Source organism: Balaenoptera ricei, chromosome 2 (assembly GCF_028023285.1).
Source record: "Balaenoptera ricei isolate mBalRic1 chromosome 2, mBalRic1.hap2, whole genome shotgun sequence".
Classification (NCBI taxonomy): Eukaryota; Metazoa; Chordata; class Mammalia; order Artiodactyla; family Balaenopteridae; genus Balaenoptera; species Balaenoptera ricei.
In genome coordinates, this window is record NC_082640.1 from 59,259,034 (window position 1) to 59,329,749 (window position 70,716).

The following is a 70,716-nucleotide window of genomic DNA, read 5'->3' on the forward strand; positions in this document are numbered from 1 at the left end:
ATTTTGGTGGCTGTGTGATGAGGAGGACATTGGTTGGAAGTTACAAGGCACAGGTTCTAGACTTTACCTGCCTGGACGAAGATGCCATGTGACCCTGTGGCCCCTTTTTGGGTCTCAGTTTTCTCATGCAAAAATTAGAAGGGTGTGTATGTGAATTATATGATTTTTTCAGAAACTCAGCACAATGCTTAAACTGTGGCTAACCTGACTCCTTATTTAAAAAAAGAAAAAAGAACCTAAGACTTGGTCAGAGCTGGAGCTATTTTCCTGTTTCCTTGTTAAAGTGGTCACGTGAAGATTTGGCTCCATTACTAATGGCCCAGCTATCTGACCTTGGCCACAGAAGCAGGTGTGAGGTGGCCTGGAAAGAACACGGTGGGCTTTGGGATAATTCAGTCTGGGTTACAGTTCTGGCAGGGTCCCTGTCTTAGTTGTGTGTGAACTTGGGCAAGCTACTTAACCTCTGAGTCTCCGTTTCCTCACTGGTAAAATGAGGGTGAGTGTGCCCTCTCTGCTGGGCAGGTGTGAAGGTTAAGTAAAAAGTGCCCAGGGACTTCACTGGTGGTCAGTGGTTAGGAGCCCCCACTTCCACTGCAGGGGGCACGGGTTTGATCTCTGGTCGGGGAACTAAGATCCTGCATTGCCTCGTGGTGCAGCCAAAAAAAAAAGTGCCCAGCCCTTGGTAGGTGTAGCTGCTTTCCCTATATTCCATGAGGTCCCAAAGTTAGGTAGGTGTCCTGCTGGGACCAGGCCAAAGAAGACATCTATCTGACCATTCTGACACTTTGCTGATCCAAACTAAACAAAGCAAGTAGAGATGGCTGGGGAGCCCTTGGGGAGCAGAGCCCTCCTTTACATGTGGGACAGAGACTGTGTCATGGGGGCCCCCCTACCCAGGCACCTGCCCGTGAGGCCTTGGGAAGCTGGGGCTTGGAGAGGGATCAGAGTAGAGGGAGGGGTACAGGCTAGTGTTCTGGGGCCTGTCTTCACTCCTTGTGTGGCCTTCCCAGTGCCTTGCGGATGTGCTAACAGCACGTGCTCGGAGGTCCAACCTTTCATAATGTGCTCAACTCTGGGCCCCTCTATGAGGGGCTGTTGACAAACAGGACTCCAAGGAAGGGTCCTGGAGAATGGGAAGGATCTTGACACATGAGGGACAGGTGGAGAAACTGCTGGGGTGGGGGCAGTGTAGCTCAGGGAAGACTCTAGAGGGCGTAGGGTCATTGCTTTCGCTAATCCAATGGGCTCTCTGAATTTCCTGGCCTCCTGTGTGGAGGCTAGTATTTCCCCAACCCCAACTCTCTCAGAGAATCCAAATCTCTGAAAGAGTTTTATTTTTTTATGACTTATTTTCTAATTATACACATATACATAAACACACACACAATATATGTTCATGCAAAAAAATGGAAACACATAGGAAAGCAAAATAAGAAAATAAAAATCACGCATAATTTCATCATCAGAGATAGCTGATTTCTGTGTATATCCTTCAGATTTAGATAATAATCACCAGATATATTTTATCAGTCAGAGTTTTTGGTGGCAGGCAACAGAAACTGGCTCTGGCGATCGCTATTAGATAAAGTATAATTAGCTGCTGTATTAGGAAAACTCCTCAAATTACAATAGCTTTACACAGCATAGATTTACTTCTTGCTCACATAAAGCCCCAAACAGCTATTCCTGAGGGGTGTGGGCATGTGGGGGGGAAGCTCTGCTTCACACAGATGTACAGATACCCAGGCTGAAGCTGGCTCCATCATTCAATACATGGCTTCCAAGGTCAGCAGTCAATACGCAGCCAGAGGACAGAGGAAGACAGAGTGGAGGATTATGCAGGAGGATTTTGTGGGTCTGAAGTGGTGTCCATACTTTCCCTTTACATTCCGTTAGCCAGGATTCAGTCATGTGGCCCCACCTAATGGGAAGGCTGTAGGAGGACTTGTGGAATTGACAGGATGCTGGGCCCCCCGCCTTAAGACTGAGAGGTGTTTCAAGATGCTTCAGGGAGCAAAGAAACAGGAAGCAATAAACATGGCGACCACCTCATAGCCAGGCAGGCTGGCCACTGCTGCCTCTACCAGGGCTGCCAAGAATTGCCTCCAATTCCTCCTCAACTGCTGGGGTGAGCCCATAAAAGCAAGAGGGATAGGAAAGATAAAGCCTACAAATGTAAATTTTACCTCCCACTCCCCAATTTGGAGGTGTTTTGTCCTCAGGGGATCCCACTCCATGATTTCCTGGGTCCTTGACCTACCCCAATGGTTTTGAAACAGTAAGTACATAAAAAGATGCTCAGCATTGTTGGTTCTCAGCAAAATGCAAATTAAAACCATGAGGTATGACTACTCATTCACCAGAAAGGATTAAAATAAAAAACACTGACAAAACCTAGAGCTGACAAAGATATAGGGCAACTGGAACTCATACACATTGCTGGTGTATACAATGGGAGTAACTAGAGAAAATTGTTTAGCAGTTAAACATACACCTATTCTATGACTGAGTAAGCCCACACCTGGGTATTTACTGATGAGAAATGAAGCCATATGTTTACATAAAGATTCGTACAGCAGCTTTATTCATGATAGACTAAAATAGGAAACAATGTAAAAGTCCATCATTGGGGAGGTGGAGTCAAGATGGCAGAGTAGGAGGATGTGGAGTTTGTACTCCTCACAACTAGGGCACCTACCAGGCACTGGTGGGCAAACTTGGACACCTAAGGGGATGGGAGGAATCCCCACGCAGCCAGGTAGGAAGTGGTGGGGAAGGAGGGGGGGAGGAAAAGTGGAGGTGGGATGGGACCAGTGCCCCTGAGGAGTAGCTGGGGGAGAAGAGGGGTTCCCACACTCAGAGGGGTCCACTCACGGTGAGGGGATTAGCAGGGACAGGGAGAGACCTTCGGGGGATCAGGGGATTGGAGGGGAATGCGGCCAGCATCTCCCCTGCTCGCTTGGGCACCAGCAAGCCTGCTGGTGTCCCAGGCCTGAACCTTCACCCTCCAGGGCCCCCTCCAGCCACACAGGTCCTGAGCCTAAGCCCCACACTCTGCCCTCCGCCCCCCGGGCCTTTTTTTTTGCTGTTGTGGTTCTGTTTTGCTTTGCTGTTTCATTTTTATTTTATATTTTTATTTTTCTAATTTTATTTTATTTTTTATTCTTTGTTATTGTTCTGCTCCTTTTTGTTTGTTGCCTTTTTTTTTTTTTTTGCCATGCCACGAGGCTTGTGGGGTCTTGGTTCCCAGGCCAGGGGTCGGGCCTGAGCTCCTGTGGTGGAAGTGCTGAGTACCAACCACTGGACTAACAGAGAACTTCAGACCCCAGGGAATATTAATCAGTGTGAGCTCTCCTGGAGGTCCTCATCTCGGCACCAAGAGCCGGCTCCACCCAACTGCCTGCAAACTCCAGTGCTGGATGCCTCAGGCCAAACAACCAGCAAGACAGGAACACAGCCCGACCCATCAAAAAAAATGAGACGACAAAAAAATATGTTACAGATGAAGGAACAAGGTAAAAACCTATAAGATCAAATAAATGAAGAGGAAATAGGCAACCTACCTGAAAAAGAATTCAGAGTAATGATAGTAAAGATGATCCAAAATCTTGGAAATAGAATGGAGGCAATAGATTGAGAAAATACAAGAAATGTTTAACAAGGACCTAGAAGAACTAAAGAAAAACCAAACAGTGATGAACAACACAATAACTGAAATGAAAAAATAAACTAGAAGGAATCAACAGCAGAATAACTGAAGCAAAGAACAAATAAGTAAGCTGGAAGATAGAATGGTGGAAATAACTGCTGAGGAGCAGAATAAAGAAAAAAGAATGAAAAGAAATGAGGACAGTCTCAGAGACCTCTGGGACAACATTAAACACACAAACATTTGAATTATAAGGGTCCCAGAAGAAGAAGAGAAAGAGAAAGGGTCTGAAAAAATATTTGAAGAGATTATAGTTGAAAATTTCCCTAACATGGGAAAGGAAATAGCCACCTAAGTCCAGAAAGCACAGAGTCCCACACAGGACAAACCCAAGGAGAAACATGCCAAGGCACATATTAATCAAACAAACAAAAATTAAATTCAAAGAAAAAATATTAAAAGCATCAAGGGAAAAGCAACAAATAACATACAGAGGAATCCCCATAAGGTTATCTGCTGATTTTTCAGCAGAAACTCTGCAGGCCCGAAGGGAGTGGCAGGATATATTTAAAGTGATGAAAGGGAAAAACCTACAACCAAGATTACTCTACCCAGCAAGGATCTCATTCAGATTCGGTGGAGAAATCAAAAGCTTTATAGACAAGCAAAAGCTAAGAGAATTCAGCACCACCAAACCAGCTTTACAACAAATGCTAAAGGAACTTCTCTAGGCAGGAAACACAAGAGAAGAAAAAGACCTATAAAAACAATTAAGAAAATGGTAATAGGAACATACATATCGATAGTTACCTTGAATGTAGATGGATTAAATGCTCCAATGAAAAGACACAGACTGGCTGAATGGATACAAAAACAAGACCCGTATATATGCTGCCTGCAAGATACCCACTTCAGACCCAGGGACACATACAGACTGAAAGTGAGGGGATGGAAGAAGGTATTCCATGCAAATGGAAATCAAAATAAAGTTGGAGTAGCAATACTCATATCAGATAGAATAGACTTTCAAATAAAGACAATTACAAGAGACAAGGAAGGACACTGCATAATGACTAAGGGATCAATCCAAGAAGAAGATATAACAATTATAAATATTTATGCACCCAATATAGGAGCACCTCTATACATAAGGCAAATACTAACAACCATAAAAGGGAAAATCAACAGTAACACAATAATAGTGGGGGACTTTAACACCTCACTTACACCAATGGACAGATCATCCAGACAATATAAATAAGGAAACACAAACTTTAAATGACACAGTAGACTAGATAGACTTAATTCATATTTATAAGACATTCCACCCAAAAGCGGCAGAATACACTTTCTTCTCAAGTGCACACAGAACATTCTGCAGGATAGATCACACCTTGGGTCGCAAATCGAATTAAATTTAAGAAAATTGAAATCGTATCAAGCATCTTTTCTGACCACAACACTGTGAGCTTGGAACTCAATTACAGGAAAATAAAACTGTAAAAAGCACAAACACATGGAGGTTAAACAATTCACTACTAAATAACCAAGAGATCACTGAAGAAATCAAAGAGGAAATTAAAAAATACATAGAAACAAATGACAATGAAAACATGATGACCCAAAACCTATGGGATGCAGTAAAAGCAGTTCTAAGAGGGAAGTTTATAGCAATTCAATCTCACCTCAAGAAACAAGTAAAATCTCAAATAAACAATCTAACCTTGCACCTAAAGGAACTACAGAAAGAAGAACAAACAAAACCCAAAGTTAGTAGAAGGAAAGAAATCATAAAGATCAGAGCAGAAATAAATGAAATAGAAACAAAGAAAACAATGGAAAAGATAAATAAAACTAAAAGTTGGTTCTTTGAGAAGATTTAAAAAAAACTGATAGACCTTTAGCCAGTCTCATCAAGAAAAAAAGGGAGAGGATTTAAATCAATAAAATTAGAAATGGAAAAGGAGAAATTACAACTGACACCACAGAAATACAAAGGCTCATAAGAGACTACTACAAGCAACTATATGCCAATAAAATGGACAACCTGGAAGAAATGGACAAATTCTTAGAAAGGTATAAGTTTCCAAGACTGAACCAGGGAGAAATAGAAAATATAAACAGACCAATCACAGTAATGATGTTAAATGTAATTAAAAATCATCTAACAAACAAAAGTCCAGGACCAGATGGCTTCACAGGCAAATTCTATCAAATATTTAGAGAAATGCTAACACCCATCCTTCTCAAACTCTTCCAAAATATAGCAGAGGCAGGAAAACTCCCAAACTCGTTCAACAAGGCCACCATCACCCTGATACCAAAACCAGAGAAAGATATCACAAAAAAAGAAAATTACAGAACAGTATCACTGATGAACATAGACACAGAAATCCTCAACAAAATACTAGCTAACAGAATCCAACAACACATTAAAGGATCATACACCATGATCAAGTGGGATTTATCCCAGGGATATAGGGATTCTTCAGTATATGCAAATCAATCAATGTGATACACCATATTAACAAGTTAAAGAATAAAAACCATATGATCATCTCAATAGATGCAGAAAAAACTTTTGACAAAATTCAACACCCATTTATAATAAAAACTCTCCAGAAAGTGGGCATAGAGGGAAACTACCTCAACATAATAAAGGCCATATATGACAAACCCAGAGCAAACATCATTCTCAATGGTGAAAAACTGAAAGCATTTCCTCTAAAATCAGGAACAGGATAAGGATGTCCACTCTCACCACTACTATTCAACATAGTTTTGGATGTCCTAGCCACGGCAATCAGAGAAGAAAAAGAAATAAAAGGAATACAAATTGGAAAAGAAGAAGTAACACTGTCACCGTTTGCAGATGACATGATACTATACACAGAAAATCCTAAAGATGCCACCAGAAAACTACTAGAGCTAATCAATGAATTTGGTAAATTTGCAGGTTACAAAATTAATACACAGAAATCTCTTGCATTCCTATACACTAATGATGAAAAATCGGAAAGAGAAATTAAGGAAACACTCCCATTTACCATTGCAACAAAAAGAATAAAATACCTAGGAATAAACCTACCTAGGGAGACAAAAGACCTGTATGCAGAAAACTATAAGACACTGATGAAAGAAATTAAAGATGATACAAATAGATGGAGAGATATACCACGTTCTTGGATTGGAAGGATCAATATTTTGAAAATGACTATACTACCCAAAGCAATCTACAGATTCAATGCAATCCCTATCAAATTACCAATGGCATTTTTCACAGAATTAGAACTAAAAATTTTACAATTTGTATGGAAACACAAAAGACCCCAAACAGCCAAAGAAATCTTGAGAAAGAAAGATGGAGCTGGTGGAATCAGGCTCCCCAACTTCAGACTATACTACAAAGCTACAGTAATCAAGACAATATGGTACTGGCACAAAAACAAAAATACAGATCAATGGTATAGGATAGAAAGCCCAGAGATAAACCCACACACCTATGGTCACCTAATCTATGACAAAGGAGGCAAGAATATACAATGGAGAAAAGACAGTCTATTCAATGAGTGGTGCTGGGAAAACTGGACAGCTATATGTAAAAGAATGAAATTAGAACACTCCCTAACACCATACACAAAAATAAACTCAGAACTGATTAAAGACCTAAATGTAAGACCGAACACTATAAAACTCTTAGAGGAAAACATAGGAAAAACTCCCTTTGACATAAATCACAGCAAGATTTTTTTTGACCCACCTCCTAGAGTAATGAAAATAAAAACAAAAATAAACAAATGGGACCTAATTAAACTTAAAAACTTTTGCACAGCAAAGGAAACCATAAACAAGATGAAAAGACAACCCTCAGAATGGGAGAAAATATTTGCAAATGAAGCAACTGACATAGGACTAATCTCCAAAGTATACAAACAGCTCAGGCAGCTCAATATCAAAAAAACAACCCAATCAAAAAATGGGCAGAAGACCTAAATAGACATTTCTCCAGAAAAAACATACAGATGGCCAAGAGGCACATGAAAAGATGCTCAACATCACTAATTAGAGAAATGCAAATCAAAACTACAATGAGGTATCACCTCACACCTGTCAGATGGCCATCATCAAAAATCTACAAACAGTAAATGCTGGAGAGGGTGTGGAGCATTTACTGTTGGTAAATGCTGGTGGGAATGTAAATTGATACAGCCACTATGGAGAACTGTATGGAGGTTCCTTAAAAAACTAAAAATAGAACTACCATATGACCCAGCAATCCCACTACTGGGCATATACTCTGAGAAAACCATAATTCAAAAAGTCACATGTACCCCAATGTTCATTGCAGCACTATTTACAATAGCCAGGACATGGAAACAACCTAAATGTCAATCGACAGATAAATGGATAAAGAAGTTGTGGTACATATATACAATGGAATATTACTCAGCCATAAAAAGGAACAAAACTGGGTCATTTGTAGAGATGTGGATGGACCTAGAGTCTGTCATACTGAGTGAAGTCAGTCAGAAAGAGAAAAACAGATATCGTATATTAACGCATACATGTGGAATCTATAAAAATGGTACACATGAACCTTTTTGCAGGGCAGGAATACAGACACAGACATAGAGAACGGAAGGGTGGATACTGGGGTGGGGGAAGGGGAGGGTGGGATGAATTGGGAGATCAGGATTGACATATATACACTGCCATGTGTAAAATAGATAGCTAGTGGGAACCTGCTGTATAGCACAGGGAGTTCAGCTTGGGAGGGGATATACGTATACATATAGCTGATTCACTTCGTTGTACAGCAGAAACTAACAGAACATTGTAAAGCAATTATACTCCAATAAAATAAAAAAAGAAAAGGAAAAGAAGTCCATCATCAGGATAATGGATAAACAAACTGTGGTCTATCCATACAACAGAATTCTTCTCATCAATGCAAATGAACTACTGATACACATACAGCCATGGATAAATCTCAAAAGAATATATAATAAGCAAAAACAACCAGACCAAAAAATATACACACCATATGGTCCCATGGATGTGGAGTTCAACAGCAGGCAGACTCAATCTGTGGTGACAGCTCAGGATCCAGTGGTCACCTCTTATCCACAGGGGATAGGTTCCAAGACCCCCAGTGAATACCTGAAGCCACAGATAGTACTGAGCCCTATATATACTATGTTTTTTCTTATGCATACATACATATGGTAATGTTTAATTTATAAACTAGGCACAGTAAGAGATTAATAACAATAACAAATAATAAAATAGAACAATTATACCAATATACTGTAATAAAAGTTATGTGAGTGTGGCCTCTGTCTCTCAAAATTTCTTATTGTACAAACTTCATGCCTTTTCCACCTTCACTAAGCACTTATCAGGCACTGTGGCCATAACTCTTTCAGTCTGAGGTGTGACAGCAAAACTTGCTCGAATTTCTTTTTCCTTCTTCACAATTTCACAGATAAAAGATTCGTTCTTACCAAAGATCTTAGCAACCTCAGCATACAATTTTTCTTTCCTTATTAAGTCAAGAACTTCCACCTTGTCACTTAAAGGAGGCACATTACGGCTTCTCTTTGGCATATCTGAATTGCCAGCATCACTACTCTTGCGCTTTGGGGCCATTATTGAATAAAATAAGGGTTACCTGAACACAAGCACTGAGATAATGTGACGGTCGATCTGATAATGGAGACGGCCACTAAGTGACTAGCAGGTGGGATACGCAGGATGGCGCGAGATTTCATCATGCTACTCAGAATGGCACGCAATTTAAAATTTATGAGTTATTTCTGGAATTTTCTATTTAATATTTTTGGACTTCGGTTGACCACAGGTAACTGAAACCATGGAAATCGAAACCATGGATAAGGGGGGACTACTGTAATGAGGAAACTTTCTGGGGTGATGGAAATACTCTCCATCTCTTGATCTGGGTGGTGGTCACATGGGTATACACATGTGTAAAGTCACTGATTGGTCCACTGGAGTTCTGTGTATTTTACTATGTGTAATTTATACTTTAATAAGGTACTATGAAAACCTAAAAATGATAAAGGTTGGCCTCTTTTGGGGTTACAATGGTCCCTCTCAGGTTCACGCTGGGATTTTCTGAATTCTGCCCCCTGCCTCTGGGTGTGTAGGGGGATGTGCTCTCTGTGGCTGCTGGGAGTGGGACTTGGACCCAAGTTTGGGACACTTGTCGCCTGGTCTCTGGGAGGCCTGAAGCAGGGGGACGTGGTGCTCTCTCTCCCCACTGCACAGCGACCAGAGGTTTCTGTAAAGACCTAGACCCTCTTGGTCCTCACTGGCAAACAGTATGCCTCGCTGCTGTTTTAATTTGCAGTCCTTTGATGAGCAGTGAGGTTGAACTTTTAAAATATGGTTACTGGCCATTTTCAGTTTTTTTGTTCAGAGCCTGATGTTTTCCAGGGCCCTCTTCCACAAACCACTCGTCCACTAACCAGAAAGGAAAGATATATTTCTGACAAGCAAGCATTTCTAAAGGATCTCTTTTTTGCAGCAAAATTCTGTTCTTTCTTCTGTGTTTCTCCCAGGAGGGAGTATCTTTTTAGAGGTTTTTTTTTTTTGTAATGACAATAGTAATAATTATAAATGGAACCAGATGATCATTAAAGCAGGTAAAATAGTTTCAAATCCCCCAAACTCGACAGCCGGTAGCATTCCAGAGCTCTCCCCACAATTTCGATGCCTTCCCAGAGGCTGAGGGTCCTGCGGCCTTCTCTGTAAAATATGCTCAACCCCTCCTTCTAGATCTACTCTACCCTACAAACACTCACACACACAGCCCCTCACACACATGCACGTGTGCATGTACACTCACTCACACTCCCCCACCAAATGTTTGTGAGTTTAGCAGACTAAAGATGGGGTGGGATGGAGGTGAGGAGACAGAGTAGGAGCTGACAGCCCCCTTCATCCAAGATGCTCTTCATCTTGCCAGCTCCCCTCCCTCCTCTCTTCTCATTTGCCTCCACATTCCTTCCCCAGGACATAAATTCCTCCTCTGTGTCATGCCAGGCAATTTGCCATCATCTTTTAAGGCTCTGCCCAGAGAATCTCAAACTCCTCTCTAATGTGCTTACTAACATTTTTTCCAAAGATGGTTTCTGTTCTGAGAACTCAAAGCCAGCTACTTAGATGTCCGTGTTTCTTTAAATGGTACTTCTTGTCATCACAATAGAATTGCGGTGTCTCTGCTTCTGAACAGATTCCAGGCTTGTTCTCCTAAGTCCTGAGCTGGTGAACAGCACTGAGCTATGCTGACAGTGCAAATAAGGGTCCTGAGTGGGACTTGGAGCCAAGAAGGGTGAGCCGGGTTCAGACCATGGAGAAACTTCAATGCCAAGGGAAAGAATTTGGATTTGATTATTCCGTTCAGGGATCCATCAAAGGCTTTAGAGCTGGATTGTGACTGGAACAGAACTGGGCTTCTGGAAATTTCACCATCTGGCTGCTGCATAAGTAGCTGGCATTGAAGGAGAGTGATTAGAGGGGGCTAGGCAAGGAGGATGAGGGCTTGTCTTAAGGCAGAGGGCAGATCTGGGAGACTTTCCTGAGGAGTAGCCAGAGCCTCCGGTGACGGGGAAGGAGAGAGAGAGGAATTGATGGCAGCCTGAGTGTCTAAGGGGGACGCCAACTCCTCCCTCCTGGGCTGGGATAGTCTGTAATTTGCTAAGAACCATACTTAATATGAGACAGGACCAGTCAAGGACATGGACAGATCTGAAGAAACTATTAAATAAGTATGGCATTAACTAGACACACAGGGCATCCTATAACAGTGGCGTCATTAAGGTGAGTGTCTCAGCTCAGTTCTCCTGGAGAAGGGAGAGAGATTTCAGCCTTCCATCCCACTGGGCTTTTTGTATTTCCCAATGTGATACTTCTAGGCAAATGCATTTACAGAGCTCTTTGCATCAAATAACAACATTGCATGTTGTGCCGAGTACTATCCTAAGAGCTTTTTACTGGGTAATTTATATATACATGTGTGTGTGTATAATCATATATATAATCTTATATATGCCTCACAGCCCTATGAGGTAGGTCCTCTTTCATAGATGACAAACTGAGGCAGCCAAGTTAAGTAACCCTTGGCCAAGGTCACACAGCTCGGAAGTGGCAGAGCCAGCATCACACCCAAGGGTGCTGATGGGTTTATTTCCTGGAAAGAACCAAATTAGGAGACAGCAGAATAGCCTTCTGGGCCCAGCTCAGCAGCTGACCAGGGCAAGGTGGGGCAGGTCATCTTTTAAATGTACACTCTCTCATGAGGGTGAGGAGTGATGGATGTTTGCGACCTTAAGGAGATAGTTTCACAGGTATATACATATATGAAACTGTATCAAATGGTACACTTCGTTATGTGCAAGTCATTGTATGTCAATCATACCTCAAAAAAGCTGTTTTAAAGAACTGATAACAAGTATATGATGAAATTAAAATATTTGTAATATTTCTACAGGAACTCTTATCTTATGTGACCCCATTGCAATGTTTGAGCATGATGCATAAAATTCATGATTCACTTCTGAATCTAAGTGTTGCTTTGAGAATTTTGCTCTGCCTCAGAAGAGCAAAGTGTCTCCAAATTAAAACTAAGAGCCACAATGACTCAAGAAATGTTTTGTCATCTGGCATTACTGAAAACAGAACACAAAGTATGCAATGAGGCTGTTTATAACAATGTAGCGATTTTGCTGAAATAAAGGAAAACAATAAATATTATTGAATAAATATACAGCAATTTCTTAAAGTGCACCACTTAAAGCCCTTTGGGGGCTTCAACTCTTAGAATCCAACTCTGCCCAGTGGTCCACACCCCACTCCATCTCTGTTCCAGAAACACTGGTTCTTTGAAGAGGTCAAGGTCTTACACATATCAGGGCCTTCACCTGTGCTGTTGCCTGTGCCTGGAACTCCACTGCAGGCCCCGCAGAGAAGCCTCCTTCTCAACCTCTAGGTCTCAACGTGAACATCACCACCCCCCACACACACACACACGACCTCCCTGACCACCCAGAACTCAAGAGAATGAATACTCTTCCTTCGTGGCTCTCATCAAAATGCGGAGTTAGAGGTTTATTTCCCCGCTGGCCCGCGTAGGCTCTGTCTGTTCCCAGATGTGCTCCCAAGCCTCCCACCGTGCTGGGAGGCAGAAGGTGCTTTCCTGACATGCTGAAAGGATGGATGCATGTCCTGTCTCTGGACTCTGTGACCTCATGAGAGGGGTGCCCTGATGGGAACGTTGTCTGTAAAGTACAAATATGCTGCAGGATGACCACTCCCTCACTTTCTTAGTTCTTACTCCCCCAATGAGAGGCACCCCCGACCTCTGGGGGCAGCCGCTCTGGGTGAGGGCTGAGTTCCAGGGGGGAAGCGGGCTCTCAGAGACCATGCCCTCACCCACAGAAACATCACAGAACCTTGGGTTTTGTCAAAGCAAGGTGGCTGTGGATAACTACTTCAATACAAGTTCTTGGAAAAACTCCAGGGGCTGGAGTGCTGGCAAAGTGGGCCCACGCTGGGGGTTCCCCAGAGTGCCGAGATTCAGGTGCTCCAGCCTGGCCAGACCGTGCGCTCCCCCAGGGCAGAATCGGCCTGCATGCAGCACTGTACTGCCAGTGCCCAGCACAGAGCCAGCACGCAGCACGTGCACACCGACCACCTGCGGTGGTGCAACCAAGAAATTCCGTCTTGAGAGCCCTGGCTCCCTGCCAGGCACAGGTTAATACTGTCCCCATTAATCCTTACAATACGCCCACGAAGTCGGTGCTCTTATCCCCATTTTACAGAGGTGGGAACTGAGGTTTGGGGAGAGGTAATTTGCCCAAAGTCGTACAGCCAGTGAGAGGCAGGGCCTCTCCAAGCAGAAGTCCTTAGGGATCGTCAAACAGTGGCCTGGAGTGACAACTGTTATTTTAGGGGCCAACAAATTAACATCCTCCCATTGGAGAAACCCTGTGACACCCCGCTGCACCCTGCAAGCACCAGCTCCACTGTTCCCGGCCTGGGTGCCGCCTGGGCACTGGCCCTCTGCTCCTTTCACCACCCTAGCCTCTCATGGTTTGGGCTCCTCTCCACATTCCTGCTTCTCTTGCCTCTCGGATGGCTGTTCTTCCTCCTCCCACTTCCTAAAGGCAGGTGTTCCCCATAGCTTCTCCTTGCTACCTTCTTCCTCTCTCTACACTCTCCCTCTAGGCCAGCCTGTCAACCCCTTGGCCCCTCTTTGGAGGGGGCTCTCACATCTGCACGTCCAGCTCAGACCTCTCCCAGCCCCTGGTGACAGCTACTGGTTATTCCTCCCAGAAGGCTGCTCCTGCTCTGAGACCTTCAGTGGCTCCCAGGGGCCATGAGAGGAGGAACAAACTCCTCCCTGAGGCATTCCAGGCTCTCCTGTACCTATCTCCACTTCTCTCCCAATTCAGAGCCTTCATCCATGCCAGCACTGTGCTCTCTGCCTTTATTCTGCTGTCCCTTCAAGCAGGACTCCCCTCCCTCCCACCTCTGCCCCAGGTAGCTCTCACTGCCTGGTTTATGGCACATACGCTCCCCCTGGAAGTCCTTGCAGACCCCTTCCCCAGTCACAGGCGGCTCTCCCTCTTCAGTAGACTCCATGGAGAACCTGTCCCAGGCTGCCTTTGCAAGAGCTATTTCTGTGCTTGCTTTGACTCTCCTTCCACCCAGGGTCACACGGGGAGTTTGGTGCTGGGAGTCAGGGAAAATGCCCAGTCTGTGATTTAGTTTTGCCTCTTTGTGTAGAAGTCTCCTCAGCTGTAAAGTGAGGGGGTGTGGAATTGGATCAGCATTTCCCTAATTCCCAAGTACCGTCATTTTTGCTTTATCCTGTGTCACCTGTACTTATATTGCTTACCTTACATATGTATCTACTTATTTTTTTAAATTTATTTATTTTATTTTATTTTTGGCTGCATTGGGTCTTCGTTGTTGCGCGTGGGCTTTCTCTAGTTGCGGTGAGCGGGGCTACTCTTCGTTGCGGTGCGTGGGCTTCTCATTGCAGTGGCTTCTCTTGTTGCAGAGCACAGGTTCTAGGCACACGGGCTTCAGTAGTTGTGGCACATGGGCTTCAGTAGTTGTGGTTCGCGGGCTCTAGAGCGCAGGCTCAGTAGTTGTGGCATGTGGGCTTAGCTGCTCCGCGGCATGTGGAATCTTCCCAGACCAGGGCTCGAACCTGCGTCCCCTGCATTGGCAGGCGGATTTTTTTTTTTCTTCCATCTTTAGAATATAACATTTATTGCTTAGACGGTTTGATACAGAACAGCTTTTCTTCTCATTTTGAACTTGGAAGTACTATACAGCTGAACACAAAGCGGAACGAAAAGTACCAAAACCGAACTTGTGATTCTGTGTTCATGTGGTATAAACCAGTTTTGTACATAAAGTAGCAGCAGTTTTTAAGTTCCCTTTAGAAAAATATGAATTCTACACATTTATTATTGTTTCCTGTTTAATGCATGGGCTGAAATCACTAGGATCAACTTCCTTCTGGAGGAAAGAGAGGAACATAGGGTGGAAAGAATGGTGAAACTTTCTGAAACTGGCATCCGACCGTCACATAGCTTCCCCAGGGCTGGTGGAAAAAACAGCCCTTTGGGTTTTTTGTTTTGTTTTCACAGCCGGGAGTTTCATGTAGTGATTGAATCTCAGCATCGTGTCCATAAATCAAAGAGAAAAACAAAAGAGAGAAACGTGCACCTCAAAAAACTTTTCAGAAGATCCATATATATATATATTTGTAAAAGCCCTGAGAGAAGGAGAAAGAGAATCAAACAAATGTATAGAAACAAATTAGCTGGACATGCAAACTAAGCTATGATTCACCCAGAGTTTAAACAAATCACAAATTTCACAGTTTAATACTGGGGGAGGGGACAGAACAACAAACAAATGATACATCTCTCAACCTCACTAGTAAAATGTGGCAAAACCTTATCCACTAGGAGGGTGCAGATGAAGGCTAAATAAAGCTTTCAATCAATAGTGATTACTGCGAGCAGCAGCCCCGGCTGTGCTGCGGCCTGGTTGGCAGGCGGATTCTTAACCACTGCGCCACCAGGTAAGTTCCTATACACATACCTTTTGTTCGTTTGTTTTTATTTTTTATACAGCAGGTTCTTACTAGTTATCTATTTTATACGTATTAGTGTATATATGTCAACCCCAATCTCCCAGTTCATCCCACCCCCACCCCCCAACTTTCCCCCCTTGGCGTCCATATGTTTGTTCTCTACATCTGTGTCGCTATTCTGCCTTGCAAACCGGTTCATCTGTACCATTTTTCTAGATTCCACACATATACATTAATAAACGATATTTTTCTCTTTCTGACTTACTTCACTCTGTATGACAGTCTCTAGATCCATCCACGTCTCTACAAATGACCCAATTTCGTTCCTTTTTATGGCTGAGTAATATTCCATTGTATATGTGTACCACATCTTCTTTATCCATTCATCTGTCGATGGGCACTTAGGTTGTTTCCATGACCTGGCTATTGTAAATAGTGCTGCAGTGAACATTGGGGTGCATGTGTCTTTTTTTTTTTTTTTGGGCTGCGTTGGGTCTTCGTTGCTGCACACGGGCTTTCTCTAGTTGTGGTGAGTGGGGGCTACTCTTCGTTGCGGTGTGCAGGCTTCTCATTGCTGTGGCTTGTCTTGTTGCAGAGCACGGGCTCTAGGCACACAGGCTTCAGTAGTTGTGGCACATGGGCTCAGTAGTTATGGCTCACAGGCTCTAGAGCACAGGCTCAGTAGTTGCAGTGCACAGGCTTAGTTGCTCCACGGCATGTGGGATCTTCCCAGACCAGGGCTTGAACCCGTGTCCCCTGCATTGGCAGGCAGATTCTTAACCACTGCACAACTAGGGAAGCCCCGCATGTGTCTTTTTGAATTATGGTTTTCTCTGGGTATATGCCCACTAGTGGGATTGCTGGGTCATATGGTAATTCTATTTTTAGTTTTTTGCTTCTGTTTTAGTTTTGGTTTTTTGGCTGCGAGGCATGTGGATCTTAGCTCCCCGACCAGGGATCGAACCCGCACCCCCTGCCTTCCAATGAAGGTGAAGTCTTAACCACTGGATCCAGGAAAGTCCCCATCTACTTTTTTTTTTTTTTTTTAATTTTTTTAAAAAATTTATTCATTTATTTATTTATTCATTCATTTATGGCTGTGTTGGGTCTTCGTTTCTGTGCGAGGGCTTTCTCTAGTTGCAGCAAGTGGGGGCCACGCTTCATCGCGGTGAGCAGGCCTCTCACTGTAGCGGCCTCTCTTGTTGCGGAGCACAGGCTCCAAACGCGCAGGCTCAGCAATTGTGGCTCATGGGTCTAGTCGCTCCGCGGCATGTGGGATCCTCCCAGACCAGGGCTCGAACCCGTGTCCCCTGCATTGGCAGGCAGATTCTCAACCACTGCGCCACCAGGGAAGCCCCCCATCTACTTTTTTTAACCTAAATAAAAAGGAAACTTTACCTTGCCTCTGTGACTCGAAAACCAATGTCACTTGCAATAAAGGTTGCAATAAAGAAAAAGTGAACCATGAAAATAAACACATAACTGATAAAGTAAGAAATGTCTGTGCACAGCCTCAAATCTTCCCATGCATAATTCAAGAAAACAATGTCCTAGAACATCAGAGGCTTTGTCAAACGTAAACGAATCTGGATGCTGGCTGAAGTGGTAAAGAGAGATTTTAATCAGTAGTAACTATTGCAATAGGGAAGAGACACCAGCATGAACTGAACTCAACTTTAATTTGAACAGAAATAGCTGGGTATTTTAAAGTGAAAATGAAGAAGGGAGGGAGGCATCTGGGGGCTCAGTAGAGTGAGAGAAATGAAAACTTACCAAAGGTCAAGTGTAAATGCAACTAGGCCAGTGGTGTCTGCTAGCTGGTATTATTGAAGTTAGAATTCTACTTTCTCACAGAGACTGGGAGACAGAGGCTCTTCCTCAGGTGTCCTCAGGTGTCCTCAGGTGTTGGCTGGAACAAACAGTAAAAATTTTTGGCAGCCTTTTCTCAGGCAGGCACTTTAAAGGGGGGCAGTGTTAGAGTCATCTTAGGGAGGCAGCCTTGAGCTATTAGAAACTATGCTAGTGGTTGTTCAAGTCTTTACAGGCCAAGGTTGAGGCCTAGTTGAGAAGAGGGCTCAGAGGAGCCTGGCTAGAGTTTCATAAAGGAGAGAATCTTTGTCAGCTTCTTCAGCTTAGATAAAAGTGAAAAGAACATAATGCATCATCGTGTGATGAGACTATGTGCCAGGTGCTTCAGGAGCTTATGAGGTAGATACTCTTAATATTATCCCCATAAAAAGGTTGAGGAATCTAAGGCTCAGAAAGGTTAAATCACTTTCCCAAGGTCAGGCAGCCAGAGGTAGCAACTGGAACCTAGGTCTCACTGGTTCCAGAGTTCATAGGCCCATTCTATGCCTATAGGCTCTGACCACCCACAAATGCCCTTCCTGCCAGTGTCACTGGTCCAGACTATTGAGTCTGGATAAATGTGTGGTGCAGGGCAGTGGTTCTCAGCTCTGGCTGCTCAGTGGAATCACCTGGGGAGCTTTAAAAGTACTGATGCTTGGGTTCCACCCCCAGAAGTTCTGATGCAATTGGTCTGGGGTGCAGCCTGGACACTGGGATTTTTAGAAGCTCCCAGGTGATCCCTATGAACAGCCTGGTTTGAGATTTGGATGATCACTGTGTGCTAGAAGCCTTCACAGTGATCATCCCATGTGATCCTTGCAAGAGCCCTGTGAGGAAGGCAGGCAGGCAGGCAGGTAGGCGGCAGTGACCATGTCCTGCTGATGAGGAAACAAGCTCAGAGAGGCTAAGGCTCATATAGTTAATAACATCTGGGGATGGAATCAAGTTTGTGGACCTCCAGCTCTGAGTTCTCTGCCAAAGGTTACTGCTCTTCAGAGGTCTAATTGAGAGGGAAAAAGCAATGTCTCCAAGAACAGAAATGAGCAGCTTAATTTCTCTTGCAAGTTAAAAGTCATTTCTCACCCCCGCTGAACACGTGGAGGAGGGGATAGTACTTGCCTCAGCCACAGGACCCAAAATGAGGCCAAGGGATCCCAGACAGGTGAGCAGTGGCCAACCCTCCCTGACAGTGTACCATCGGCAGAAGTCAAGGCTGGGCCGGAGCAAGAAGGCCTGCAGTTCTCTGATAGCGCTGCTTTCCACGCCCACGTTCTTGCAGTGGGTGGTGATCCTTGCTACCGGGCACCTACTTACTGGGAGCTGGGCACAGCCGAAGGAAGTCAGGGACCTGTTACTGCACCAGGCAGTGAGGGTCCTGCTGCAGTCTCCAGAACCGCTCTCCCACCCCATCCCCACGCCCACTGCACCACGAGCCTGGTCCAACCTTGGTGGTTCGGAGGGGAGGGGGCACTGCCCACCTTTGGGAGACCTGGGGGACGTCGCTGCTCACATCTAACGGGCGTCACTTCCCACATCTGGGGGACGTCAAGGGTTCCCAGTTGTGGGCAGTTGAGAGACCACCGTCCACAGCTGAGGCCAGCAAAGCACCACTGTACATATCTGGAAGGGCTTAGGCTCACCTCAGCCTTGAAGATGCCCCGGGGGGCGCCAGCAGCTTCAGGAAATGGCCTCGGGAAATGCGACCCCAGCACGGTAGAGGGCCCCTACCCACTTCAAACCCCTCAAAAACGCAACAATCCGAGGCATGCCTCCGGGCGCATCCGGACATGACCAAACAGAGGGCGGCCACACCCCCAGGGAGAGGCCCGGTCAGCCCTCCCAGTAGGGTTCCCGCCGACGCTGCCCTCCAAGCCACCCGATCTTCGAGCCAGCCGGACCCACGGACCCACGCAAGGGAAAAGGGCCGGCCCCGGGGCGGCGGGGCGGCCGTCGGAAGGCGCCCTCCACTCCGAAGCCGTCTTCCAAGCCCCGCAACATGGCCCGGGGCGGCAGTCAGAACTGGAGTTCCGGGGACTCAGACGGCAGGCCGGCAGGCCGGAGGAACAGGCGACCGGGTGAGCCGGGGGGTGGCGCCGGGCCGGGGCGTCGGGGGTCCGGGCCGCTAACCCGCCGCAGCGCCCCAGCCCATCAGCTCCAGGCGCCGCCGGAACCTCCGCGAAAGTTCTGGGCCTTTGTGGCGTCACTGTCTCCTTGTGGAACCTTCCGCCGGCGCCGAATAAAACCCGCCGCGGAGGAGCCGGCGGCTCGAGTGCGGCGGTGCCGGGAGAAGAGGGTAGTCGGGCGCAGGCGGGAGAGAGCCCCGGGGGGCGGCGGCCGGCGGCGGCGGCGGCGGCGGCGGCCGTGACCGTGACGCGCGGGCGGGCGGCGGGGGCGCGCTGACCGTCCTGCCCGCCCCGCTCCGCAGAGAAAAGATGGTGAAGGAGACCCAGTACTATGACATCCTGGGGGTGAAGCCCAGCGCCTCCCCGGAGGAGATCAAGAAGGCCTATCGGAAGCTGGCGCTCAAGTACCACCCGGACAAGAACCCGGATGAGGGCGAGAAGGTGCGGGCCGGGCTCGCGCGGGGCCAGCCGTCAATTATTCAGCCCGGAGCTCGGGGGCTGTGAATTATTGAAGGCGGCGGGGAACCCGAGCCGCGTTTGTTGGAGAGGCGGTCGTCAGGTGCCGCGCACCACGCCGCGGGGCCGGGCCGGGGCCGGGGGTGGTCCGAGGCGGAGGGGGCGCGGCGCGGTCAGTTGGAGGGCGCTTCGCCGAGCCCCAGCCTCGCCGGGCTGGGCATCGGGGCTGGTGCCGGGGCCCGAGGCGCCGGGACCCCTCGTGAGCCCCTGCGCAGCCCATTCATTCCTCCCTTCGCTCCACAAGGGCTCCTCCGAACGCCGGGGAGGGCCGGGACTGAAACGTGGGGGCCCAGTTCTCCTAGGGTTTGCGGGCATTCCTGTCGGAAAGGCAGCCAGCAAGCCAGGAAACTGAGGCACACGCGACCAGAAGAAGTTGTGTACTTGCTGGGGACGACCGGGGTTGAATTATTTTTGTGCTCATATTCCCTGTTGATGCATAAGCCCTAGAGGTGAGTTTCTTTCATCTGAGTTAGTACCTTGGACAAACCCGGTGTCCTTCTTGAGAATGGCCGACTGGATTTGTTCTGTGTGCCTGTCTCCTGCCTGATCAAGGTTGTCAGACATTGAACAATAACCTTTTCTTGATTAAACAGGGACATGGAGATCTTTAACCCGACACATCATTTTATATGAACATTACAGGTTTTCTGTGACAAATGACCCGCAGTGGATCCTAAGTACCAATAATAATAGGCTGAAAAATGCTCTGCATCTTAGAGGCCTAAATTAAACTTTTTGATCCTGTTCACAGGAAAAGAGTCAACCAGCTTTTTATGCCCAAGGAAGCTCGTTACCCACCAGAATAGGTGATTAGAAAGATCAGGTATTGATCCTTGGGAAAGCTTGTTGGCCTTCCCACTCCTCCTTTGACTTGCCATTTTCTTATAAAACTTGGGATATCCGAGATGGCTTTTGGGAGGTGGGGCTTTTGTGGTAGCTGATAGCAAGGACACCTGGGCCACTTTTGAAGCCATAGATTACCTGTCTAGCATTTAGACTCGTGGAAACGACTGTAGTATCAAAATACCTGTCTGTGTTAGCTTTTCCAAGCTGGAGAAACCTGCCTAAAGAAGGTTGGCTGGGTGGCAACAGTGATAGGATATTTATATTTAGCCACAGGTGCCGAGTGTCGCTGTCACAAGTTTAAAATGCTTTTCTGGAAGACCATTTGTCTGTTACTCGTGTTCTTTCTCATCTATATTTAGGTGGCTTACTGTAGCTTTTAAAGTCACTGGCTTTCTACGTAGTGTTGGTGATTCATAGATGTGCTCCCTAAATTCATTGTAGGCTGTTTCTGAGAGTAGCCTTTAAGGAGAGCGCACCCAGGCTTCTAATTTCACGTTTCAGAGGCGGCACGTGGGAAAGCCTTCTGACCCTGGTTCAGGTCAGATCTCATGGCACTCTCCAAGAGTAAGTCATGGCTGTGTGCCATTGGAGTGAGTCTGCTCTTGGTGTTCTGAAGCTTTTTTTAAATTGGACTTAACCTGTACTACATTTCTGTAGGTGTTGCCCTGCATATACCTGCCTGAGCAGAGGTGGTTGATTTGTTTTAAACTAATATTTATTTATAGCCAGATACTGAATTAGTGTCACTTGAAGTGTCTGGCGGGTCCCTTTCAGCTTAGAGGTGGGGGGTTCTGTGATGTTCCAGGAATACTTTTCCCTTCCCACCTTCCATGAAGGGGATAAAACCCTTTAATTTAGTTCTCAGCTAAAACTTCTTCCAGCCTGTGACCATAGGCTGAACCACTGGCCTAGTCCTCATCCTAATTTAATTATGATTCCTTGTTTGCTACCTGTATTCCCTAGAAACGAAACGGTTTGAGGAGACTGGGGACACAGTTTATAGAAACTGCTGTAAAGTTCCCTAGAGAGGACTCATGCATTCATTCACTCACCGGATACCTGCTGTTTGGTCCTGCTGTGTGCTGGGCGCACTGTGTAGGCCTTTTCTTTTTTGTGCAAGTTTCTGTGTAGTTCTTGTCCACTGTATCTGTTCATAGGTGGAACCTTTTTATTTTTTCCCCCCAAGTTTGTCACTGTATTAATGTCTCTTCAAAAACAGACTGAGCCAGTCCGTTCTCCCTTGCTCCAGGGCAACTGAAAAGGCTATTGGGGTGTTGGTCTTTGTTTTGTGGCCTGTTGTCCTGTGTTGCTAAGCATTGGGTGGCTGGTGTTTGTTGTCAGGTGTTCTGTATAGAGTCTCTACTTTTCTGCAGCTGGTTTTCTGAAAGACACACGGGCAGCGGGTCAGTAAGTGAGTCCCTTTCAGGGGCCGTGATGGGGGTATATTCTTGGCTATTAACCCCAGCCAGCTTTTGAGATGAGTTTGGTCTTTTGGCCAATTTTACTGTAACTTTTAGTTTGAATAATAGACTTTTAAGTTAAAAAATCATAAAAGAGAGCATAAAAGTGCAGAAAATTTCAGAATATTGAGGAAAACCCACCAAGTACACATCACCCTAACTGCTGTCCCTGTGTTTCTTTCCAGGCTTTCTCCAGGGTGATTGTACATGGTCATCCTGGCACATAGGGTTTTTTTTCCTCGCCACTGAATACTTTAAATACTTTTCCCAGTTGCTACATAGTCTCCAAAGCCACTTTTCCAGATGCGTAATAATCTTATTAAAGGAACTGTGGCAAATTATTACAGTCTGAAAGGTGAGCTGGTCAGAGTACTAGTCTCCAACTGTGAGATGGGTGGGGGTCAGGCAGGGACTGAATTAGACTCTGGAGTGCTGAGACCCACCCCTACCCCCAGGGTAGTGGGAGCCCCACCCCTTTGTGAGGTGTGGCCTCTGGTTGAATGCCCCAAGTGACAGGGCATTCCTTTTCCTTTTTAGATTAATCATCCATTCTGTTAAGTGCAAGAGTCTTTCAACTATCCAGAGTGTTTCTAGTGGACATTCTCTTGAAGCATGTTTACCTAGTACAGACGGGCCCAGAGACTCCCTGGGGGCAGCCTGGCCTGGTTGCTTTCGGATCTTCCCTACCGGGCACCTAATCCCTACACCTTATTTTCCTTCTGTGGAAAGGAGTAGTGGTGAACGATACCTACTTCTTTACAGAAATGGTGGGAGAATTAACGTACCAAAAAACCTAACTACCTTGAGTATGATTCTGATGTCTCTAAGACAGTTTTTTAAATTACCCAGTTGTTAGCTATTATTTATTAGCTATCATTTATTATTTATTAGCTACTTATTAGATCTCTATCAGGGATCTGTAGTACAAGAGAAAACCTAGTGTCTGTCAGTTTCCATATTTGTATATTCAAAGCACTTTTTTTTTCTGTATGTTCTGTATTTTTTTTTTTTCTTCTTCCTAAACCATTCCCCTGGAGGGTGAAGACCCTATCTCACTTATTCATTTCTCAATTCTGGGAATTGAGCCATTCATATAACAAGTATTTACTAGGTACCTTCTACATGCCAGACAGTGTTCTAGGTTTGGGGATATGGCAGTGGACAAAGCTGACCTAACTACTTGTCCTCATGGAGCTGACACTGCAGTGGGGACACCATCCCAGCAGTAAGTGCCCTGGTTTTGGGGAACAGCAAGGAGGCCAACAGCGCAGGAGCAGAATTGCGGGGAGCTGGAGGCAAAGGTGTCATTTTGGGCTTGTAGACCAGAATAAGAACTGGCTTTTACTCCAAGTGAGCCGGGCCCCTTGGAGGGCTTGGGGCAGAGGACTGACGTGATTAGCTGGCAAGTTCTGGCTGCTGTGCGGAGAACAGACTGAAAGCTGAGGTGAAGGCGGAGGATGGGAGTCCAGTGAGGAGGTTACTGGGCTATCCAGGCCAAAGAGGGTGTCCTCCGCCAGGGCGGGTGTGGTGGTGGTAGTGGTGAGAAGGGATGGATTTTGGATATTTTATATACTGTTTTGAGTTTATGTTAAAAACTTCCATATATCTGCAGAAAAGGTGAGAGTGGTACAACGAACACCTGCCTTTCTTTCACCTACCTTCACTGATTATAAATAGGTCACCACATTTGCTTTCCCTATATTATTATTATTTGCTAAAGCTTTTGAGAGTAAGTTGCATACATCATAACCTTTCAGCCCTAAATGTTTATCCTTGAGAAAACAACATCCTTGTACATAACCACAGTACATTTATCAAATTTAAGAAGTTTAACATTGAGAAAAAAATTCCCATTTTTCCAGTTGTTCCAATGTCCTTTGTAGCAATTTTTTCCCCAGTGCAAGATCCAGTCCAGGATCCAATCCAGGGTCACACACTGCATTTAGTTTTCCTGTCTTTTAGTTTTGCAGAATATACTTCTATTTGGGTTTTCTGATTCTTTCCTTACAGTTGGATTCCAGGATACATTTTTGGCAGGCATGTGACACATGCGATGTTCTGACTTAGGGTACTGGAGATAGACATTTGAAGGTAGCACCAGAAGGATTTGTTGACAGATGAGATGTGAGGGAGAGGAAATGAGGTTTTGGAATTGCCAATAAGTGAGCTGTGGGGGAGACTATGGGAGGGGCAGGACTTTGCGGGGGAGATCAGGACAGATTTGTGCACAGTGTCTGCAGCCTGCATGCGGATGGATGCTCACAGGATGTCTGTAGTTGAATTTTATGCTAGTAACCTAGGAAAGCAGCCCTCCTGAGCTGGAAAGCAGCCCTCATGGGCTTTATCCAGTTGTAGGTTAAGCCCTGGCCTGGTCTCACTACATCTTAGCTCCACTCTACTTCTTCCTGTCTGGTGCAGCCTGAGGAGGAAGAAACTCCTTCTTACTGCTCTGCATCCTTATTCTCTGCAGTGGCCCTGCCTCTCATCCCTTAGTAATGTTTGCCCTATGTATCCCACTCTACAAAGGGATTAAATGGAAAAGTCAGGTTTCAGATAACATGTAGACCTGCTAGTTTGGGGGGTTGGGTGTAGAATCCCTCTGTCATTGCATTTATGTGGTGGGTTTGCATCATGAACAACTCAAACCTTCTCTTTTTAATCTCTCTTTTTTTCTTTTGAAGTTTAAGCTCATATCCCAGGCATATGAAGTGCTTTCAGATCCAAAGAAAAGGGACATTTATGACCAGGGCGGCGAACAGGCAATTAAGGAAGGAGGCGCAGGCAGCCCCAGCTTCTCTTCCCCCATGGACATCTTTGACATGTTCTTTGGTGGCGGAGGACGGATGGCTAGAGAGAGAAGAGGTAACTGCTTTGAAAGACGTTAAGCAGTTTTATAGTTTCCAAATTGTTCGTGTTGCTGGAATCAGGACGGATCATGCCTTAAAAGGGTGTAGTTGTCATGTTTGGGGATCATTAGCTTTAGTTCATCGCTTGTTTAGTCTACCTGGAATCTCTTAGTGCATTTAGCAATTAATTGCCTGACACCTTCCCAACACCACATATAAAGGAGCAAATGGGGAATTCCCTGGTGATCCAGGGGTTAGGACTCGGTGCTTTCACTGCTGGGGCCTGTGTTCAGTCCCTGGTCAGGGAACTAAGATCCTGCAAATGGTGCGCCCCCCCCCCCAAAAAAGAGCAAATGGCGGTGAGGAGAAAGGAGGAAGTTCAAGTTCATCTTGCCCTCTTTTTCTCTTTTGTTGGGGTCAGGTTCCATTTATGTTCCTAAGGGACATAAATGGCACCTCCTGTGGTTATTAGTGATACCTCTGCCGAGAGTGCTTTCCTCCCCTCCTGCACGCTTCCTCCCATGCCTCCTGACTTGGGCCAGGGCCCGTGGGCTCTATTTCTGGCTGGTGCTCTGCCATGTGCAGTGTGGCCTCATTTTCTCAGCCTGCTCAGGAGATTTTCTAGGTAACAAAATTTACCCCTTGATGTTTGAACATCTTTGTAAAAGAAGCTACTTTGCCTCTCTCTTCAGAATGCATTAGGACTAGCAGCTTCGTCCCCAGAGGTGAATTGAGGGACTTAGCTCTTGGTGAAATGGCCCCAGGCCCCTGTTTTTGAGTTCTGGGTTTGCTCTTCCTAATTTTTCTACCTCTTACCTCCTGCCAGGCTCTGGACTGTCACCTCCAGTCTCTGGAGGTGTCTCTAATTTAAGCCCCCTTCCCCTGTCCTGCTTACGGTTGATACTCTGCTTTGGACCTCAAAACCAGATAGATAACCAAGCTTATTAAAATCCTGGGTGAAATCAAAATAAGCTCTGCATTGAGGTTTAAGAAGGGTGGTTTGAGGTCAACAAGAGGCCCCTGGATAAATAAGGCTCTTCTTGTTCCCACATTATAATTGACTTTGAGCTTTGAAAAGCTTGGCTGTCAATTCTGTGAATACAGTGTGCTGAAAATCACAAAGTGTTTATTAGGGAAAAATCCTTACCCTGTTTTCTGGGTATGTTGCCTGCTCATATAATTGACAATGTGGATGTGATTAAAACCTTGGGTATCTTCTTGCCTAGCTCTCTCACTGTCTTGAGATGAACAACTTCACGCCCTTAATTAAGTCATCTCTCAAAGTTGACAGCCAATAAACAAGGACAGCATCTCAGTGACCTCGAGAGCCCTATGGGCAGCAGAGAGGGACCTGATGCTGTGGGTCCTGACAGGCTGGCATGGTGCCAGAGCAGACAGACTCCCACCCTGAAGATGAAAGGCCCACTGTCCTGGATGCACAGACAGGATTTCCACAGATGAAAGAGTTCCCACTTGGCCACAAGACATAGAAGGGCTCAAAAAGTAAAGGACGTTATGTTCGAGGAAGAGTTTCAGTTAAAGGTCCAGAGACTGACTTCGTGCATCATCTATAAGGAAAGGGCTCCTTTCATGGGGAGAACCTAGTTAACCAATCTCATTGGTTAACATTGCCTTGGGTTTCCTCACTGATCTCTCATTCTCAGATTTGTTTTAGAAAATAAAGATGAAAGTCTTTGTTGACATCTATAAATGATTGAATAATTAGCTCATAGCTAGAAAGGGTATTAGTTCTCATACTGGCAAAGGGCCAGAAGGATGGGCCAGATGTAACAGAAGCAAGCATTGCTTCCCACAGGGAAGGGAATGAATGACACAGGCATACTTTGAGACTTCATACAACTAAAGGTCATATGGGTAGTATTTAATACAGTGGTATATTTAATACAGTATTACTAATTGGTCTTTGTTTTTCCCTCGGTAAGGCAAGAATGTTGTACATCAGTTGTCTGTAACTCTTGAAGATTTATATAATGGAGTCACAAAGAAATTGGCTCTCGAGAAAAATGTAATTTGTGAGAAATGTGAAGGTAAGAATTAATGTCTGAATGAGTCTCATAGTTCTGGTCCCTTAGATCTGGAAACAATTCTTACTGTTTTACAATTCAGAGAAAAATAATTTATCTTTTTAAATGTGAAGGTCAGAGATTGCAAACAGGTAGCCTGAGGGCCAAATCCATTTCATTTGGCCCTGTACATTTTTTATTTGGACTGCACATTTATTTAGTATGTTGACAATTATTTTAAAAACATAAAAATCAAGAATGGTTCACTCAACCTAGGGGTCAGCAGACTTTTGCTGGAAAGGGCCAGATGATAGGTACTTCTGGGCTTCGTGAGCCATGCAGTCCCTGCCGTAACTATTCAGCTCTTATTGCAAAAGGATCCATAGACAGTAAACAAGCAGATGACATACCTGTCCTCCAATAAAGCTTTATTTACAAAACCAGGCAGCTGGCCTTAGTTTGCTGTCCTTGATTTAAATGTAAATGTAATTAACGTAATTTTTTAAAATCTGATTTTTCAAGAAAAGTCAGATCTGGTGACTTGGTCACACACTGTCCCACAGAGAAGTGGCTGGGCTGGATAGCCACCCCTGTGGACAGGGCTGTTTTCTCCAGTCTCCACTGGTCACACGTAGGCATGGGTGTTCTTCCACCCTGGGGTGGAAGAAAACACATTTGGTGAAGTTAAAGCAATGAATTTGTCTTGGTATAGCCAAAACCACAAATGTTTGTGCTTACATGTTAACATCTGGATATTGTCTGCTTGGCTAGAATCATCCAGACTCTTCCACATGGCTTTTCATGATTGTAAATAGTCAGAATTCAAACCCCAGTGTCCAATTTTGTGGCTCATTATCCTTCTGTGGTGGCACCCAGCAGAGATGCTTCTAAGGGACGAGCACAGCCTTGTTCCTGTCTCCCCACAGGCGTTGGTGGGAAGAAGGGATCTGTGGAGAAGTGCCCAGTGTGCAAGGGGCGAGGGATGCAGATTCACATCCAGCAGATCGGGCCGGGCATGGTGCAGCAGATCCAGACCGTGTGCATCGAGTGCAAGGGCCAGGGCGAGCGCATCAACCCCAAGGACCGCTGTGAAAGCTGCAGTGGTGCCAAGGTCATCCGAGAGAAGAAGAGTATCGAGGTGCACGTGGAGAAAGGTGAGGCTGCGCAGCACTGGCGCCCCACGCTGGTGGACATGCATCTCAGGTGCTGATTGTGGGGCACAAGCGTTAGGTATCGGGGAAATGAGACACAGCACAACTGGTATTTAAATGCCGTTAGAATGTGCCGTCAGTTCTTCCAATTCCCAGGGCATCTTCCATGGACCCTCCCTGGCTTTGTTTCCATCCGTGTCACCTGCCAAAGTTTTCTTGCTTACAAAACCTCTTTGTAAGGTTTTCCAATGCCCTGGAAGTCACTTAACCTTGATTTTGGTTAATTGCCCTCTCTTGCCCTTCTCAAACCATTACTTTAGAGTCACTGGGAGTGTTATTCCTAATGGCTTTTGTCGCTCATTGGCTGTAAAAGCTTATCTAAGTCTTCGTAGCTGGATGTCCCTTTTCTCCACACATTTCCCCTCTGTTGCAGCAGATTCTCCCAAATCCAGCACCTTCCTCCTGCTGTTCATTTTGCCTGGGGCCATCATTTTAGGGTCTTTTTCCCTCTTAGTTGTTCCCCCTGATCATTCTGTGGCTTCCTAACCCAGCAAATGTATTTAGGTGAGAGACCAAAGTACACAAATCAACACCCAACCAGCACACATGTTGAGGGACTTGACACTGTGCCTGTGTGCCCAGAGACTTATCAGAAGGCCCCCAGAGCCCAGTGCTGCTTGTGCGTCAAGAAGCAGGCGGTGACCTGCTCACGGTGCGCTGTCAGCTGTGGCATCGCACGGCCAGGAGGGCGGGGGCTGAGCGGTGAACTTGCGATGTGGCGGCCTCGTTTCCCACTCTCCCTGCTGCACGCTTGGCTGAGGACCCTCGTTATGCCGAGGGGAATGAGGCCTCTTGGTCAGTGGTAATCCCAGCCCCAGGCCTGCACGAGGTTGGGAGGTTAGATGAATAAAGAACCCCCAAAGGGCTCTCTGTGAGCCTTCTTCAAAAGCTTTGTGGGAAGTACGGTTTTTAAGAGAAATGGCTAATCAGAAAGGGATGATGTTTCATAGGTATGAAAGATGGGCAAAAGATACTGTTTCATGGAGAAGGAGATCAGGAGCCTGAGCTGGAGCCTGGTGATGTCATAATTGTGCTTGATCAGAAGGATCATAGTGTCTTTCAGAGACGAGGCCATGACTTGATCATGAAAATGAAAATTCAGCTTTCTGAAGCCCTTTGTGGCTTCAAGAAGATGATAAAAACACTGGATGATCGAGTCCTTATTATTACATCCAAATCAGGTAATGTTTCAAATGTGTTTCGTTGTAGTTCTTCTGTATGTTTGGCATAATGATGCTGGCAGCTTAGCCTGGTTTCGCATTCAAGGCTGACTTCTGTTGCACAAGTTAGTGTGACTTGATTTTCTCTAAATTTAAAGTCATCACTAGGGACTTTTGAGAATTTTATGAATTTCTTTTATAGTTTCCACGAAAAAAATTCCATTTTGGGGAAAGAGCCTCAAAACAGGAATCTTGGGGATCTAAATTTCTACCGGGAACCTGCCAATTTAACTTACATTTTTTAAAAAATTAACTTTTGTATAATAAAACACAGCTGATAATAGATGGTGTTTTTCTATCAAATGGTGATCTGTGCTGATTCATCCATGTTTCTCTAGCCTCTGTGTTGTCGATTACATGTGAGAGACATTTTAAAATAGAATTTTCCTGAAAAAAAAAGACATCGTCTGCCAGCTTATCCTTGGCGGCTTCTAGAGAACTGCCCATCTGCACACAGGCACAGGAGCTTGAGGGAGCTGCCTCTGGACCCTAAGGGTTCTCAAAGGCCTGAGAGCTCAGCCTGCCAGCACGTGTGTAGATGCCAGGCTCCCAGCTCCCAGGAGGGCTAGTGTTCACTGCAGCTGAGTCCATGTGGGCCCCAGAGCACCTGCCTGGAAGGGGCTGTGAGGAGGCCCGGCAAATTGGAGAAGGGAGAGAGGCCAGGCTGGGGCCCTCAACCTGAAGCTGCCTCCGAATAGCACTTCAGGTCAGTTGTCCATGTCAAAGAATGTCTGGACAGGTGCGGTGGTGGCTGAGCCACCCAGACATCCGTGACCCCATCACTGGCCGTGAGCAGTGCCGCTCTGGTCCCCTCGCTGGCCACAGGGTTAGGGAGTGACTTCTCCTGTGGGTATCTGAGGTTTAGGCTAGAGGGGTAGGCTCAGAGCTGGGGTGGGAGGTAACCAGCCAATAACGCTGTCCGAGGGCAGTGTAATTAAGACCCTGAAGTCCAGTGGAGTGAGCCACCTTGCCTCCCCAGCCTCCATCCAGGGCTTTCCTGCCTCTGTGTCCATTTCTCTCTTCCCCTTTCTGGCCTGTTCTCTTTCTCTGCCACTTTCCTCTTTGGCTTTTTCTGTTTCCTCTTTTCTGGGTATAAGTGAAATGGAATTATATATCCAAGTCTTGATCAGAGGTTTGTTTTGGGTTTTTTTGCTTTTGTTTTTTACTTTTTATTTGGAAACAATTTCAAACTAACAAAAAGTTGTAAAAATAAAAACAGTATGAAGACCACGCATATATGATTTGCCTATTGTTAAAATTTTACCCTGTTTGATTTTTCATTTCTGTGTTTGTGTATAGATATACTTAAGGATTGGGGAAAAGCACTGCACTATAATGAAAATATGCATGAAATTTTAAATACAGCACCTTCCTTTAGATTCCATTCTGTAAGCCTCCCAAGGTACCCAATTCCTCCCCTCACTTCTGTAGGAAAGTTTGGGGATCATAGTTCACACAAAGCCCTAGGCCACAGGCTGTGAGTGGGTGTGTGCCCAAGACCCCTGGTATCATGTCCAAGACCCCCTAACATTGTCTCAGACCTGATTCCAGCCCTTCGGGGAGCATGAGCTGGGCAGCATCTTTGGGGTGCTGTGTAACTTCTTTGCGAAAGCTCGTCCTTGGCCGAGCTCCCTGGAGCAGGGGCCCCTGCCATGGGATTGGAGCCCAGTGTTCCTTGCTGCCCCCCAGCTGATCCCAGCCACAGGGAAACTGGGAGCCAAGGACGCAAGACAGGAAGTGAGCCCCAGAGGGAAGGAAGTTGTAAACCCCGAGAAACCCATTTCCTTGCTTAGTTATAAGGAAGGGCAGGGTGTCCAGAAAACCTTCTGCTGGAGATTTGTGCTTTTTCTTTTTGCTCATTTATCTTTTTTTGAGTCCTTTTCTTTCACCTCTTCTTTTCTTGTTTTGGCTTATTTCTCTTTCCTTCATTTCTTCTTCTCTCTTCTGCTACTGAAGTGCCTTCCTCGCCAGAGGCCTTTAGGCTGTCTTGAGCATGGCTGAGAATCAGGAGATTAAAGAAAAAAGTGCCTTAAGAGTTTCACCAGGGTGTGATCCCCCTGACTGAAGGCAGATATGTACCTCACGGAAGAGCTGACTCACCATCTCTTTCCTTCTCTTACACGTGGTTGTCCACGCTTGGTCCCACGGTTTCCCTGCCCCCCAGCGAGTTAGAAGCAGAAGCCCGAGGAGTTGTGCTGAGAGCAACAAGAAGTGTGACACCTGACAGGAACAAAGAGACAGAAAAGCTATTAAAAACAAAACAAAGGCCATAACAAGCCCAGCAGCTTGGGGCCCTTTAGCTAATGGGCTCCTCCTGCAGTCAGCAGCTCTGAGGGCCACGTGTGAGTCACAGCCCTGCACTGAATGACCCCCAAGGAAAGAGTCCTCCACACCCTTTATTTTAAAAGCTCCCATGAGATACTTTAAAAGATTTCCTCTTGAGAGAGTTCATCCAGGGGAGTGGGACGCTGAATAAATGTTTGGGCTCCCCCCAACCATTTTTTCTGAACATTTCTTTCTTTGTCCATTTTCATTACTGAGCTGAAGAGCATACTTTTTAAAGAGACCCTTTTATCCCTTTTCTTTTCATGTTTGGAAGGAAATGATATTTTTAGATTTGGGGGCGAACCAAGAGCTCTGGGGGGACTAAACTCCCATGATGCCTTTTGAAATAGTGTAGAATGTAAGATCCAGCAAGTGCAAGCCAGACCAGCTCCAGCCCACCAGCTCATGGAGACTGCCTGTGGCCGGAGCCACCTTGTGAGCCCCCCACCCAGAAGGCTGGCTCTCCTGCCAGGTGGGATCTGGCTGGACTCTTGAGGCCATTCCTGCTCCAAGCTCTGCTGGAGTCTGTGAGGAGCAGACTCCCCTCCCACTCATGGGAAGGTTGCAGTGACAGCCTGACGCAAGAGGCAGGCTGACAGCTATCAGCCCTGTTTACCCAGACTGAGTGTTGATTCCCAGTTCACTTTTTTAAACCAACCTTATGATGGAGGCTGCAGCCCGCTCCTCCTTTGATACACTGCAGGAGCCCAGTGCGTGGGTCACAGAGGGTTCCACTCCCGCCCCCCTCCCTCTCATCCCCCTCACCCAGCCGGCTCCTCTGACAGGCATCATTCTGGTCGGGACCAGCTTTTTAGTCAGATGCCCCATGACCCCTGCCTTTGCCTGCTGCTGTGGGGGTGACAGTGTCTGCCCCAGGCTCTCCCAACAGGGGGACTGACCTCTCCCGGCTGCCCTCCATCTTCCTGTTTCATAAGTAAACCTTCTCTGCGGCAGGTGAGGTGGTAAAGCACGGGGACCTGAAATGTGTGCCCAACGAAGGAATGCCAATCTACAAAGCACCCCTGGAGAAAGGGACGCTGATCATACAGTTTTTAGTAAGTGCATGTGTTTTATTCTCATGGGACATATAATTAAATGCCTTAATTGGGGAGGGAAGAAACAACTGCTCTTTCCCACCTCACCCTTTACAGGTTACTTTTCCTGAAAAACACTGGCTGTCTCAAGACAAGCTTCCCCAGCTGGAAGCTCTGCTCCCTCCTCGACAGAAAGTCAGGATTACAGATGACATGGATCAGGTGGAGCTGAAGGAGTTCAATCCCAATGAGCAGAACTGGCGCCAGCACAGGGAGGCCTACGAGGAGGATGACGACGGGCCCCGGGCCGGAGTGCAGTGCCAGACGGCATGATGCGGCCCGGCGCAGCGTGGCCCGGCCGGACTAGCACATGATGAATGTAAAGTTGGCACAATGAAAATGGCGTCGCTTTAATGGCCTCGTGTTTGGGGTGTCCTGTGTATGTGTTCAGCATTCTCAACTGCTGAGTGTCTTTTTGGTTTTTCTTTTGTTTTTCTTTTGGTTGTAACGTAAGTTATCGGTTTATATTTAAATGTTTTAAGTGTAAATCACTCTAGTCTGCATATGGAATCTGTTTATTTACATTTTCAGGATATTTTTGAGATGCCAGTGACCGCACTGACACTTTGTGCTTCTAGAGGCTTTGCCATAATTCAGTTCCACCAATAAAGCACAGCCCAGACAACAGCACTCAGCCCCCTAGCAAACCTCCAGGCATGAAGTGGGCGACCTGGCCCAAGTCTAGCTCTGCGGTTTCTTTCCCTCCCCACCTCCCTCATAATGGCAAAGTTACTGAGGGCATGATCTCAGGGCTGCTCATGTGACATTTCTGAATCTAGATTCTAGATGCTTCTCAAGAATAAAAGCACATCTGTGGGTTGGGCTTGGCTGCAGTGCCTGGTTCACGCTGAGTGGGCTGCAGGGCCAACTTGGTTCCTACCTGTGTCCTGTACCCTTGAATGCTTGGAATGGGGTGTGAGTGTGTCTGATCATCTCTCTTGGAAGCTTCCTGAACCTTCCAGGCCTTGCGGTGAGGACAAACCAGGGTTTTAAATGAAACGCTGATAAAACTGTTTGCCTGCGCCCCCCGCACCTTGTTTTTTGTTGTTTGATTTTCTGTTGACAGCCTTTGCAGTGCTCTCCCACCAAAGTGCTTACTTGTAAAGATAACGAAACCATCCATGTCCGCAGCAGCCTCAGTGCAACGGAATCCACGGGAGATGCTGGTGGTTCAGCCCCGTGGCACAGCCAGCTTCCCTGTCTGACCAGTGATCCGGGATGACTTGAGGGTCTGGAAAGGCAGAGGACATCTCAGTGTTTTCCACCTCATTCTCCCAGATTGAACTCCCTTCCAAAGGATGGTTCCTCTCCTTGCACAGCCATATCACAAAGGGCTTCCTGCTCAAGGGATAATGTTTTAGTGAGAACTGAAGTTCTACTCTGGACCGCAGTCTGTCTGGACTACCACTGTAAATGATAACTTGTTGGGAGGGATATTATTCATTAACTCCTGGCAGGTAGACTACAATTTAAATTTAGGGTTACCTCAACCTTTAGCCATTACTGCTCCTTTCCTTCCCACAACAGTCATGAAGAAAAACTCCTGCCTTCTAAGCTGCTGGGTTAAAGCAGAGGCCACTTTTCAGATCCACCCTTATTGGGTATACAGTATCTGAGAGTTTGACTCAGACCAGGGACCTCCCCAGGAGGGCCAAAGGGTAGATGAGACCCATGGCAGGTAGGTCTAGCGGATGGACCAGTCTCCAGCTGGCTAGTGGGTGGGCATAATTTGCTCAAAATAGGTATAGAAAGAGCCCACCTATCCCACTTTGACCATCAGTCAGGAAAGACATAAAACCTATTCTTCCAACTAAGCCTATATGAAAATCAATTGACAAATGGACCACAACTCCAGGGTGTTCTGTTTCTGTGCTGTGACTTCCTAATAAATTATTGCTAGAAAACTGTCTAGTTGATGATGAGGTAAAATTACATTCAGCTCCTTGTCACGTAAAGAATTTGGAGGGTGTTGCTTAAAATTTATTCCACCTGTATATTTGTCACTTTAAAATTAAAATTGAGCTGGTATGAGAGACAGATGGTTTTGTTTGTTTTTTTTTAATTTTCTCGAGCTCCAATGACCAGTGCTAAGTGCCAGTTTGCCTCATATTGGTTGATGTAACAGAATGAAGTTTCCACTCTCACGGAGCTTATATTTTGGGTGTGGGGATAAATACAAACATCACGCAATGATGACTGCAGTGAAGAAAGAGTAATGGGAAAGGGACCAGGAGAAGGCCTCTACTGGGAGCTGACCCCTGAGCAGCCACCTGAAAGCAGTGAGACCTCTAAAGGTCTGAGGAAGAAACATTCTAGGCAGAGGAAATGGCCAGGGCTATGTGGTTACAGGAGGGTGAACAAGGCAAAGAGGCAGGAGAGAGAAGCGAGGGGCTACCTAAAGAGCATGGGCTTGATTCTAAGGGTTATGGGGAGTTTGGAAGAAAAGCACAGGACCTGACATGAATCGTATGAAGTTATGATCAGTAAAAAGCAACAAACTTTCGAGGGTTAGCTACTTACACCTTTCCCATTACACGCAGACCATGTCTCAAGTGGGCTGCTGAGGAGAAAACTGAGGTACACGTACCTCCAGGCAAGAGGTCAACCAGAGTAAGTACAGGTTTGAGCCTGTAGACACTGTTAAGGCAGTAATACCCACCCAGCAAGTTACAGCTTCTCTAAAATTAATAGGGTGAAAAAGAGTGTGACACGGGACATTTTTTAATCTATCAAATAGAAGAATGCCCAGATAGGACTACAGAATGTTCCCACCCAGTCACATATCCTGTTTCCTTCAGGATCCCATTCTGAAATAGATTAGCTTTCCTCTTACAGCTTCTGCATGACTCATTCCTTGGAAGAGTGAGCCTGAATTTCTGTACTGGAAAGTTCAGTAAGTGCCTGGATGTCTTCATTTCTGAGGCAGATACTCGGTTTCACATAATGATGCTGATTCCTCTCACTGTTCTACCAGTAACAGGGCAAATGAAAAAGAAGCATGTTCAAGAACATGGGTGTTTGCATTAAGTACACTTTATGTTACAGTATGAATGGCATTTCCAATAAAACATGAAAAGATTTATACTGTATCTACAAAATTTAAGTGTTTGCTACAATAAATGCTATATTTCTTTTAAACAAGCCAGAAAGGTAAGGAATGTCATGATCAATCTATACATTCTTTCTGCAGCATTAGCCTGGAAGATTGATGTTTAAATCGGACAATCGTAGATGTGAATTTCCTGATCATCTCCGACAGACACAATTTTTGAGCCATTTCCATTGTATTTTACTCCCCAGACCTGTAAATAAAAAGAAAAAACAATTCCACTAACACCTTTATTCTTTATGAACGAACATCCGTACTCTATTCCCATTATACTGAACCTAGGAAAACACTGAGGTGAGGATGTTCCCGTGCCTTCTGCCTCCCTCTAACCAGGGATCTTCTGTTACTACTGCTTGATTATCATTCCACTCACCTCCCAACTCAAGAAAATTTCATTTCTAAACACAAATCAAGATATCTACAAACCTTTCAAAGACTCACAATCTAGGAAGTGACCTAATGTTGTGAAGATGGAACCCACAAGGGACCAGCATGTGGTCTCATTTATGTTTCCAGGAAGGAAAAGGCCCAACTACCCTGAGGTCACTGCCTACGGGGATCATTGCAAACTGTGCTCCTCACCTACCTCCTCCCGCTCACCACCCCCACGGTCAGTACTTCTCACTCTCTTATTAGAGGCCTATGAAACCTGCCTGTCCCTAGGAGCTAGACAACTTGGCGTCACACGTCATTGCTTTCTTTCATTTGCTATGTACTGAATTAACAGATTCACACCTCCTTCCCAGACAGAACTCAGGTGGCAGGAGTTTCATCAGGTCAGCCTGTCACCCTACCCCTGAGTTGGGTGTTCTAGCCCTGATTTCAGTGTTGTGATTGGGCCAGGTGATGGCCTCATTTCCACTCCAAACGTCTTCCTCTGAGGACAGCACCACACACTGACCTTCACGTGCAAAGCAACACAGCCAGCCAGGACTTACTCCCTGAGTAAAATGTTTAAATCCAGTAGTGGAATGTCAAAATTAAACCCCCTCAACTTTGTTGGCAACAATTTAAGATAAAATGTAAAAAAGCATGAACAACTGTTAACTTTAAGCGGCACTCCAAAGAGATTCTATGAGATCACCATAAGAACGTTTAAAATATTAAAAGACAACTTTATACTGCCATGGGTATTTTATTTTTTATACTACTTCTCCAAGACCCTTGCTATTCAAAGTAGTTGGAACCAGCAATGCTAGCCTCACCTGGAGCTTGTGACAAACACAAAAACTCAGGCCCAGGCCAGACCCACTTAATCAGCATCTGCATTGTTACCAGATCCCCAGGGGATTCTCGTGCACATTAAAGACTGAGAAGCCCTGCACTAGAATGCCTTTATCATTTCACATTCATCTTGGAAAGATAAGACTCCTGTGAAAACAAAGCCTCTTTTTCCTAATTTAAAGACTGAAACAAAAGTTAGTAATATCACTAACTTCAAACAACCTGTAAGAATTTCTGGCTTCAAGTATATATTCAAAGAAAAAAAAAAAAATCACTTCACTTCTTTGGGCCGCTCCAAAAGAGAAAAGTGATGGCTGTGGAATGGAATGGAAGCTTCTGAGGAAGCAGGTTCTTCTTGAGCCAGCCATGGCCCAGCTGTACCCAGAAAAGGGCCCAGGCACGCCCCAGGCACCAGCTGCAGCATGTTTCGAAGAAGGCATTTAAAGGCTGTGTGGCTAGTACCTGTTTTCTGGCCTACACAGGGATATATCATGCCTTGTGGGTTGCTAGGCTGACAGCACGTCCTGAGCCTCTGCACCCCAGGGTGCGCACAGGAACACGGGCTGGATGGGCATCCGAGCAATCAGAGTAGCTCAGCCCCAAGGGTCGACTGGTCTTGACAACCCAAGCAGCAAGGTTAGGAAAAGGAATGAGCTTTGGCACAGTGGTCAGAAAATGCTAGCAATCCAAAGGAATCTGGATGTTAATTATGCCATACCTGATCCTGGTGATCAAAGAAGGTGTGAACACAAGTCCTCGTTCCAACATCCCAAACTTTTACACTTTTGTCAGATGAGCTATTTTACAAAAGGGAACATTAGTATCAGAAAAGTTCTCAGACTGGTTTGAAGTTGGAAAGAACCTGATCAAAAATCCCACACTCCTTCACTCAGCCTACCTAGAGGTCCCCTTGGTGCCTGGGTGCACAAGTGGCCATCCAGGGCCCCAAAAGGTGGCCAAGGATGTTGGCATCACTGGTTGGCTTTCCTCTCTCACAGAGCAGCTATTTCCCTGAACTTCTGATCTGCCTGGCCCTCATATTAAATGTTCTCATCAGGAGTCTCAGATGAGAGTCCTATATCCGGATGGGAGGGAGGCCTGTTAAAGCTTCAAAATAAAGGTTTTCAGAGGCTTCTGTAAACCTCTGTGCGATGCTATTAAGCCATCCATCTCCTGTTTTTCAACTGTCTTGGCCATCCTGGGCCTAAACAACATTGGGGTCTCAAGGCACAACATTTTACGAACAGATTTTCATATCTGAAGTTACTATTGTAACACAGGTACCCCTTAAGTAACTGTAGGTAGAAGCCTAGATTTATAAGGAAGAACTAAGAGTTGAACTGTTCAAAAGAATCCACTTTTGTTCCAGCTAAGGACAATTAACTTCAAATTTAAAAAACACTGCAGAAAACAAAGGCTATCTGAATTAAAAAAGGGTCTTCAAATTTTAAGGCAATTCATACAAGATGACCATCTTCATCTTCCTAACATTTTAGAAACTGATAAGAATCATAAGTACCTGGAAACAAAGTGTGTGTCATCAGGACAAAATGCAACGTTCAGCACCCAGGATGCGTGGCCACTCAATGTGCCAGCCAAGTTGGCGTGTTGTCTGAAATGGGAGTTTCAAATAAAATGGAGAAGTTAACTTTTAGAATACAATCACTGAAATGGAAGGTATACTCCTAATTGCCCGTTTAATTGGACCAAATCTGCTATCCTTATAATCACCACAGTATTAGTTTAAAAATTCCCTTTTCAACGAAGTAGCATCACACACTGCAGAAACAAAATTTTCAACAGCATTAACCCCAAATATGTCAATGCCACCAAGAGCCAAAAATAAGATCCTGAACAAGCAGAGCTTAAAAAGCTCAAAATAAAGAAGGCTCAGCAAGCCAACTCCTAAGATGAGGAAACAGAACCAGCAGGGGCAAGTAGGCCATCCCAGGGCAGTTGCAGGTTCTGACCCCTGCCCACCCAGTACCCTTTCCATATAGGACCAGTGCCTTGTGTCTAAGGAATGTATCAAGATGTACTCTTTACAACAGATGTGGCTTGGATAGACCATTTTTTAGCTAACCAAGAACAAGACAGGTCTAATTACTACAGTCATTTTCACTTTTTGAAAAAGTGAAATGAAATCACTTATGGCTGGAAAACAATCCTAAGACCCCACTGAGGCCAGCAGTTTCACCTCTGAACCCAGAAGAGTAGAGCAAACCTCAGTTAGGTACGAGGAGAGGTGGCCTCAGTGGAAAGCAGTGGGATCACAAGAAGGTAAAAGTCCTAGGTGTTCATTCAGTAACAGCACCTTAGCCAAACCACCACCTCAGCCTGGGCTCCTCGCCTGCATTATGGGGACACTAATCCATGCTACCTCACCGGTTGTTGGGAGGATGATGAAATTGTAGCACTGAAAGCCTTATTAAAGAAAACTGGATACTTAAGGAATTGCTACTATTTATGTTGGCTCTGCTACTGACAGGCAAGCACAGTTTGAGAGAGGCATCTTCCCCCCAGACCCTAACACCCTCATTCAGCTCTAATTCCAGAAGCTGCAGTTCTAATTCCATGTCTCTTTGACAACTTTTCGTCCTCCAAAAGCCCCCAAGTTTAAACTCCCGAAAAACTCTCACAGGCCCATAAAAGGACATGCACGTGGATGATCATGGTTGTGGCACCCATCGTTGGGAAGAAGTGTAACGTATGCACCCAGTGGATTAGAATGCTACCTTTGGAAGCCAGGAACCAGAGGCACACTGACTGAAGTACTGAGTCAAAGTATCACACACACGTCAAACACCTTATAGGGGAGACCTCAGGGGTGAAAAGGAGTGGGGACTGAGAAAGATAGGGGGAAACAACAAGAGAAAGGGCCCTTGCACAGGCTTCCAATGAAACAGAGCCGTGAACTGAAGATTAACTCACTTTCATACCTGTGGTCAAAAACCAACAACAAAAAAGCTCCCTCATCTAGACCTGCTGCAAGCTGGCTTATGAACTGACAGCTCCCTAACTAGGGCAGAGAAGTACCTTCTAGAACACCCCTAGAAAATGGATGTTCTAATTTTTTACCATCACTCCAAGCCAGCTACAGCCCATGGCTCCATCTCCTCAACTGTACACTACTTACCTACCCAAAAGAATTTAAAATCACAATAGACAGGATGCCTGAAAAAAAGTAGCAGGTATGTGATCCTAGTAGGTAACCCATGCACGTCTTCCTCCATAACATTCTAAGCTCAAAGCAGGGATGCTGACAGGGGAGGAATGACTGGGGAGACTGAGTGTCTGGCAGGACCTGAACAGAAGTCTTTCCTAGACCCAGAGAGGGAGCAGCACACTTGCTAGGGCTCCTCCTAATGATAAGAGACAAAACAGGCACTGGTATTAAGTGAGAAGCCTTGAATCTCAACAGGTAACTTACACATCATAGATCTTGATGTAGCCATCATCTGAAGCAGTGACAAGGAGCTGCGAATCCGGGGAGAAAGTCAAGGAGCGAATGGGCATAGCATGGCCTGAAATTCACAAAGACGCTTGTTAACTAATACAGTTTCCACTAACTATGTCACTTTTAATGACTGTAAGTCACTGAGTTGCACTGCCCAGGTGCTTCAGTCAGAGAGGGTACTGAATGGACCCCTCCTTCTAATGCTCTAGAAACATGCACTTAACCCAGGCCCCTCCTGCTGGAGCCATTTCTCCTCAGATCCCTTCCTTGACCAACTGGACCTCAGCACACATTGCTTAGAAGAAACTCCTCTGCCACAGATATGGCCAAACATGGAAATATGCATCGTTTCTGATTTGCAAGGTTGAACAAATAGGATGCTATTTCCCTACCAAATCCTTTGTTGTAGGGTACAGGACACACTGAAGAGGTAATATATTCTCTTGGTTAGAATTCAAAATAGTACAAAAGAATACAGAGTAGAAGTCTCCCTCCAACCCTTCCCCTGTTCTAGTACCCAGTTCTCCTGCCCAGAGGTCATCAGTGCAAAGGGTAGCCACAGCACTTTCATCTACCTTCAAATTACTGACAAAAAGGAGTTATTTTCTAATCACAAAGTTCTTTAGAACCAAACATGACAGAAATAAGACACTCATATAGCTAGGATATATTAACACATAAATAAAAAGGCCTGTTCACCAAAAAAAGCATTTAACACTGGTACAAGAACTAATATGTCTAGGTTATAACTAGTGACAAAACTGAACCTTAGAGGCACTTGAGATCTCCAACTGAGATTGATGTTTTGCAAATCTAATGCTCATTTGCCATTTAGCAGCATTTTAATGAAAGAATACGTCTTCCTTTGTGATCTGATAACCCAGTTTGCACAAAATAAAACGATGAACCACACCTTCCAGCGTGTGCAGAAGTTTCCCGGTTGCAATATCAAAAATATTGATGATTCCGTCTATGGCTCCACTGGCCAGATACTTCCCATCAGGACTCTGCGCAGAGAACATATGGAGATCATTTGAAACTCCGTATTGTTAAGCCATCCCCACCAAACACAAGCAATCTGCTGGCTGCAGGTCTAACTGGCTGACCAGCAAACCATGCCAGTAGCTGCCTGACAAGACCAATGCAGAACGTTTACCAAGGAATACAATAGGCTAGAAGAGTAAACTGAAAGAATCAGAGAGAGAAAAAAAGAGCAACGTTTCCTTACATATGCAATACTAAGAATGAATTTTCCTCTTGTGTCCAAAGAATATTCCTTTTTCCCACTTTCCACACCAAAAATGTTCACTTTCCCCACGTGAGTTCCTGTGGCCAGATACTGGGAATCAGGAGAAAAGGCCAAAGTCCAGGCATCCACTGAACAGAAAAAAGAAGGAAAAAAACTATAGTGAGAAAAGACGTGACTTTAATTTTAAAAACGTTGTGAAGATATTAATTCTGTACCAATTTAGTTTAAGGGCGTCTTAAATTTTTACTAAAAATGTAGATAGACAGGACAATACCATTAGCAAGGATGTGGAGAAACCAAAATCCTCATACACTGGTGGGAAAATAAAATGGTACAGCTACTTTGAAAAACAGTTTGTGATAGTTTAAGTAAAAACACTTACCATAATAACCAGCAATTCCATTCAGAAATGAAAACACATGTCCACGCACAGACTTGTACCTGAATGCTCATAGCAGCATTACTCAGAATATTCAAAAACTGGAGAGAATCGAAATGTCCATCAACTGGTAAATGGATGAACAAAACATGGAATATCCCATAATGGAATACTCACTGCTTAGCAATAAAAAGGAACAAACTACTGATACATGCTACAACACGGATGAACCTCAAAAACATTATGCTAAAGAAAGAATGAAGGTGTATAAGACAATACGATTTCACTTATGTGAAATTTTTCAAAAAGGCAAAACTATAGAGACAGAAAGCAGGTCAGTGGTTGCCTGAGGCTGAGGGTGGGAGCACAGATTAACTATAAATGGGCATGAGGGGACTTTTGTGGGGCACGGAAGTTTTCTAAAACCGAATTGGAGTGGTGGCTGCACAACTGTGGAAATTTACTAAAACTTGTTAAACTGTATACTTACAATGGGTTAATTTCAGAGTGCAATTATAGAGGTGAAAGTCTACCTCAATAAAACTGTAAATAAATGAAAAGGTACCAGAAATACTCTTATATAAAACTGTAATATGACAAAGTATTTACCACAAATTAACAGAGAATAAGGACTGGAAAGAGGCACTGTTTGTTTAAAAAAAAAAATCAACTAGTTTTTAAGTTATACCACACAGCCTAATTTCAAGCGTTCTATTCAAATGTTATTTGTGTATCACAGTGCTTCTGCGTAAAAGTCTCCAGACTCATGGGCAGCCTGGGTAAGCACATGTGCTTTATATTTCCATCTGGACCACTGGTAATATTTTAGCGTTTCTTTTCTCAGCTACATGGGAACCTCTTCATAGGCAACCCCAAAGAGCTTTGGGAGCTTTTGGGGTCAGAGCCTAGAGGCCAAGGAATAATCTAGTTGTCCAGTGCTAGTCTAGGTCCCTTTGCCCATACCCACTCTTTTTTTTTTTTTAAATGTATTTATTTTATTATTTATTTATTTTTGGCAGTGTTGGGTTTTCGTTGCTGCGTGCGGGCTTTCTCTAGTTGTGGCGAGTGGGGGCTAATCTTTGTTGCGATGCACAGGTTTCTCATTGCGGTGGCTTCTCTCATTGCGAAGCACGGGCTCTAGGTGTGCGGGCTTCAGTAGTTGTAGCGCATGGGCTCAGTAGTTGTGGCGCACGGGCTTAGTTGCTCCACGGCATGTGGGATCTTCCCGGACCAGGGCTCAAACCCATGTCCCCAGCACTGGCAGGCGAATTCTTAACCACTGCGCCACCAGGGAAGTCCCCGCCCATACCCACTCTTATATGAGAATGTACCCTAAGTCCTGCCCCTCCTGCACCTGCCCAGAAACAGTGCTTGTTAGCTCAAAGGGAGAGGAGAGAAAGGCTCCTTCCCATGTCACTCTCCTTATTCCTGGGGCAGGGCTCAAAGAGGTCATGCCCTTCTCAGCCCAGGGGAGAGTGAAGGCCTCTCTGAGCTTAACTCATGGTAGACAGGGGCTCCTAGCACAGACGGGTCAGCACCATATTCCAGGGTGAGTTTTAAAATAAAAATCTCTCACAAATTTTAACACACATATTCAAAGTAATAATAAATAATTTAGCTCTATCACTTTTCTTATGAAATATTTGTTTTAAAAAGGAAATTAACTTCAAAAGTGCTCAATTAACCAAGAAGATCTGAAAAAGCTTTTATAATCAATCTCTCAAATAACTGCTTTTTAATATCTATCTTTACTCCTAAATGACTAAAGCATTATTCTAACAGGATTGTTTTCTTATTCCTATTATAATTAGCTGTTTACAGGAATAATAGTTACTAGAAAATCTGATTTTTATTCCTTGAAGTTTAATAAAATCACACTTTTGAATTATTTTTACATTTGCCTATTAACTGTTTGATAATATAGAACTTTTAGTGGCAAATATCCTTATACTCGAAATTGAAGGAATTTTTATTCCTCAATTAAAATGTGAACTCTAAAATTTATTTTAACATTTGCATAATAAATATTTACTTTAATCACTAAGTTCCACCTCATCAGCAAAAGAGTAGCTTTTCTTTACATTGGGACATCTTGAACGAACCATCTGATGTTGAGAGGCCCCTATGCTTCCGCCTTTGTTCTTCTTCAATGTCAGTTTGCTGGAGCTACAGGATGGGTGAGGTGCCCAATGGAGGATCTTCCCCTCATCTTCCCTTTCTTCTACTTCCTCACTTTCTTCTTCAGGATCTGAGATTTTCTTTCTTGTCTTTTTCTCCTTCTTCTGTTCCTTCTTTCACATTCTCCAGGCATATTTTCAAGGCAGGTATAATGTAAATGTCCATTTCCCTACATTCATTAGACCTAGACTTATTAGTTTTACCTTCAGATGAATTCAATTCAGCTGCTCCTTAGTTGTCAATAGCAATGCTTGCTTTTATTACTCACCCAAATAACTGTTGTTTAATGGTCTGGTATAGTTTTAGGAATATTCCTATCCAAAAAGAAAATAAACCCAACCCTCTACTCATCTCAGTATCTTTTTTCTTTCCTAACAGTAATCTTTCAATGATCATTTGCCACACATGGAACCAGTATGTAGCTTAAGGTACTATTTGTCAGGGAAGGCAAGTTGGATACAGACACCATCCTTTTCCTTGGAACCTATCCAGTAACCATTTCTTCAGCTGTGGTGTGCCCGGGGGGCCACAAAACCACGCAGTGACCTTGGCATCATGGGAGGGCTTAGGTGCCCAAGATGAAAAGGCAGCAACAGATCTGCCTCTTCCTCCTCTCAGCTATAAAGCAGAGTCTTAGCAGACTTTGTGGGCTAGTTTGGGGACCCAAGTCCTCTGTAAGAGATGTCAACAGGGCAAGGACACATGCAAAAACAATCATCTGGGGAGTCAGAGTGTCTGGGTAGCTTTTTTCAAATACATATCCCAGCCCACACACCCCAATAACTGTGATTCAGTGGATCCAAAATAGGGATTGGACATATGTATTCTTTAAAAAGCTGCAATAGTTAAGAATCAGAGACATGGAACATTGCCACTGAGGGGAAATGAACTCAGTTTCCAGACAACCCAGAGTCCTTAAAACCCTGGGACCATCATTCTTTCCAGAATAAGTACAGCCTATAGGGTCTACTGAACATAACCAGTGGGAGACAAATCCACCTGGGCCTCCAATCAAGGGAATTAAGTTAAGGAAATCCCTGAGCAGCTCTTCGGTAATCAACCCACAGAGGGGTGTGCCAGAGAGAGACCAGGCTCTCTGCACTCTCTACCGGTCATCACCTATTCTGGTAGAACAGGCTCTGCTCACGAATGCTATGCAGTCATTTACAAGTAAATATAAGGCTACAAGGAATCCTGAAATGTCATGTTGCTTGTTCCACATTAATCCAACCTACTGAAATCATTAACTTCCATTACCTCAGATATTTATCAAGGCTAATAATGGACAAGATTATGCTGTCCTATAGAACTTAAAAAAAAAACACAATGGATTTGTTTCTTTAGAAGTTTCAATATCTATCATATACTAGAAACAGGCACTTTAATCATAATTAGTAGAGATTACCATGATACAGATCTATGAGGACACAGTGCTTTATATGTTCTAGACCTCTATAAGGCAGTGAATGTATCAATTCAGAATATGGCAAACACAGGACCTCTGGACCATTCAAACACAAGTCCACAATCCCAAATCAGCAATTCTGAAACCCAAAGGCGATGAAAACTGTAAGTTTTAAAAAATAATTTTAGTACCAAAATTCATTTGGTAATAAAACCTGACCTGAACTGATGTAAGGCTATTTATAGCCTGTATATACCTCTCTTAGTGTAAATACTCATGTTTAGTTGCTGAGATATTAGTATTTGATTAGAGTGCTGCCCCCTGCCCCACTGAAGGTATTACATGACATACAGTTCATGCACCCATATTACCAGTCTCAAATCCAAAAAATTCTGAACTGTAAAATACATCTATCCCTAAAGGTTTCAAAAAGGGATTGTAAACCTCTAGTATCTTCTCTAAGAGTAAAACTCTTACCAGGTCCTGCATCTATAGACTTTATCTGTTTGCCGTTTTCCAAGTCCCAGAGACGAATATGAGCATCAAGAGAACTGGACGCAGCAATGGGCAGGGTGTGGCTGATGTCCACAGACACCACACCCAGCTGATGGCCCTCCAGACTCCACTGTAGGTCCAGCTTCTCATCACGCCTTCAATGGGGGACAGAGAAATGGATTTCTTCACACACAACACATTGTACCTGGCATCTGAAATTCTGGGCCCCTGTAAGTATGCATTACCAATGGTCTGTGAAAAGCAGAATCAGAGAGGAAATCAAGAGCCACAGAACACCAAATGCAGCCAACTTTTAACCATGAGACTTTTTTTTTTTTTTCTTAAACTATAGGGCCTGAACAGCGAATAACAGGAAAACAAGTGAGAGAAAAATAATCTGCCTTTGTATACCACCATACTACTATTGCTTTCTTGCTTAGAAAACAGTTAATACTTCTCTGATTGCAATTTGGGAGCCCAGAAGTAAAAACCCCAATTTCCAAGGCTGCATGTTAGAGGAGAGGGCACTCACCATTTCCAGACCTTCACCAGGTCATCCAGGGATCCTGTGACCACCGTCTCAGAGCTTTCTTTCTTGTTTGTCCCCCAGGCAACTGACCAAATGGCATCATCATGGGCTAGAATGGAAAGCGCTTCATTTTAAAAGTCTTCATGCAACTTCTAAACTGAATGTGCTAAGATGAAGCTGAAATACTGTTACAACAATTCTGAGGTAATATCCACCTGTATCATTTTACTGTTTTGCAAACTGCTTTCCCATACAGCTTTTATTATACCTGTGGAGGCAGATATGAAAACTGGAGGTTCTGAAGAAGCCACTTGCCCCAAATCACAGGTTTACCAGGTGGGGCAGCAGTACCAGAGTAATCCAATGTCCTTTCTACTTTAGCATGCTGTCCAACATGCATTAGTTTGGAATGGCTCTAATTTAGCTAAAGTGAAACCCACCCCAAAAAGAGATCTAAAGTTGCTAAGAGTTATTTCTTAGAGATCCTTGGAAACCAGTAGGCAGGTCAACTGTAAACAGTACAGGTCTGAAAATAAATAACTAAAACAGCCTCCACACATGAGTTGCCTTTTGCCACAATGTCTATTATGCTTAATGGGCCAGTTATTACTTTAATCCTTTTATAAGTATTACCTCAGCCACAACAACCCTATGAAATAGGTACTGTGAATAGTATCTTCCTTTTACAGATAAGGAATCAGAGGTTTAGAGAAGCCTAGTAACTCACCCAAAGTCAAAAGCTAAGAAGAGGCAGAAGTGGGATTCAAACCCAACCTCTCTATTAACTAACGTCCACTTTAAATTCTAAGTCTGCAAGTTGCATATCTGGCAGGCCATGCTGGTGGGTCTGCAGACCTGGTGCAGGAATATAAATGTGACAAGTGCACAAGGAGGCTTTCTTCATACCTGGCAGCATTTCTCCAGGAATACCTTTCCAAGATATGAATACAAGGGCATTCAACTAAAACAGCTGTGAGTTACATACATGGCTTCCATTACAATCCCCACCTGACCCAAGCCTGCTAGCTTGCCAGCCAGATAGCTGCATACAAGGTAGCTGCATACAAGGTAGCTGACTGGCATGCCTGACTAGCTACTAGTTACCTATGCTAGCTAACCTGAAAGAATGCTTTTGGCTTAAACTTTAGACTACCTAAATGTCACCTACTTAAAGTGGAAGAGCTTTTATTAGGCATCCCACAAATTCCTCCAGGCTTTACCTAACTCATCCAGGCTGTGGTGGAGAAATGAGATACATGTGAATAGTCCACACACATACTCCTTTTCAGGTATGAAGTCCAGTATCACCGGCCAGTTACCTTTCCAGACTGAACTCTGACCTGCCTCCTGCTCCCATTCCCACCACTGCCTCCGCCGCACAGCCCCCAGCCCACCCCCCACACTCAGTAGTCTTGACAGAAATTCACCTCGCTGTTACTATATCCTTCACTTTCATTGAGGGTCAAAGGTCCTCTGTGAGAGTCCCTGCACTTGTTGTAAATGAAGGAGCCTGAATAACAACTCCCAAGAGAACTTCTGAGTTCAGGGCCAGGCTCAAGTTTACCTCCCCAGATGAGCTGGCATTAACAGATTTCTGAGACTCAAAGCGTTTCCTTCTTTCACTTTGATAGCTGGGAAGCTCAGAGTTCCTCAGGTGGGAAAGCTTTCCTCAGCCTGGAGTTCTCCGGTCTGTCATTTGACTCCTGCTTTTTCTTTTAAGTTAGTGGCTTGGTTTTTGTTGTTGTTTGTTTTTAAGTGTATTTGTTTTCAGCTGCTTCTGCCAATGTTTCTGCAGAGTACAGTTGGAAACTGCATGTCTGGTCAGCATGACAAAAACCTTAAGGCAGGGACAACAGTTTTTCATAGGCAAATTTGCTTGAACAGGCAAGCTGCTTACCTTGCTCTTGTTTGAAGAGAATACTGTACTAAAAAAGAACAGAAGACACATTAAACCAATGGTCAGATTTCAGATGTGTCCCATCCCTTCCCTAAAACATCCCCTGGCACCCAACTCACTGCCCTGCCCCTCAGTAGATATAGTCACCACAGTGTTAGCTACTTCCCCTGCCTGACCTCTTCGGAGCTCCTTGATTCCTGCTCATGCAAGGTTTGTAGAGTCATACCAGAAAAAAATTAGTTCTTTAATTTTAGACAAACTATAGTCTCTTCTCCCTAACCACTATTACCCACCCAAAAAGGAGAGAAATAAATTACGTGTTTTTTCCTGCTCTGATCACCAGGAAGCTCAGAGTCCAGTTTGCAGCTTAATTTTTGCAGCTGTATAAAACCACACAGTCTGCATAACCCGTTAACTCTGTCCCTAATTTTATTACAAAGATATGTTTCCTTTTCTGATCTTTGTTTCTTTCTCGTTTTTGTGTACAAATTCTTTTAAGCTTCCTCAATCCCTTTGTAAACTGTGGTATAGACTTAGATAAAATAATCCTCCTCTTAGTGTTGTGCATTTTACTAGTGCCACCTACCCCTCTGGTGACTAGGTGCCCAGGGTCACCCTACTCTTCAGGAGAAGAGCAGGAATCAGATGCTAGTTTTCTGACTACACACCCAGACAACGTACTGGGCTCGAACCTGCCAAAGAGACCAACTGATATTCTTTCTCTCCATAGGCCTTACCTGGTTGGTCATTTCCTTAACCAAGGATGAAGGGCTAAAGGCCAGACAGCTCTGTGGAAACAATACCAGGGTTTCAGTAAGGGGGTGTCATCAGGACAGAGGGGGCTACAGAAGGTTCCCCTTGATCAAGAAAATAAGGCAACTCTTTGGCAGAGTTGCCCGGACACTTTTCTGTGGATCAGTCCCAGGGGCCCCCTTCACAAGCCCTAACAGGTGGCACGGACTTCTTTCTCAGCTAATACCTATCACCTCCCATGTTTTCTTCTCCTCAAGTTGACTACAGAGAGGGACCAGTCTCCCTCCTTTGCTGCTCTTCAGAGAGATAAAACCACAGGACCTTTTAATTTAAAATATTATTTATTCAAAACTCAACAAGCAAATATGGGGGAGCAAAGTTCTTAGAGTCCATGTGGGGATCTCAGCCAAAAATGCCTGTAAGAGCCAGCAGGCATGTAAATGAGGACATGAGCTAGAGGGAGACACATGTCTCCCAAAAGGTGCTGAAGTCTTTAAGGACTTAGCTCAGCTAAACACAAACTTAACCATAGGAATAGATTTAATTTCTCAGGCTACAATAAGGGTTCTCAATCTTTTTTGTGTGTGCTACAGACCCCTCTAGCAGCCTTGTAAAGCCTATAAACGCCTTCTCAGGATGTTTTTAAATAAATAAAATAAAATACATAGGATTAGAAAGGAAACCAAGTATGGTCCATTCTTGTTATTCCAGGCAGTTATGTTCTATAACATCACTGAACACCGAACTAGTGAACACTGATCCACTGCCCCTAGGGGAGACACTGCATTAGGTTCCTGCAAGACTCTGGTAACATGTTTGGCAACTTTGTTTTATGCATGTTTCTCAAAACTACCATGAGGTATCACCTCAGGCTGGTCAGAATGGCTATTATCAAAACATCTAGAAACAATAAGTGCTGGAAAGGGTGTGGTGAAAAGGGAACCCTCCTGCACTGTTGGTGGGAATGTAAATTGACACCACCATTATGGAAAACAGTACGGAGGTTCCTTAAAAAACTAAAAATAGAACTACCATATGACCCAGCAATCGCACTACTGGGCATATACCCTGAGAAAACCATAATTCAAAAAGAGACATGTACCACAATGTTCACTGCAGCACTATTTACAATAGCCAGGACATGGAAGCAACCTAAGTGTCCATCGACAGATGAATGGATAAAGAAGATGTGGCACATATATATAATGGAATATTACTCAGCCATAAAAACAAATGAAACTGAGTTATTTGCAGTGAGGTGGATGGACCTAGAGTCTGTCATACAGAATGAAGTAAGTCAGAAAGAGAAAAACAAATACCGTACTCTAATGCATATATATGGAATCTAAAAAAAAAAAAAAGAAGGTACTGATGAACCTAGTTGCAGGGCAGGAATAAAGATGCAGACATAGAGAATGGACTTGAGAACATGGGGTGGGAGGGGGAAGCTGGGGCGAAGTGAGAGTAGCATCGAAATACATACACTACTGAATGTAAAATAGCTAGTGGGAAGCAGCAGCATAGCACAGGGAGATCAGCTTGGTGCTTTGCGATGACCTAGAGCGGTGGGATAGGGAGGATGGGAGGGAGACTCAAGAGGGAGGGGATATGGGGACACATGTATGCATATGGCTGATTCACTTTGGTGTACAACAGAAACTAACACAATATTGTGAAGCAATTATACTCCAATAAAGGTCTATTAAAAAAAATAAAGACACCTTATTTTACATTGGTAATTCATGAATATTGAACTTATGGCTAACAGCACCATAATGCTTGCCTATATGAAGTTTATCTACACATGTGTTTTCTCCATAAGGCACATCACAGTCTTCCTGCACTTAGGAACACTAAGAGAGTACTTTAGCACTGTGCTTGGGGGGGCCATTTTAAACACTGAAATCACCAATAAAAGCACAAAAACACAAAAATCATGGCACTAACAGACTGAAAAAAAGACACTTGTTTACAGCATGAGAACTGAAACAAGAAGGCAGAATGTTTCCTTGTTCAACTGCAGCTGAGAATGTGTGTCAGTTGACTCAAAATTTTCACCACCTCACACATGTCCGAGAAAGACCACAAAAGCACTGCAAGTACTGATTTGGGGTCTACAAATAAATTTTAAGCATGTAGATGAATTTGCAAATACAGAACCTGAGAATAAAGTTCAACTGTATATCGAAATAAAATTTTACCAAATACAAAAATTAAATTTGTGACAGCATAACATATGTGATTCTTAATTTACACATTACATAACAAGATCTAGCAGCAAGTCTAATAACTACCATAATTTCAAAGTTGTCATGAGCTTACGCAGTATGCTAAGATATGAAAGTATCTGTAATTTCTATTGGTGACAAAGTCAACCTGCCAATACTGTGGTTTGTTGACAACATTCATAATTGAAAGAAACGCTAAATTTCAGTTAGAGGTTAGAGAACATAAGGATGCAATTTTTCTTCTCATCCAAGTTCATGGCCCCCTCAATTCTATCCATCGACAGAGGAGACCATACAGCTAAGGCATCCAGGTTCAGGTTACTTGCTTTAAATTTGCAAACCCAAAAAGGCTACCGTGAAGGTTTTCCAAGGATAAGAGAAAAAACAAACAAACGATTTGTAAATAATCTTTGCCTGTGAAGATCTCAATCAAGTTGGTAGTGCTTAATTTGTGACCCAAGAACAGGGTCTTGGCCAGGGTAGGAAAGACAGTCAGGAGCTCAAGCCAGTTTTGCTGAAATGAATGGTATTACAACTCTGCTTGGGCACCAGCCCTCTGCCCAGTGAAGCAGAGGCCTGCCCTCTCCCCTTCCAAATCCTGCCTCACATCCCTGCAACAGAAACAAATCCCTGCAACAGAGAGAAACAAAAGAGTAGGAAGGTTTGCAGGAAGCCAACTCCAAGAAGCCAGCCTTCTCAAGACAGAGGTGTGCTTCTATCAATGGAAGCACGTTTGAGGGTGTACCATGAGTCAGGCCCTGTTTTACATTCTACACATAGGTTAGCTCACTGAACCCTCTCACCCCCCTTAGTAGATATTCTTATTATCACCTCTACCTTCCTGATAAGGAAAGTGAGACTCAAAAGAGGTTAAGGAAGCTTCCTAAGGTTAGTCTGACAGTAGAAGGTGGATACAAGCTATAGTATAGGCTACCAAGCTACACTATCTCTTAAATCAGTTTCTTATCCTCTAAAAATTTAAGAGCTAAGAGGACCCCAAAGCCCTCTCTTGCTACCTTCTCTCTTTAGAGAACTTTCCTCCCACTTCCTAGGCAGAATTCATTGCTCCCTCCTCAGTGTTTCTAAAGAACTTTACACATGTCCCTATTAAAGCACTCAGGCAGGTCAGTAACCCATAACACTACATGGTACTTGAAGTAAAGATAACTCAGCCTGTGCCTGTACCTGTCCAGCTCGCTACCTAAGAAGACAGCGTGGCCCACCACTGGAAAACTTCGGTTAAGACAGTCGTTCCGTCTATGGACACTGAGACCTTTACTGCAGAGAAACCAGCCCTAATCTCGAGGCTGCACAGAACACCCTCAGGATGCAAGATGAGGCAACCTACCCTCTCCCCTTAGGCCCCGCACGTCGAGAGGCAGCCAGGGTAAATGGAGTCACGGAAGCCACCACCCTCGGGCCCCGCAGCCTGGAGCATTCCTGAGCAAACCCTCTTAGAGGCAGCCTCGGGCCCACCCTCGCTCACCCGCCCTCCAGCCCGGGCCGTTAGCGGCTGCCATACCCAATGGCTGTGCGGACCAACTCACCGCCTCACTGCCCGGCTGCACTGCCCTGCGGTTCGACTGACGCCAGTCTCCGCGCGACCGCGACGCGCGGCGATGGGCTCACGAAGGGGCGGGGCATCTCGCTGGTCCCCAGGGCGCCGGTGCATGCCGCAGCGCCCCCTGCCGTCGCTACGCCGCGCACGGGGCGGACGAGGAGGAGAGGAGGAGGGGAGGAGGGGAGGAGAGGAGGAGGGGAGGAGGGGAGGAGGGGAGGAGGGGAGGAGGGGAGGAGGGGAGGAGGGGAGAGGGGGAAAGAGGCCACGTCCCGGTCACGCTGGTTTCCCCTGGGGGGCGGGGCCACTGGAAACCTGCTTCTGGAAGCGCAGTTTTAGGTTTCAGCAACTGAGCTCTTGGCCGTTTGGGTTCCAATCTCTTCATTTGTAGTTTGAGATTCAACTACACATGATGACTGCAAGAGTTCTGTTGCTTCAAAAATTTTTCAGTGAAATACAGCTTTGTTTTTCAAACTGCAAGTCACAACCTGTTACTGTGACGGATATCAGTTTAGTAGGTCGTGACCAGCATTTTAAAACAAGGCGATGGAAGGGTGGAGGCACGCACCCCATCCTCGCAAAGCTGCCCGGCTGCTCCTGGCTGCTGGTCACTGCCCAAGGCTCTCTGGGCAGTAGGGAACAGATGTTTGGGGGAGCGGAATGTCTGGGGGCGGCCCCTGAAGGGTTAAGCCTTCTTTCAGCTAGTCGTGGGAGAGAGTACAGTCTCTCCTGATTAAAACTGGTTTAGAAGTCCCAAAAGATTCTAGTAGGAGGTGATGATAGTAAAGTATAGTCACAGTGAATGCAACCCTCTGAAGTATCCACGTACTCTTACCCTATCTCCACCCCCACCCCAAGTTAGAGTTTCCCAGTATCTAGTTTATTAGGACCATCTTGAGTTCTATGATGACTTCAGGAAACTGTTAAACCGTATATCTGTTGTCCATACAACTGGATAAAGTTCATCTTTGAGGTCTTTCTGAGGAGGCTGTGTGGCCCAGAAATTCGCTGAATACACTCACAAGTCTCCCAGGGCCCATTCTCTGGTCCTCAGTCATCCCTTCAGTGACACCTCTGTCCATGGAAACTTCATCCAGCCCCAGTGGATCCCCTGCATGTCATGGGTTTAGAAAATTTGGTTCAAAGTGAGCAGACTTCAAGACTTACCTTGAATTGTCAAAAGTCTTAGGTGGCATCTGGTAAAAGTCAATTTATCCCTGTAACCATTCTGGATCTATTTGACCACAGGGCATTTGCCTCTGAAGCTAAGGAAGAATGTACAAATTATATGCTCAGGCCAGGAAGCCTGTCTTGAAACTGGAGGTAATTCCTATCATATTGACCTAAGTGCTGAGTGGACCCCAGTGTTCAAACAAATTCCACAGAGCCTAGTACACAGAAATCGGGCCCTGTAATGGCTGGCATCCAGGTTCCTAAAGTGTGGAAAGGACTTAACATCGGTCCCCAGTGCAGTGGCTTTTAGCAGTGAAGTGAGGAGTGATCCACTGCCTCCCTGTGCAACTGATTGCCAGTTTGGGCCAATCTTATTTTTTGCCCCTTTATTTTTATTGGCAGAGTTTGTGGGTTTCTCTGGATTTTGAATATAGACTGATTATTATGTGATCTCTCCCTAACCAGGATAATTGGGCCATCTTTACTTACTCTTAGCTTATATAAAGAAGTATTTTTGAATACTCCTACTTTAAGAATGGTGAAATTTTGTCTAAAAAAATGCTTACAACTATATAGTTAAATGAATTTTAATTTGTGTGATTTGGGCTTATGTGGGTTATTTTTTTCCCTGCACATTAACTGTAAATATTCCACCTCTAAATTAGTCTAAGAGCACACTGATCACTTTTATGCCTTTTATCTGTTGTCAGAATACTAAGGCTTTCTGCCTTCTGTTTGCTTGCTTCCAAATCTGCTACTATTAATTTCCAATTGAAGCAAATTGTTTTGGGTATTAATTTAATTTTTGTCAGCCATTATAGTTGTTCTGAATGAAAATTCAATTAATCATCTCTTAAAAAAGAAATATAATAGATTAAGAAAAAAATAGAAGTTTTAAGAGTGTATCATGCACTTAAAGATATGTCATATTTTATTAAAAAACTTGTTTCACATAGGCAGGTAATGGATCACAAAGGAAAATGTATTTCCTGCTGTGGGTTGTGACCAAGAAGTTTGAAAATCATTGCAATAAAGGCTTTCTAAAGACTTTCCAGCTCTATAGTTCTATAATTGGGATAGGAACTCCAAATCATTCATTCAAAAAGGATGTATTGTGCACCTGCTTTCACCTCTAGAGCACCCCTAGAGCGCCAGGCACATGAGGTCATTGGCCTTAGTATCAGGACTGCGAAGCAAGGATAACTGGCCTTTTTTGTGCCACGAACATCTTTGGCATTTCATGAAGTCTCAGCATAATGTTTTTAAATGCGTCAAAACAAAACACATAGGATTACAGAGGAAACCAATTATATCAAAATAGTTATCAAAATATTTGTGAAATAGTAGTATATGTGCTTCTTTATGAATGCAGCAGGTCTAATAACTTCTGTAATTTCAAAGTGGCAATACGCATAAACAGTATTTCAAATGATCTGCAACAGCTGTAATGTGATAAGAAAATATCTGTGATTTGTCTTGGTGACAAAGCCACTGGTACTGCTAATACTTTCAGGGTTTATTGCCTACATTCATTATTAAAGGAAATATTAAATTCTAGTTAGAGGTTAAAGAAAATAAAGATATAATTATTTTCTACCAAAAATCACAGACCCCTCAAAGGCCTGTTGCAAAGCAAATCTAGAGAGAATTGCCAATGCAACTGCATGCCATTTAAATATCTGTAAGTTGTGATCCTGCAGATCAGGAGGGATGGAAAGAATTTTAGAATAAAATCAAGTGAAAAATCCAAGCTCACTGTGAAATAACTCAGGTGTATAGCCTGCCCCGAAAAGCTCTGCAGAGCACAAGGGGGCCCACCCTGAAGGGCAGCAGCCCTGCAGGGATAGAGCTGTTCCCAGAGAGTGGCTCACTGTTTTTCCAGCCAGTCAGACCCAGAGAGAGGCTGAGATAAGTAGAGTGATACAAGGTCACAGTGTCCGAGGACTTACCCTCGACTCCTCTCCTCTCCACTCTAGACCTCTTCCCTTCACTCAGAGTCACAGGTCCGAGCATTTCAGAAGGGAAGGAGCCTTTAGGGTCTACCCCACACCTATCTTCCTCTAGACAACCCATCATGGAGTCATCCGGTCTCTGGTTGCACACTTCCAAAGACAGGGAGCTCACCACCTCCTTGAGAGGAAGGGCTACTTCTGCTCCAGTTCCAGGAAGGCTTTGTTGACTTCCTAGAAAACACCAGAGTCAGTGGGTGTGGAGTGGGGCGCAGGTGTAGGTCCTGCTTTCTGCTCAGCACAGGCAGAGGGGTAGGCGTCTGCGGGCTGTGTCTGCCCTGTGTGGGGCTCTCAAGGAACTCCACATGGGCTCCCTGCGGTCCTCCTCTGAACCCCATCTGGCAAAGCCTGATGTCAGGAACCCCACCCCACCTTTCTGCTGTTCATCCCAGGCTCCCCACTGGCTCCCACAGCTGACCCCAACTCTCCCCCTTGCTGTTCTCCCTTCTCCCGCGCGTTCTGCAGGCTGCAGCTCGTCACATGCAGGCTGCAGCCCTCTCCTTCTATGGCCGCTCCCCTCACTCCACCCCCAAAGACTCTGCCACTCTCGGATCAACTTGCACCTCCTTCTGTCTTCCTTGCTCCCACCAACAGTCTCCCAGGCCCTTCTTGTTTTCAGGTTGGGCACATAGGGGTTAAACAACTCGGGCTCTAGGGTCAGAATGCCTGGGTTCAATCTTGGCTGCTCCACTCTGCAGCTCTGGGTAAATTATGTAACCTCACTGGGCTTCATTCCTTTATCTCTAAATTGGGGATAATCATGGTACCTTCCTTTTAGGTTGATATGATGATTAAAAGAGTTAACATATGTAAAGTGCTTAGAACAGTGCCTGGCACATAGTAAACACTCAGTAAATGTCCGCTATTATTACTCTTACAATTATTTTCTGGAAAGCCATAAACACACAGTTCACCTTTAGGAAGGCCCTGAAAGTCCCAAGGTCTCCTTCCTTCACTGGCCTCCTGGACAGCTAAGGGCATTTGCATCTCTGAAACTAATAGCCAGGGCAACCCCTAGACATCACCCAGAAATGATCTACTCTGTGCATTTCCTCACAAGGAAACTTCTAGAAAGCTATGGGAACCTTTCCTCCTCTAAAGCAGTGTCCTCACATACCCACCATTTAAAAATTTTTACCATGCACCCCCCCATATGTGTATATTATTTATAAATGATGTGTAGGTACTACTCTGCTAATACATTTGCATATCTTATAGACCAAATACAAAAATAGAATTTTAAAAAGATGAAAAAAAATATAGTCAGAAGGTCTAATATTTTCTTCCCATATTCCAGTGGATGGTCTTGCCCACTATCTGGGGTGCACAAGTCCCACTTTGGAGATCCTAATATCTCCAAATTTTTGTTTTGGTTTCAAACATTTGCACTGGTGAATGTATGCTTGGAGCCACGCACTGAGAAACACAACTGCACAGAATACTTGTGATCATGCTACATAGGGATTATACAGAGAAGGAAACTGACCCTAAGAAAGGTAAAGTGACTTCTCCAGGCTCTCTCAGCCGGCAAATTGCAGAGTAAGGTTGAAACCCAGGTCGAATTGGGAGATGGTTATTTCTTTTTTTATTCCCAATTCCACAGTTTTAGGAGAGGGAAAGGTGGGGAACAGGAGGTCACAAGAAGGACAGGGGTGGCTGAGAGGGTGGGGACAGAGTTCTTATCTGGCCAGAGGCAGGAGTCTCGGTTCATATCCAAACCCATAGGGAACCCATTGCTCCCTCTCCAGGTGGTCTGGGGAGGCTGAGCCAGGGAACCCCCTGGAACTGGCTTCCTACTCTGCAACCAGGGTCCCTGGGTAGGCCCCAACCAGTCTGCTGAACACAGTCCAAAGCTGCAGGTCCCCAGCTCGGGGCATTACCGATGTTGGCCACAGGGTGGCAGTCACTGCCTGCCCATGGTAACTTGACCGCTTCTGCGGACAGGGATGGAGCAGCTGATATCTGCTCTCTTGGGCTCCTCCAGATCCCAGAGGCAGAAACTGCCTACTGTTCGGTCACTATGGGACCCCAAGCAAAGGGCCTCTTAGGCCTCAAATTCCTTACCTAGATAATGGAAGTCATAATACCATGGCCTAAACTGCTAGCGGTTTTCAAAGTGTGGTTCCCGGACCACTTGCATCAGTATCACCTGGAAACTTGTTCAAAATGCAAAATTCTCAGGCTCCAGACCAGACCTGGAGCTGGGCCTCGCAATCTGTTTAAAGAAGCCCTCCAAGGTGACTATGATGCAGGCTAACATGTGAGAACCACTGATCTCAACCAAATGAGAAGATGCAAGAGGAAGCTGGGTACCAAGGATTATTGTGAAGCTCCTTGGAATGGTGCAGTGGTTCCCACAAAACCTGGGGTGAGGAGGATGGAAACACCATATCCTTTGGGGGCCTGGAGACCGAGCTGTGGGATTCCCCTTGGTAATCCCTGCAGGTGCTGGCTAGGGAGATCCCCCAAGGGAGTGAGAGCAGATGGTAGAAGCAGGGGAGAGAGAGCCTGGGGAGAGGCAGCTGAGGCCCTCTCACCCTCCACACACACCTGACCTAAGGGCTGCAGCCTGCGGGCACAGCCTGGGAACTGAATGGCCTTGTGCCCAAGCACTAATCAGGGTGGTTCTGTTCTATTTGATTCACCAGCTGCTGGCCAGGGGTTGACTCTCATTTCTTGCCCAGGGCTTCTATACCAGTGTCACCATCTTGGCTTGTATGGGGTCAGGTTGGGAACATACAAAGGCATCAGATGGAGCTCCTGCTGCCAAGGAGCTCCCAGTGATTCTTGCCAGGCCTCTAAACCATCCTCAACAGGGATCAGCCTTCGAATCAGAAAAGCCGTAGCCCGTCGGCTTCTCCCTACACCAGATGTCTAGGAATTACATATCCCCATTTTATAGAAGAGAAAAGTTGGCACAGAGAACAAGGTTAATCCAGAGCACCTGAAAAGCCGTGGCAAAATGGGAACTAGAACCCAGGCTCCCTGAGGCCCTCTGCAGGCTGCCTCTCTGACCTTGAGGGCTGGAGCCCCACCTCTAACGGCCTGCAGTGCCCACACCCCTCAAGAAGCGGCAGAAGCCAGGAGTGGACTCACCCTGGACTGGGAGACTGGGTCACACACCCCGGGGAGGGCAGCTGTGCTGGGGGAGGGGCAGGGGCTGGGCAAGCTCAGCAAGACACAGAATTCTGCCGCAGCTGGGGCCCACACCACTTTCTGGGCATTGTTGGCATTTACCGACTGACATAGAAAGCAGCAAAGTCAGGCTGTAAAAACAGGCTGCTGAAGAAATGGAGAGTGTTGGAAAGTGAGCCAGGGAGGCCAGAGTGGTGGGCCTGCCAGGAGGTGGCTGCGTGCCCCCAAAGGGTGGTGGGAATTGGGTGGGGAAGCTGTGAGCCACAGCCTGCAGAGAATGAGACGGGACAGGTTGGTAGGCGAGGGTGAGGAGGAAGGTGGAGCGGGGTCTACCTGGATGATGAGAGCTTCACAGGAGCAGGAGGAGGAGGAGCCGGGGCTCCAGCGGTGTGCTGGTAAACGTGTAACTGCAGGGTCTTCAGGGAAGGAATCTAAACCTGGTTCATAGCATAGGCCAATTGCTGTGGTGTAAATATAGCTCCTGCGGACGATTTCAAGTTACAGACCTGATGTCACTGACCAATGCACAGAATCTGCTACAGTAAGCTGCTATGCGTGGCTCCAGCACACCCCTAGCGATTCGTGACCCAGGGTGTGCAAGGGGTGTGAATACCTTACGGTGTCCACTTCAGAGGCTGCTGGGAAGGAGTATCCTCTGGGAAAAGCAGGGTTGGAGTAAGGGACTGTGAAAGAGTTGAAAATATGGAGACTTCTATTTGCAAATTTAGGGGGAATAAGGATTGAGAGCAGGGTGGGAAAGGCAGGATTGCAAGGAAATGCTGAGCAGAGGGGCCTGGACTTGGGAGCCAAGGGGGCAAACCAAGCCCTGGGAAGAGAACTCACTGCCAGTAGAACTTGAGAATCCCTTCCCCTCCACAGCTTAAGCCCAAAGTCTCTTGCCAGGACAGACAGGTGCTAGCACTAAGCCGGAAAGCTTGGGAAAGCACCAGGTATCCTGTATTGAATGCACTTCTGAAGGACAAAGAGAACTGAAAAACAACAAACAAAGGGAACTTTAGAACAGCCTCACCACAAAGCTCCTCCCTCCTAGAGCCCTAACTCAGAGAGGGAGCTAAGATCCAAGCCGCACACCCGAGAGGAGTTTCAAGTGCATTCCTGTGATGGTGCGTTTCCAGCTGAAAGCACCAACATTTTTCCTTGTCTGCCACTGAACTAAAATTAAGAGCGGAAGTCTTAAAGCATGTGGAGAACTTGCTGTGCGGTTATGTCAAAAGTACCCCAAGAGGCTGTGTGGCGTGGCAGCCAGAACACGGAACCTCACATTAGGAGCTGTTATTATTATTGCCCTTGTTATTGTTATAATTCCTATTTCTGAGCACTTACTGCGTGACAGGCATGAAGCTGGCATTTCACCCAAATTGTCTCCTTTAACCACTGGAGGGTCTGGAAGGGAAAGTTTCTGGCTGGCCTCTGCCAGAGCCCTCTCTAGGCCTCAGTTTCCTCATCTGTCTGTCCAAGGAGACCATCGGTTCTGGGGCACCTTCCAGTCTTAACGTTTGGTTCCACCTCAGCTGTCCTGATTGAGGTGTTCTGCCCATTGGTTTGCCATGCTGGCTGTAAGCTGCCTGTGTTGAACACAATTAAACTGTATTCTTTACTGTGCTGGTTGCTTTCTGCACAGCCCCCCAGGTCCTATTAACCCCAGGTTTCAACCAGCTCGGCCTCTGTGTAAGCTGATGGTACCTCCCCTCCCCCCGACTCTCCACCTCCACCTTCCTGCCCGGGGATCTGCTCCACATTCACCAGGAAGGGTGGGGGAATTATGGTAGCTGGGGCAGCCCTGACCAATGGGGGGTGAAAGCTGAGGGGTAAATGTTCTCCCATCGTCCCCTGAGGGAAAGTTCTGAGACACCTGTTACATGTTGGCCCCAGGGGTCAAACGCCAGCCGCACTGGGGGCCAACTCAATAATGCACCCTCGGGCTTCCCTGGTGGCGCAGTGGTTGGGAATCTGCCTGCCAATGCGGGGGACACGGGTTCGAGCCCTGGTCTGGGAAGATCCCACATGCCGCGGAGCGACTAAGCCCGTGAGCCACAACCACTGAGCCTGCGCGTCTGGAGCCTTTGCTCCGCAACAAGAGAGGCCGCGACAGTGAGAGGCCCGCGCACCGCGATGAAGAGTGGCCCCTGCTCGCCGCAGCTAGAGAAAGCCCTCGCACAGAAACGAAGACCCAACACAGCCAAAAAATAAATATAAATAAATAAATAAATTTATTAAAAAAATAAAATAAAATAATGCACCCTCGATTTGGCTTTTTCTTCTTCCCCATTTCACCTGTCTCTCCCTCCTGCTCCCAGGGATCACATTCCTAAATCAGCTCCCCAGTTGGGAGTCTGCCTCAGGCTCTGCTGTTGGGGGGAATCCAGGCTGAGTTTCCAAGGGCCCATGGCTGAGAATAATCTACTGTTTTGATAAAGCGGAGTAACTCCGTGTGAAGTTCTCACTCCCCTGCATTCAGAGATGCTTTCTGGAGGGGTAAGAAGGCCTGTGGAGGGACTTCCCTGGTGGCGCAGTGGATAAGACTCTGCACTCCCAATGCAGGGGCCCAGTTTCGATCCCTGGTCAGGGAACTAGATCCTACATGCATGCTGCAACTAAGGAGCCCACGTGCTGCAACTAAGGAGCTGGCAAGCCGCAACTAAGGAGCCCGCCTGCCACAACTAAGACCCGACACAACCAAATAAATAAAAATAAATATTTTTTTGAAAAGAAGAAGAAGGCCTGTGGAATGGGGGAAGCTCTGAGGAGGCTTGCTGTGCCCCAGGGAGGGGGTGTTAGGAGAAGGTCTGTAGCCGGGGGAGGTAAGCGAGGAGCCTGTGCTGGCAGGTGGGGGTGTCGACCAAAACCCATCACACTGGCGCGGGGGGGCGGGTAGTTGCTCCTGGGGGTGTCCTGTGCCTGCAGAGCTGAGTTCTTCTCTGAACAAAGGCCTAGATGGAGAGGAACTGACCCAGGTCCTCCATGGACCTCAATTCCAGAATCAGGGAGAGCAAGGCTGGGGAAGGGGCTCAGGTAAAAGAGGCCCCCAGCCAGTACATATCAGCTGTGAGCCCTCAGTCATGAGAGCGCAGGTCCTGCCCAGCTGAGGTCTCCAGGGGAGAGGCAGTATTCAGGTGGGGTGAGGAGGCTGTATTCCCTGGAATAGCTAAAAGATAATAGCATCTTTGACCTGCGGAGACCCGGGGTGGGGGTGGGAGGGGTGGGGGCCTGAGCTTCCTCTGCAGATTTCTGCAGGGCAGTGCTGGTCAGAGGAGTGAATGCGGGCTCTGACCTCGAGGTGGGGCCCCGAAGACGTGTCTGGGCCCACAGCCAGAAGGCCCTTTGTCACAAGCACGACCCTTCCGCAGGACAGGTACTGCCTAGGAGGGGTGAGCCTCCTGTCCCGGGCGATGTATAAGCCATAGTAGCGAGCTGCCAAAAGCAGGGCTGGCAGAGCAGACCCCAGGATCACAGTGTAGCCTCCAGGCTCTCCCTGCTCTGTGTGTACTGCCCCCTCCTCCCCAGTCACTTTGGAATTGCTCCCGTTTCTGAGCTGCTGACAGCAGCGCCGCAAAAGGCTGAAAGAACATTAGAACCAGGACAGGCTCTAAGCCTGGCACTCCTCCATCCCCCGTAGATCACCAAATCCACACCAGGGTCTCCTCGGGCCCCCCAGCCAAGTCGGCACCCAGATCTTGGGGCCTTTTGCTGTGCAGACCTGTAAGATCCAGGCGAAGTCCCCACCCACCGCGTTTGGGGCCCTCAGTCTGGGCCTTGGCCTGCCTCTCTGGCCTCAGTGCTGGCTCCCCTTACAATCAGACCCCTCTCTGTTCGCTCACTGGCTCCTTCTCTCCCAGTCTCCAAATCCAGCTGGTCATTCAATGCCCTGCTCAGCCCATGCAGGAATCCTTCTCTGAGGCCCCCTCAGGGGCTCTTTTTGTGCCTTTTCCTGCAGGCCAAGGAGTGAAGAGAGACAAAGCCACTCTGAGGGGAAGGTGGAGGGAGGGCAGTAATAGGATTGACGTGCTCAGGTGATGGACCAGTGGGGTTTCTGGGTGCTGGAGGAGCTCTGCCCCACGAGGTGACCTCGCTCCATGACCTAGCCTCAGGACAGGGAACCAGAAAGGTAGAGTGGGGAGCAGGGCTCAGGCCTGGGGCTGTTGAAGTCTCCATGACAAGGAGGCTGAGACTACCAGGGGGTGGCGAACCCTGTGGAGGGGGACGGGTAAGGGATCCCTGCGGTGGGAAAGGGGGGCTGGAGGCAGAGGTTCAGCAGGGGAATGGAGGGGCTTCAGGAAGTCCTGCTGGGAGGTGGGCTGGGCAGCTCAGAACGGCGAAGCCACACTGTTCCCCTCTGCGCTGTGCCTCTCTCCGGGGCCCAGGGCCTCCCCACTCTGGAACCCACGCTGACCTGCCCTGCTGGCTGGAGCTGGGCCTCTAGAAGTCCATCCCTCCCTGTTTCCTGGCCCCTCTCTGTCCCTAAGCCAGAGGAGTGCCCCCAGGCAGCCCGATGTCATGACACGCACTTTGGTGTCAGGCTGGGTTCTAACCTGGGCTTGGCCACTACTGAGAGAAGTGCCTTCAGCTATTTACGTCTCAGTTTTCTCATCTGTAAAAGAGATGAGAACTTCTTGGGGTTGTTATGAAGATTCAGTTAATGAGATAACTGTGCGACACTTAGCACAGTGCTTGGTTCCCGGAAAGTGCTCCATACATAGGAGCTATTAGTGGTTGAGTCATTAGTTTTTGTTATAATCTTTCATTTTGCTGAAAGGCAAACTGAGGTCTAAAGAGAGGGCAGGACTGACCGAGACCCTACGGCGGGCCGGCCACAGAGCGGGATGTGAGCTGAGCCCCTGATGCCTACTCCGTCAGCAGACCTCTGTCCCTCTAGGGCAGGTCCTTTGGCTTTCAGTGAGGGGCCAGCTGTGACTTCAAGGTTGCGGGCACTCCCTCCATCCCATCTTCCATCCTCCCCATCTGCTCTGTATCTGCTTTTAAGAAGGGCCTGGCCTTCAGGGGCTTCACCAAGGAGGGAGGCCAGGCCCTGGACTTTAGGGAAGGTCCGGGCCCTTTGCTGGCCCTGTGGGAGGGTGATGCTGGCCCTGCCCTTCAGAGGATGGGGAAGCCCAACTGTGCACCAGAACCCTACACAGCCTCCTCTGGGACTTGTCCAAGGAGTGAGGGGAAGGCTTTGGGAGGGTCGTCAGGAGACCTGGGTTCTGGCCTCAGCTCCGCCACCCACCTGCTGTGTGCTTGGAGCACATCACAGCTCTCCCTGAGATCCAGTTTTCTTAGTCACACAAACGTGGGCCCTCTGCGGTGGCCAAGGTCTTAGTCAGCCCAGAAGGGTACTGAGCTCTGGCCTGGCAGGGGATAATTCTGTCCTCACAGAAAGCGATGGCTCCTTGGGCCAGGCCTCTGGGGATGGGGCTTCTGCTCTGCAGTGGCTGCCTCCGCAGACCCCTTGTCAATTAATTTGGCAGCTCACCGTCCAGGAGCAAGTGGTCTTTGAGAGGCATAATGTATCCGTGTCAAAATGAGCTATGGGACTTACCATGGGGCCACGGTCACTCCTCCCCGCCGCATCCCCTCCCCCAACAGGCTTGCTTTGTCATCCAGTCCCTGCATTTGCATGCATCATTGCCCAGCCACACTTTGGTCAGCTGGTGGCCACAGGGGCCTCGTTGGAGGCCCATTATCGGCCGTTGGTTGTGAGGGATGATGGAGGGCAGGCCCATCTGCACACACATTAGGCCCTTTGTCTCTGGATGTGGTGGGGAAGATGAATGAGGCCTGTCGCTAAGCCTCTGCTGCCTGGGGGACATCAGGGACCTGGGACAGACCTTGGGCTGGGTACTAAGGGGAAAGTGGCCTGTGCTCACCTCCGCGGACAGAACAAGATCATTCAGGCTTGAACAGAGACAGCTGGAAGGAGGCAATAGTGAAGAGGGGCCCCAGAAAAGCCATCTGAGTCAGGTGGGGTTTCTGCTTGACCTATGCCAGTGCTTCCTCCATTACAGCTGATGCTCGAGCTGATGGACCTGGGGTTCCATTGGCATCATCTTAAGTCCAGGCTGACAAAGTTCTCAGACCAGATGATTCGAACTCCCCACTCTATGGTGGGGGAACTGAGGCCTGAGAAAGCCAGGGACTTGCCCAGGGTCACTTCAGGAATCAGCAGCAGGGCCAAGACAAGAACTACTGTGATGAACTTGCATAGATACCCCCACCCCATTCGGCACAGATCCAGCTCAACACACCCTTGATGACCCTGAGACAAGTTCGTGTTCCCAAGGGCAACAGAGGGCAGAATGGAGCTTTTGTGCATTTTTGGGCTTTTAGGGGTTGAGCCTGAGGCTGGGCTGGCCTCTGGATGTAGGAGGCTGTCTTGTTTCAGAGGTTTAGGCAGGGCCAGCAGCCCAGCAGAGACGGGAATGGAGGACCTGAAGCCGGGGGAGCTGCTTCCAGGCTGCCTCTGTCAGCATGCTCCAACTTATCCATCTCCCATGGCTCCCCGTGGACCCAGGGCACAGTCCTAACTCCTTGGCCTGGCACCGAAGGCCCCCTGTGATCTACCTCTGCCCGCCTCCTGTGCCCATCTCAGGAAGGCATCCAGTCTCAATGCCACTGGCCCTGAAGAACCTTCCTCTAGACTCACAGTGCACTGCTGCAAGCGCTGACATACTGCCTGGTTTTGAAGATGGTTTCCATGCCTCTCCTTCAACTGAATTATATATGTTCTGTGCCTGGCCTGGGTCCCCAGTCCCAACATCAGCGTAGGAGCTCAATGAATGAGGAATGAATGAAGCGACCAAAGGCCCAACCCTTCGGGAAAGCGTTTCAGGGATACTTGCCAAGAGCCTTCGCATGGCCCTACCTCTGTCTCAGCAATCCCACTCCTGGAACAGTTTCTTAAGGAAATAATCCGAAAACAGAAGGGAAAAAACCTTCAGGGACACAGATGCTCATGGCAGTGCTCCGCATGGTGTTAAAAAATGGGCAAGTCCTAATCGTCCAATAGAAGGGTATTTGTTTGTTAAGTAAATTAGTGTAAGTCCATATGACGGAATTTTCCACACTGGAGATTCTGAAGCTGGGAGGAAAAGGGAGGAGGAGACAGGTATTTAATTCTGGAACATTTGAATATTGTAGAAGTGCATTATGTTTGAAGTGCCACCTTTTAATCTACTGCTTTTCTACATATGCATGGAGGATACTTTTCTGGATTATCAGTTCTGTTCCACTGATCTGTTTGTTTACTCCCATGCCAATACCCAGGGTTTTAAAATACTAAAGCTTTAAGATAATATTTTATGTCTGGTGAGATAAGTTCCTCCTCTTTGCTCTTCCTTTTCAAAGCTGTTTTGGTGATCCTCATATATTTATTCTTTCACATAAATTTTAGAGCCAGCCTGCCAAATATAAAAAATCCTATTAGTATTTTGATTAGACTTGAATTTATAGAATATCTTGGGATAGAAAGTTTTATAATATTGAGTCATCCCATTGTATTATTTTTGAAAATTAAAAACCAAGTGAAGCAAACACCATACTGCAACATGGAAACTGTTTATGCTATACAAGTAAGAAAACAAATATGGTTCATAATTGTCTGTACTATGTGATCACACCATAACAGATGTGAGGGGGAAACTGGAAGGAAGTACAAAAATGCAAACAGCAGGCATTTTGTTCTTTTCTCCATTTTCTAATTTTTCTATAAAATATTTTAATTTTTAAAATATGTGCACATATTTTTAAAAAGAAGGATGTTGACAAAGTAGAACATATCCCCAAAAGGAAGACCAGGATGAGGAAGGAACTCAAATGCATCCCATCAGAAGATGTTGCAGGTGCTGGGGACAGAAATCTTGGGGAGGAGATGGCATGGTCCAGTCACAGCCTCTGGCTGAAATTTCTGCATTGCTGCCATGGGCTGAGGCCCAAGGCCACCAAAGGCAGAGCCAGCTGAACAGGGAAAGGTGGATGAACAAGGGCATCTCACAGGCTGTGCCATTGACCCTCAGTGGCTTGGGCTGCCTTGCGGGGGCACCCCTAGGGATGCAGGCAAAATGCACATGTGATGGGGAGGATCTGCCCTAGGTGCCTGAGGCCTAGTCCAGCCTGGGGATCTGTGAGGCTCCAGACATGGAACTGAGAAGCCCCTCTGTGCCCACGCCACTTAATACCTGGGAGTGGACTTGCCCATTGGAGGGTCTCTGGTGAGCAGTGCTAAGGGCTGCTGTGGGTTGGGGAGAAGAGGTCCAGGGCAAGTAAACTCAGAAAACAGCTCGACAACCCAAAGCCACGTCTACACAAGGGCCAGCAGAATCTCATCCCAGTGACTGAACCACAAGACAACTGGGCAACATGAAACAGCCCATCAATTACTGATCTCTTCTGTCGCCCTCCAAAAAGTTGGCAATGCCTAGATGTCGTTTCCAAAGGCTCTCCATAAGTTATGCACAAGGACTTGCTTCCCAGGATGTGAACCTGTCAGGGCAGGCTAGCCTGACCTGCTTTTCAAAGTGAGCCCGGCATGTGAACAGCAGGACGGTGTTGTCATTTTCAGGTTAACAGTCCAGGTGTCTAAAAAGTGGGCAGTGCCCGTGTTCCCATCCATTGTCTTACCTAACTTTACAAACAACCCATCGAGGGAGGAGTTGGTCTCCAAATTGTATAGAGGAGGATGCTGAGGTCCCTTGAGAGGGGAAGTGACTTTCCCCAAACCCCGTGGCAGGAGAGGGAGACAGCCTACATCAAACCCGAGTCTGCCGCATGCGTCCACCCACAGGCTTCCCGCTGACCCCACAGCATTCTATGGTTTTGAAGTGGTTGAAACAATAAATTTCCCAAGCAGACTTTTTATTCTCCCACTCAACGACCCCGCCCCCCATCCCCACACAGAGGGTGATGCCTCCAGGACAGTCATGTCAGCTGTCAGGGGCGATGGATGTGTCAGGGCAGAGAAAGAAGATGTATGGGCCATTGTTAATGAGTTAGTGAGTCTGATACTCCCTTCATGGGCTGGACGGATGGCTCTAATGACTGCTGGGCCCGGCCTCTCTGAAGACCAGTAGCCTAATCACTGCTATCCTTCATCTGTGACCCCCAAAATGCCTGTGGCAGGGAACCCCCACCTCTTGTAAGATCCACTCTCCCCATCTCTGAGGCATCCATGCCAAATAGGAACAGAGGCATCTGAGGTTAGTCAGGAACAAGCCAAAAGCAGAATCAACAATGGCAGCATTTCAAGGAGGGGGAAGGGCAGGAGGCAGGTAAAGACCTCCTCAGCCTAGGTACCAGGTCACCTGGGCCCAGAAGAACCTCCAGTTTGGGTGAAGGCAGGAGCTCCATCCTAAGGGTCTCACTCACCTCGTAAAGCCAGGTGCTGCCCTGCTTCCTGGGATCGTATCAATATTTTTGCTTCTCTCTATCATGGGGAAAGTAGGACACAGAGACTGATCAAAGGCCTCAGACAAAAGCCCCTGACCACCACTACCACCTGCCCCACCTCCCAGGGGAGGGACATAGATTAGGAGCCTGATAAGCTCTTCAGATCCCAGGGCCTCCCACCGGATGCCTGCCCGAGAAGTGGCATTGATTGGAACCGGGCCCCAGATGCATGGGGCTCCAGCCTCCCCCTCTCTCTTCTCTTCCTCTGTCCTGTCCAATCGCTTCTCCAGGGCCTCTTGGCTCCTGGCCCTGAGGAGCAGGGCAGACAAAGGCCTGGGAAGGGAGGGAAGTATGCAGCCCCCAGAACAGCTGCTATATGCACATGACATGTATACTTGTGGAGTCAGCTGAGAACCAAGCTAGAAAAATCCTCTCATTCAATCATCATCTTATCTACTCATTGGGATCACCAAAGTCCACTCTGTACCGTGCCCTGGGCTGGGCACTGGACCGGAGCTGCTCTCAGACTTGGGGGGAAGACAGATGTATAAATATATAGGACAGCGCTCTGAGAGTGGTATGATGGGGGCTGCCGATTCCAGAGGCAAGGGTCTGGGAAGCTTCCAGAGTTGGGGAGATGTGAGCTGCGTTTTGAATTGTGAGAAGGGAGTCTTGCCAGGCGGATAGAAGGGAGAGCAGTGCAAAGCAAAAGAAGTGAAAAGGGGGAGGCCACAGGGGAAATGAGGCAAAGTGGGAAGGAGGGACCCAGATCACAAAGGTCATTGAGGCCAGGCCGAGGACTCGATTTGGAAGCTGGGGACTACTGCAGAAGGGTTTCAGGCAGGGGAGGCCACAGTCAAATCTGTGAGCTGCTGAGTGAAGACTGACCTGAAACTGGGAGATGCTGGAGACTGCCCCTAGAGAACGAGGACAAGGCCCGGCAGGGGCAGCGGCTGAGGGCACACAGGGAGGCGTGAGGACAGGGAAGGCCCGTCCACAGCAGTGTCCCCAGGGCATGTTCCCATGTGTTGGATGGATACCCCACAGGGTCAGCCCTGTCTGGGTTCTAAGGGAGGTGCAGGGGCAGCTTGAGACAGTCCTCCATGATAGACCCCAAAACTGAGGATGTGCCCAGACAGCCAGCTGCCTTTGGTCCCCACCATGTGACCACCAACCCCCAGGCTGCAACGCCCCACCCCAACCCCGGGCAAACCCAGTGACGTTTCCTGGCCTGCATTGTG

The 70,716-nt window shown here is 46.4% G+C and overlaps 2 protein-coding genes and 1 long non-coding RNA gene across 9 annotated transcripts; 1 reads left to right on the forward strand and 2 right to left on the reverse strand.

Moving 5' to 3' along the window:
• Window positions 1–14,628: 14,628 nt before the first annotated feature.
• On the reverse strand, window positions 14,629–19,999 carry LOC132359190 (uncharacterized). Its single transcript, XR_009500758.1, has 3 exons — window positions 19,274–19,999; window positions 17,559–17,694; window positions 14,629–15,461 (listed from the first exon to the last, which is right to left on the reverse strand). It is a non-coding gene; the product is annotated as an uncharacterized LOC132359190 (long non-coding RNA).
• On the forward strand, window positions 19,468–35,331 carry DNAJA4 (DnaJ heat shock protein family (Hsp40) member A4). 5 transcript variants are annotated; one of them, XM_059912657.1, is made up of 8 exons: window positions 19,625–19,708; window positions 20,059–20,197; window positions 25,260–25,440; window positions 27,368–27,472; window positions 28,375–28,602; window positions 29,610–29,840; window positions 33,159–33,259; window positions 33,356–35,331. In XM_059912657.1, the coding sequence occupies exons 2-8, from the start codon at window positions 20,066–20,068 to the stop codon at window positions 33,569–33,571; spliced, it is 1,194 nt and encodes a 397-aa protein (XP_059768640.1). In that variant the 5' UTR covers window positions 19,625–19,708; window positions 20,059–20,065; the 3' UTR covers window positions 33,572–35,331. The 5 variants fall into 5 exon arrangements, with proteins under 5 accessions (XP_059768643.1, XP_059768640.1, XP_059768644.1 ...); XM_059912661.1 differs by having other exon boundaries at window positions 19,630–19,720; window positions 20,061–20,197; XM_059912660.1 differs by lacking the exon at window positions 20,059–20,197 and having other exon boundaries at window positions 19,468–19,708.
• Window positions 35,332–36,003: 672 nt separating this feature from the next.
• On the reverse strand, window positions 36,004–53,840 carry SKIC8 (SKI8 subunit of superkiller complex). 3 transcript variants are annotated; one of them, XM_059912662.1, is made up of 11 exons: window positions 53,749–53,840; window positions 49,958–50,008; window positions 49,221–49,248; window positions 47,327–47,432; window positions 46,777–46,949; window positions 42,317–42,465; window positions 42,002–42,095; window positions 41,062–41,155; window positions 39,151–39,243; window positions 38,350–38,428; window positions 36,004–36,600 (listed from the first exon to the last, which is right to left on the reverse strand). In XM_059912662.1, the coding sequence occupies exons 2-11, from the start codon at window positions 49,967–49,969 to the stop codon at window positions 36,511–36,513; spliced, it is 918 nt and encodes a 305-aa protein (XP_059768645.1). In that variant the 5' UTR covers window positions 49,970–50,008; window positions 53,749–53,840; the 3' UTR covers window positions 36,004–36,510. The 3 variants fall into 3 exon arrangements, with proteins under 3 accessions (XP_059768645.1, XP_059768646.1, XP_059768647.1); XM_059912663.1 differs by having other exon boundaries at window positions 53,724–53,763; XM_059912664.1 differs by lacking the exon at window positions 53,749–53,840 and adding an exon at window positions 53,550–53,695.
• Between the last annotated feature and the right edge of the window lie 16,876 nt (window positions 53,841–70,716).

Coding starts and splice junctions, on each gene's coding strand:
- SKIC8 (XM_059912662.1), bottom strand. Junction 42,466..46,776: donor GTCTATAGATGCAGGACCTG/GTAAGAGTTTTA, acceptor TTTTCTGTTCAG/TGGATGCCTGGACTTTGGCC. Junction 41,156..42,001: donor ACTTCTGCACACGCTGGAAG/GTGTGGTTCATC, acceptor TGTGAATTTCAG/GCCATGCTATGCCCATTCGC.
- DNAJA4 (XM_059912661.1), top strand. CDS start 19,630: ATGGCCCGGGGCGGCAGTCAGAACTGGAGTTCCGGGGACTCAGACGGC. Junction 19,721..20,060: donor GCGACCGGGTGAGCCGGGGG/GTGGCGCCGGGC, acceptor CGCTCCGCAGAG/AAAAGATGGTGAAGGAGACC. Junction 25,441..27,367: donor GATGGCTAGAGAGAGAAGAG/GTAACTGCTTTG, acceptor TCCCTCGGTAAG/GCAAGAATGTTGTACATCAG.